Genomic DNA, 62,759 nt, shown 5'->3' with positions numbered 1-62,759 from the left:
TCAAGCACTTATTAAACAATTTTGAGGATACAAATGTCAAGGAATTCCTGGCAGCATGTCCCAGGCAGGAAACAAGTTGATGGTATTGAGAACAGGTGTAAAAATATATTCTCATTGTGAAAAACGAGGTTCACTTGGTAAAATTTAAAAGTTTAAAAAAAAAAAAATAGACAATCAGGAGACAATAAGAACAAAAGTATTTTTCTTACAGGCGCCTGGGTACCTTGACATGGAGTTCATCATGTGGTACGCAGCTTAACAAAAGACTCATCCCTTAAAAACACTAGTGTGCTGAATATTCATACATCACATACATGATTCAAACAGTCCTTTCAAATTTTATGTGTTTCTGTTTATTTTCAACTCCCCCCCTTCTCCCTTCCATCTATAAATCTGGCCTTCTCATGGCTCCATACAGTCGCAGGGCCTTGATAACAGATGCCATATATCTTTTCTCAGAGCTTCCTTTAGAGTCGTTGCTGCCATCCCTTATCCAGCTAGGATAGTGTGAAAAAAAATTCCATGGTTATTGTCTCCATTTCTCGAGCTAATTACAAAGGCATCTTTACATAACATAGTTTCTATTTTACTATTATGCTGTAATCTAAAAACTACATTTACCGTATTACTGAAAGAAACTATATGAATACAGCATAACTTCCCAACATAACATAACACATGGGATATTCATTTTAATATCTGCTAAAAGCCAATCATATAATATGCATTTGTAATATCATTCTTCACAGGTTTCAAGGGAATCCACTTTGTATGTGGGGTAAGCCCTCATGCTCATGAAGTACTAGAGAGATTATATGAAATTATTTTTGGTTATGGTTTTCAGAAGGTAGATTATCTGGTGATTTTGTGTACCTAAGTGACACTTTTTCGAAAGTGCTGATATCTATGAGGGTCAAAATTGCCTTGGATAAATATGAAATTGCCTTTCTTCTGATTTGGTTTAGGCTTGGTAGGTTGCATTTGCAGGCTGTTCTTGTGATTAACCCATTATAATACCAAAGGAAGTTCTAGCCAAGGTGAGATTTGTAAAATGTGAAGTGAAAACAGCATGGTCAGAGTTGTGAGCAGCCACACCATCAGAGGTGATTTTAGAAGTCCCAAAAGACTGTTGTGGCACACACCTTGCAGACTTTGAAGGCAGAAAAGCAAGTCCTAGGTCTCATTTCAGAAAGTTAAATTTGGTTCCTGCCAAGCTGACTTATGATAAACTGGAGCAGAGCTTTGAAAGTAGCTCAGTACCTTGTACACTCTATGGCAAACAGCCACAAAAGTCCTTGCTGTTGCAGGAAGCAAATCTCCCACTGCTTTTGCAGAACAATGGGCAGGCATAACAAAAATGTTTAGCAGCTGGAGTGGCCTGCTAGGTTGTAGGATAGGTGGAGTTTGAAAAAGGGTCCCCTTGCCAAGATTCAAGAGCAATTCCCTTAATTCTGATGGTCTTTAGTTGGAAATACTGATTTTACCCCCTGTACTATTAATTGCAGGTGTTTCTGGAAAGACTGCAAAAGAAAATGATGGGAGAAATAAACTGGGTTTGGGGGAGGTCTGAATTCTGCCTTCACAAGTTTTCCCAGGAAGATCTGTCCCAGGGGCTCAATTATCTGTGCGCTTTACTGTTCTGTCAGTTTCTGTGACTCCCTTTGCTCTGGTTTTGCACAGTTGTTCAGAGAGAAAGAAAACATCAGCTCCACACTAATCACACTTCCTCTGACACCAGCAATTCAAATTTTTCCAACATCCCTTTGAAATCTTATCAGGTCAGGCCTGAATGAAATAAAATTAATTGAATTCTTTTGGTATAGCTTTCACTTTAACTATGTCAGTGTTAAGATTCAAAGGACACACTTTTTATTTCAGGGGCCATTTACACTTCTTTGGCAAAGAAACTGCAGTGATAAAAATGTATCTTCCATCACATAATATAAGTGTGAGCAGGAATCAGCCACACAGAATCTTCATGAACTAATAAAATAAAATTTCACACATAACAAAACTGTTTCTGAACATAATACTAAGGTATTTTTATATTTATATAACTAGCATTGCATAGTCTCTGAAAATTTCCACAATATCATACACTATACTACAGAAGAGATCAACTTAAAAACAACTCTGTTATTTTCTTCCAAAATGTCCCAGTATTGTGTCAGTTAAGTTGCCTTCCATTTTTTCTCAACAATTTGCTTATTAGCTTTCCAAATCCATTTTTTTTCAATTTAAGTTAAATGATTAGTTAAAAGGTGAAAGGAATATTTTAGATCTAAGTGAAAAGACCAATTAGAATATTTGTCCCTTATTAAATATATATTTATTCAGCAAAAGAATTTAAACAGAGGAACAGCTTCAGTGAGACCTAAATTCTTAAATTATGTTTAAAGCTAAATGGACTTATGGGGGTTTTTGTAGAACAGGTCTGAACACAAGTACATTTCAAAGCACTTTCATGAATCGTCTTAAATATGTGCCTAAATTCTATTTACTTCACTGAGACTCAAACATGTTGCTTTCTTTGTACACTAAAGCACCTTATCAGAATTCTTCCTGGAAGGTTGTCACCACTAAAGAAGGTATCAAGAACTGCCATGATGAACATCCTGTGTAATGACAGATTTATATGGAATTTGGCTTTGAGCATGGCCATCATCCAGTCCAGCAATAGTTGTCTTCCAGGGACAAAAGGAAATTCCCTCCTAAACATACTTCCCATTTGGTAGATCTGAGAAAGAAATTCTTTTTATTTAAAAGCTTATTTATTTCTTAACAGAGATGGATAGATTCATACTGATGTCAGTCATTTCTGGTTTAATAACATAAGCCTACTGAACTGTCAGGAGTCAAATACTCCCCCATTTTTATATCCAGGGGTACCCACATGGGAGTGCTAGTAACCTCTGGGTATTTCTCTCAACAGAATAGAACTGTCTGACCAATATAATATTGGAAAGATCAGTCTCCAAGATTTGCATAGTTCTTGTCTCCTTGAAACACTGCAGTCTAAAGTGTTACAAACACGTGCTTGTATGTATGTGTGTATGTGTATGTATCAGGTGTGCACAAGAGAGATGTGTTTGTTTACAATACACAGACTTTCTGGTTCCATTTTTGTGCCACAGAAGTATTTCTAAGCATCTTGGATCGATATAGTAGACCTCAAGAAGGATTCAATAGTTCAAGTTTTGTTCAAATGCTCCTTACAGGAAACCTGAATTGAAATATGGCTTTAAAAATGTTCTTAATTCTAGTCTCTTCTAAGGTCTTTTCTCAAGATTCTGATGGTACATATGAGTATCTACCAAAAACTAGTACGATAAAATGGTTTACTGAGCTTCCAAATGTACCAGTCAAAATTGGAAAATGAACAAAATAGCACCTTAGTCTAATGTAATTGCTCCCTATAAATATTAAGAGGGCAAAATCTGATTTAGTGGCAAGTGGTTTGAAGGGACTTTTATGGCTTGATATGCCGAACCCCAGGAGCTGAGGAGGTTAGAATAATAACTAATAATACCTGGTACTACTGGGAGTAGTAGTATGTGTATAAGCTGTGTACTTCTCCAGCCTGTAGTTGGGATCAAACTGTACAGCACAGAGAAATTTCTGAGCACCTGCTAGTTAGAGAGGTGGAATCCTTAACTCAGAACTCTTAACTAACTCTATTCTGCCAGTTCCAGAGGCAAAGCCTTTAGAATTCTCCACTCATATTCCATCAGCCACATCAGAAAAGCTTGTACTGTAGTAGTATTAATCTTTGTAAATGTGTTCATATGTTTCAAAGCATCTCTGTTCACCTGAAAATTCCCCTGGCAACTATAAAGCAAGCATGTGATGGGCATTTCCATAGCACGTCACACCCACATTGCATCCTTGAATAGGGATCAGAGCTTTAAGCTAGTGTGCTTCCATTTCATACAGTCTGACTGGAATTCCATTTCTAAGCAAACATTCCAAAGCATATTTTCTTACAGTTCTGTTAAAACATTTCAAATTTAAATGACAACAAAAAGAAAACATTTATTGCTGTAATACATAATAACAAGTGGATATTATTAAGTACTTTAAAAACCCTAAGAACTAAAATAGTTTGATGATTACAGAGATGTTAGTATGTGATTATACAGTGCTTTAATCTATATTCATTTTATACACAAAATAAAGTTCATGAACCAGTAAGCAGCAACTCTGCTATTCATGTGTATTAGCTACGATTAGCAGCCTGATCCAGAAAATGCTGAGCACCCTCATACTTTGACCAGTCAGTGTGAGAAGATGGTCAGCAGCCTTCTAGGATGGGGCCCAAATGATGCACTGGAAGGAGTATGTGATGGCAGTGACAATATTTTAATGGACATTTTCTTATGGAATCTCTAAGAAAATACATTTGCATAGTCATTGATAAGCACCAGCTCACAACACTGCATGTGGCTGCATCACTTGCACATTACATTTCTTGACAAACTGCGTATACAATACATCTAGAATTCTCAGTATAGAGAGAACTGCAGCACTTACAAATTACCACAGGGAAAATACAGTTTATAGTAGCATTTCCAACAGTGACGTTGCAATATTACTTTAGTGACTATGTTCCTTATGCAAAAGAAAAATAAAGTGACATACTTCCTGAAATTTTAATACTAGCTTTCAGGTGTTAACAATCTAAAGTGCTTTCATGTTTCATATAGTTTTAAAAATTTTCAATTTATATTAAAAAAATCCAAATATTTATAAATTTATTCTATACATTTGTGAACGTATGATTTAGTCTATTCCTGTTTCTTCACTGAAAAAAATTGGCATTGCCATCTCCCAAATCTCTCTTTGGAAAACAAGTCTGTGAGCTTGTTCTTTGAATATAAGCATCCAGAAAATAGCAAATTCCAGGGATATCACTCGGAAAATTTGGTGGAAGCTCCTCTCTTGATCGTGGTGTGAACACAAAACCTGGGTATTCCTTTAACAATCTAGAACAAAAATGAATCATCTTGATTAAAAATAAATCAGTCACTAATAAGTGTAGATATTCAATAATTCTTCATGTATGGCAGGGAGAATACGATTTAATTTTTATAGTTATCTACTGGAAATATAAAAAATAATGTTTACTTGGTAACCTTGATAATCTATTAACTTGTGCAACAGTGCAAATAACAGTATTGCCTCTTTTTTTTCTTGTCAATGTTTTGCATGTAGGTGATATATTTGTTGTAAATATTTTCAAAAATTATTTAGTGCTGAAAGCTAGCTCACATCCACACATCAAATGCACCATAATTAGTGTTTCACAGAATGGAATTCTGTGAACCTTATTAAACTATTCAGACCCTCTTATCAATTCTAATATTTGCTTTTTCACAGACTGAAACAGACTGCTAATCTGTAGGGATAAATGTTGATAACTCGTACCAAAGCTTTCAAACAATTACTGCAATATACAGGAGTTGTGCAAGGTGCCATAATGTTATCAATGTGTCTTTAGAATTGGTGAATGAATCAAAATTTAAAAAACACCAAACAAAAAGGAGGTTAAGACTTCACTCAGAAAAAAAAGAAACTCCACAACCACAACAGTTTACCCATTAATCAAATTTCCTGTTTTTTAGGGGTATGATTCAAAATGATTTTCCACATGAGTGGAATGGAAAAACAATCACTGTTGGCCAGCACTGCTTATGTTGACATATAAGCACTGGTGATGCTAATGCTCTCTCTGTGTTTTCAGAGTGCATAATCAAAAGGGTTACTTTCTCTGTGCTCTACTACCTGTGGTACTTTTTCTAAATCACCTATCCAAGATCATCTAAAGCTTGGCACCGTCTATGTCACAGAACACATGCTGCAGGGGATGTCAGGAAGGATCCTGTGCCAAATTCTCCGTCTGATGTTGGATGCAAAACCTTGCCACAAGGCATTATCAGATATGTGGCAGTGGGTACAAGCTGAGTAGGAACAGGAACATCAGACTGCAGTCCAGGCTACAGTGAGGGTAGCAGAGGTTAAATCATATACATTACATATATACATTATGTGTAATATGTATATATTACAGATAATGTAAATATATGTACATTACATATATACATTATATACATTATATACATTATTTTAAATCTTAAAAGGTTAAAAAAAATTATAATTTTGCTTATTTTATCCAGCCAAAAAAACCAACAGGAAGACAACACACTACTATAGTGACTACTGCAGATGGACATTTTACTGCACTGTACCTGTAAGTTGTTGGGCTGACATTTATTTTTCTAGGTATACTGCAAGACTCAAACTTATTGGCAAGGGTTACATTATTTCCAAAAAGGCAATAACGAGGCATTTTAACCCCAACAACTCCAGCAAAGACGGATCCGGAATGAAGGCCAATACGTATCTTTAAACAAAAGAAGGAAAACAGCAATATGAGGTAAAAAAGAATTGGTAAAGTCAATTTTATAAATTATTCTTAATTAAAAAAAAAGGAAAGAAAGAATGAGTTGCTAAAGTAAACAGGGTTTGCGATCTCCTAAAAATATCTGTACTCTGGTCATTACTGCGTATGGAGAAGGAACTAGCTGAAGTTTATCTTGCACTGCATTTTTAGTCAGTAATCCTACTATATCAAAATATGACTGTGAACTGCTGTGAACTGAGGTCATACTCAGATTTTCGACTCTTATTTAGCTGATGCTGCTTTCTATGGTTCTTTTTGGTGGGTTGTTTTGGGTTTTTTTTTTGCTGTGTTCTTTCTCTCTTTCTCTCATGTACATTCAACATGTGTAGAGGAGTTTTCTTCAGAATGGCATTCTGACTAAATATGACATGATGTCAGAAAGCTTGTATGTCTGCTCTGCCTACTACTCTTTGCATATCAAGAGAGTATCATACCATTATGAAGAAGTTGCAGTTTATAACTTTGAGTGTAAAAGCAGAAAAACCTGCAACAAAACCAAAATCCACCCACATAGTAAAGGTGGTTGAAATATGTGCATTGAAGTATAAGTCTGATTCAAAGTATGACATTTGCAGTCACACCTTTTTTTTCTTGGCAATTGTTATGTAAAATGACAGTAGATTGTGTGACGAATTTATTGCTTTGCACAATAGCCAATGTTTTCAGGAAGCATTTACTTAAAATAGATTCATGCTTTTATTACAAATAGATAGTTTCCTTCTAAGAAGCCTCTGTTACGTACTTACACAATACAACTTTTTTCTCCTTATTTTAAAATAAATTTTAAAATAAATTTTAAAATTTAGTAGTAGCATTTGCATGTAAATTATAAACTTGTTATAATATTGCCAGGATGTTTCCAGATTTTTTAAGTGTAACTTAATTTGATACTGCAAAATACAAAAAGAACAACATTTATTTATAATACAATACAATGCTGTTCTCTGTGATAAATGTGGAGCATATAATCCTTTTAATAACCATTTTCTTTGTCTTGGAATACAAATATTCCTTAATCCAAAATTTAAAAAAAAAGGCATTAAGCTTTCTGGAGGAACAAATGAACAGATAAATGTTAAAAATTAGCAAATGAAAGACATAATGAACTGAGACATCTCTATTAAAAATACCAGGATGCCATTCCAGGCCATTTGAACTACATGGAAGGTCCACATAATTTTTCATGCACACAGGCCTTTCTTTTTGTTTCTCAGTAAGAGATAATCCTATATGAAAATTTCAGTACGCTCGTAAGTTCTCACTGAAAGGAAGCCATAAATATAATTACCACTGAATTTAACAGTTGCTTTGGCAGCATTAACACCATTATCTTATGGTGGTTCAGTATCTGACTGCAAAACAAGAACAGCAATAGAATCCTTTAAAGATGTGTGGATTACTACAATCAGAATGTCTTTGGGCATTCATATTCATAGCTTCTGCATCAAAATACTTAGAAGTCTAATTTGGAAAAAGGATTAGTCATTTCCTTAGAAAAGAGAATATTCCATGCCACTGACAGTTTTATTGCTACTGAGACAAGAACTGCAGTGTGTCAGATTGCACCTGTTGACTTCACTGCATTTGTCTTTAGGTTGAATTTCAGATCTCTATTTCACCTTTACCGCTCCACAAAACTCTCATCCATAGATCTAAAAAGATCAGCTTTTCCAGACACAGTCACTTGATTCCCCAAATTCTCTAAGTTAATGCAATGATGTGAAATTTCCTTGAGACAAAATCCCAGAAAGCAACTAAACAAAAATACAATAAAATATATGACCTTGATAGGCTCTCCATGGGGAGACACCACCTCGTCTGACAGTTCCATCATCTTCAGGGCCATCAGCGCTATTTGAACAGCATGTGTTTCACTTTCTTTGTGTAAGCCTCCAGCAACACAGTAGGCATCTCCAATAGTCTCAACCTAAAACGGGCATATTTGTTCCTTACTCTTAGACTGATAAATATAAAAGAACAGCCTAACTTCAGTAAGAATTGTAGCTACATACAATTCTTGACCAAGTCTTAGTTTTGCTGCAAAATTATTTAAGTACTGGACAAATCCTGCAGTATCATGCAAAAGGAAAAACTGCACAACTTTTATTTATTGCTGGGCATAATTATAAAATACTTTTCCATTTTCATTTACTGTCAGGCATCCCCAGCTACATTAAACACCTATTTACTCCAGAGTCACAGCACTGTCATTGAAACTAATTTTTTTAATTAACTCAAGTTTTGATGGGTTTCTTTCTGGCTGAATGAACAACTGTTTATGCTGACTTGTTTGTTTGTTTTGTGATTTGTCTTTCATTTGAAAAAAGTTTATGGCAAAATAATTTTTGGACCTCTATTATCTTCTGTCTCACTTAGTCTTAATTTCCTTTCCTGCCCCAGAATCCCACAGAAAAGCAATGAATTGTGTACCTTGTAGACATCTAGCTCTCCACATTGGTAATCAAATCGAGTATAAAGCTCATTAAGCATAGTGATAACCTGCATAGGTGAGCATTGGGAACAGATGGCAGTGAATCCAACAATGTCAGAAAAAAGCATTGTGACATTATTAAATTTCTTGGCTTGTACAACTTGTCCTTGCCACAGCTGCTGAGCAACCTCTCCAGGAAAAATTGAAAACAGAAGATCTACAGTCTTCTTCTTCTCTTCTTCAAGTGCTTGATGGGCCTGCTCAAGGGTTGCTTTTAGCTTTCCTAACCTCTTCTTCAGTCCATTCTGGGCTCTGGCCTGCTCTCCTATCAGAACAACATCTCTTAAAGCATTGTGAATAGGAATATCGGAGAGGTACAATCCACGTCCTGTAAAATCTTCTAGTCTGTCCACACAGGGAGATCCCAAGAACAGAATGGCACTGGATTCAAAATTATAGATCATTTGACCTTTAAGATCCATAACCTGGAACAGTTAAAAAACAAGAATTCATGCAAAACTTGCATGGCAACGGTCTAGAAGCAAGACGTTTTAGAGAAAATACATTTTGCTAAGATGTAAGAAAATCAAGACTGGACCATAATTCTTACATTTTCATTTAGTTGCTTAGCAAAAACATGGGATGCTGAATCACAGAGCCATCAAGTTCATTTTTATTCAGTCCTCTGGTACAAGAGTGTCGCCCTGGTTTTGAAGACTTTTCTAAGCCTTCTGTATTGTTCTTCATATGAGAGTCAGAAATTTTACTTTATCACACTTTGTACTATAAACAATGACCATGTTTTGCTCTTTCATTGTTTACATATTTTTAGGTAGGAGGAGAAAATTGATTGACAGTTGGCTTGGCCAATGTGGTTTGAGAGGTGGAATTCCACCCTCCAATCCACGGCCACCATAGGAAATGTATAAAATTGAGTTTTGTAAATAAACTTGTCCCTTTTTTCCTGCTTTGCTCACCAGCATGTCCTCGTGCAGTTCTTTGCGTGTCATCTGTGACACAAGAGGACCCCAACTTCAGGATGAACTCCTGATTATGTCTGAGTATCAGTTTATCTTAGGGAGAAAAGAAAACCAAAAAGAATTTTGTGCATTTTCAGCAATTGATAAAATGTGTTCCTACAGTGGCCTCTGAATTTCTACTAATAACTAGTTCATGCACCACTTTCTCCATAAGATAAAGTGAGAAAATATGCTTCAGTTTTATCATAGGATGTTCACTACTCACTTCAATTTAAAATTAAAGGCAGAAATGGTAGGAATATCCAATTTTAATAGTCTAAAAAATATTTTGTGTGAAGTGTTTTTATGTCCCTTCTGTAGTCAGTTGTGTAATGTGAAAGGTGCTGCAGAGCTTAGCTTAACACAGCTTTGAAAGACCACTTTTTCAATAAAATCTGTTCCTTACTAATAGACATTTGCATATGCAAGTACATGAAAAATCAAAGTCGAATCTACTACCCCTTGCAATCATTCTAGTGCAGAAATGGATCTGAGATGAAGTAGCTACAGCTTTTAATAGCAACCACATTAGTAACTGGGTAAACCTTTTCACCGTTCTTCATTTAACTTTTCAGAGTGTTGAGTCTGAACTGCTAATTCATCCTGGAATGCCTCAGGTGCATATAAGCTGGAAGTCAGCTGGGACCAGGAACGAATAAGAACAGTAATTGAATACTCATTGTTTTTTACTGTCCCAGGTCATTTGTCACAGATCCAGCTTCAGCAAAGATAGTTGTAATCCCATCAGCTGAAACTAAGTGGAACCTTTGGTGATTGCATCTGATGAAAATATCAGAGTATCAAAGATACCAAAACACCAAAGGCTGAATGAATACAGAAAACATCTATTTATTTTCCCCAAACCTAGAGCTGTTCCCAAATGACTCAGGGGCACTTTTCCTGCCACTGTCTTTATGCTGAAGATGCCATTATTCTGAGCAGCATAGCATATCACTGGCTTTATCTCAGTATTTCAAATTATTAAAATAAAATCAAATTTGAAGTCATATTTTACTTGTGTAAAAGTCCTAAAGCAGAGTTTTGACGGAACATTGGCTTCAGAATCTGAATTACATTTGACTACCCTAATTAAATCACTATTATACAGTTGTATCAGATGTTCAGATGTAGAAAATTCAAAATGCACCATGTTTTGTGGCTATTTTAGCTCCATCTGAAGAAAACAAATTCCTTGTAGAAGTAATGGTGATAAAAAGTCTCTTACCATGGACAGTTTCATATCAGTATTATCCCATCTTCTAACTCGTACAGTAAACTGCATATTTAGCATTGTCATTATTCCACTAAAAGTGCAGCTTACTTTGGGGGTGAGAATTTCGAAATACTGTTCAAAATTTGGCTTAGCTTGAAATTCTCTCCTGGTCAAAAGTCTTCTTATCCCATTTCCAATTTGAAGAACTGACATATCCTTGTCAAACATAAAATGAAATGGGAAAGTCTTACAGAACACAGAGGCAGGAATCACAAGTGAAGACTGTGGTTTACATGGAGATAAGGAAGGTTTTGTACTTTTGACTTGTATAGAATACAGCAAATAAGGCTGATTAGCAAACTCAGTGCAGTCATTATGGAAACAAGGAGGCATGAGCATCACTTCCACCTCAGTTTCATACAAAATATGAGCTGCTGCTTTAATGATACCAGGTAGAATAAGACTTGTGATTTTCTTAGGAAAGAAATAATAAACATTTAAGAAGTCCTGATCTTTCTCCAGGCATAATATGGAGGCATCTTCAAGTCTGTCCTTTTTTCCTGCTTCTTGGCTGTGGCCACTCTGCTTCAGCAGAGTAGTGAAACTATTCAAGAAGTCCTTAAGGGTACCTCCAATAACCCCTAATATGTGTTCATCCTCTTCATAGCATATTTTGAATAGCTCTTCACCAAGAGATTCCCGTAGAGACTCCACAGGAACACCTGCACAGAATCACATTTTAGTCAGAACTGCACTCATCATCCTGAATCACAGGCTAACCTCCACATTTTTATCAACCTAGGCCAAAGCACACTATTAATTTCCTTCCCTGATGCAGCATTGACACCTGAGGGCACTCTCATTTAGGAGTCCTGGAAACAAGGCCTGGAAATGGGGGGACAATTGGTTGTAGTTTAGAAAGATCCAAGATCCACGTAGTATGGATGCAAGTTTTGGCAAAAGATTTAACTCAACTCCCTTAGATTGATATAAAGGAGTAAAATAAGAAGTTAAAAACTAACATAAGAATAAAATAGGATCTGCAGATATAAGTACTATGCATAATCCACTACATTCAACGATCCTGGGAATTTTCTGGAGCACTGAGGCAAATTGGCACTGTATGGCTCACATCTTTGCTAGTAAATTTGTTTTACTTGGATGGCTGCATGCAAACTGACTGTTGGCAATGTTCCATTTCCCCAACTGTTACTGGGAATCCTTTGAAAAAGTATTGTCTCTCACAGACCAACTGTGTGCCTGGACCAGTTTAACAGTTTAAGTGTACAGACGACCATATTTCAGTTCCAGGAAATGTTAATTTACTGTTACAAATGTAGCGAGAGTAACATATTACAAATTATAGAGTTCTCTTCTGACACACAACAGTCTTCAGAATATGAAGTAACATATTAGTAACAAGACTAATTTATATAAAATATATTTATAGAATACTCTATTTATTTATATATATATATATAATTAAACAAGCTTACATTACCTGCTGCATTAGCATGATCACTGATTATTTTTTCAAAATCTTCTCTATCACCAGTTTTTCTGCAAAGATCATAAAAATATAAATAAACCCGCTAAATTATCAAGATAAACGTGGTAAAAATAGTAAGTACAGAAGTTATCGACCTTGTCTTTAACATGTATCAACCCAGTTCTGCTAATCAAATAGGAAGTTTTTAATTAATTCAGAAGAGGGTCTGGTAGGATCTTAGATTATTCTGTCCATTTCTGGTAAACTGAAGTTTTGGTGGTCTGAGCTCCAATTATGGATTTCAGGCAAATGCTATTGCCTGTCATTGTAACAGTCCTGGTTTTTTGTTTGGCTTGTGGGTTTTTTTTGTTTGTTTGTTTTTCTTGAAGCCAAAACTATATTTCCTAACATATTGTATAATATAATTGGAATTTATATTCAAGCATTTTTTGGAATTACACTGCATTTAATTCAAAAGAAGTGAGAACGTATTTCTGCTTTGAAAGGAAACACAAATAACAACTATTAACAAAATACTTGCTCAAAATTTCAAAATTACTTGAATAATTAATTAATTTCAAAATTACTTGCTCATTGGTAGTAATGCAGATATTTGACACAAAACTGCAGCCCTCTGAGTTCTCTGAGGACAATAAATATCAAACTGAATGTTTGATTCAAAGTTATGAGAATGACATATAGCTTAGATTAACCTCCCTATAAGCAATAAACTCCTGATACATGCCTTCCGAATTTCTTCACTTGGCATATCATAGGTATATTTATATGCAAAAGCAATACAGACATTTAGATTTGATTTACATTTGAATTATTGCCTCCTTCAGAATATCACAGTAATTTTTTCTTTTCAACTAATACTCCAGGGAAGCAACACATAATTAAAGAATGGGAAAACATTCATAGCAATAAGCCAGTCAGCAATTGCAAAGCACATCTGACCCGCTATCTTTGGTTCAGTCAATGTATGTAAAGTGCTTTAAAAATATCAAGTATAATTTAAAAGATACACTGCAATTATCTATTCTTATCATGGTGATCAACAGTGCAGTTTCCAACCTGATTATTTTTCTTCACTTCAGAAAGCAGATTTCAACTGATGGGCTTGTATTTTCAGATGCATTCAATAAATTGAATACTCAGTGTATCATGAGATGTTAAGAAATTCTTACTCTCTACAAGGCTCAAATGATTAATACTGGATTAGTACTAAGAAGTGCTGAAAATTGAGCTGAGTTCCTCAGAAACAGAAACCAGAAGCCAAGTGAGCTCAGGAAAACATCCAGCTCAGTATCTGTAGTGTATGAGTGTTCACTGTATCAGAAAAAAAATCTTTTATATAATACTAATTGTATTTAAAACTCTTTCCCTGGGATCTTAGAAACACTGGGCTAGATCTATATACAACCATATCTATTGTTCCATCTATGCCAAGCAGTCTCTGAGCTCCTCTGAAGTCCTTGCTTGTTTCCCTGTATAATTTGCCCATTAAGTCAACTTTGTGAGTAATGCAAATAACTGTGAATATTTTAAAATAAATTAAATCATTACTAGCTAACATTACATGAAAGGTTACACACCAATTTGACAAGATAATTGAATATAAATTCCAGAAGTCTTGACTCCCAGTCACCACCCTATTCCTGTCTGAAAAAATTTTTGCAGTGAAGTTAGTTACAAACCCATTACACTTACATACCTGGTTTCTTTTACTCTGTGTTTTGCAAGTGTTCTCTGCAGTGCAAGGTTTAGCCTTTCAAACTGGGGAAAAAATAAGTGTCACATGTATCTATGTCATTGCTGAAAATTTAATCATGAGATAACATTCTATACACAGAATTACTTTGCCATCCTTGGGATAACTTTTTTTCAAGACAGTATTGTTGTTAGAAACAGCATGTCATTTCTGTTGTTATGGGGCTTTCTTTATGTTCATCTCTTCAGCTCCAGTACCACTGTAATTAAGCCCCACAGTTCATGTGCATCAGGGGTTGTGTATTTTAAATACAGTGATGTTCTTTACCTCTGAGTTTTCAGATGGCAATAAAGACTGCTGCTAAGAAATAACTAACACAGCTTTCTATTATTACAAATCCCACCCTCAAGAAAACCCAAGAAAACCACAAAGTACCATGAATACAAAATTATTTTAAAGAAAAAGAATAATTTTCGCTGTGTATGCCATGACCCCGAAACATCATCCAGCTGAAAATCTAGTCACTGTAGACAGCCTTTATAAAAGGATTCCCTAATAAAAGACACTTTCGAGCATAATGAATATTTGCCTTAAAATACTTCAATCCCACAATTCCATATCCCTTTTGCAGTTCCTAATTGGAACAGATGGAACATTTTCCAAATATGCTTATTTCAAATTGTTAGGGCCAGTAAAGCTGTCATGTGTATGTAGTCTCTGATATTCAAACCCCAAATTCCCCACACAGACAGGGTCATAGAATGTAGTAGTGCATTTTTACACCCAAACAGGTGTTTCTATATAAGGGAAAGAGTTTCAGCTTACCTTGAAAGATATAAGGAAGTTAAACTAGAATTTTCTATAGCCTTCTCATAGTAATTGGCTCAGTGCCAGCACAGAGGCACTGATTGGGCTTTGGAAGTGTACCTCAAAGCCTGTTGCCAATCTCATTGGGCAAGGTGCCAAATAGCCCACCTAGGTCATTCAGTATTTAAGAAAGAGCACAAAAGAACTTAGAAGCTTTTTTGGAATGCCTTAGCCAGAGTGTCTTCTACACTGTTTGCCTTGTATTTCTTTGTTTTATAATGTTTATTATTTTTGTTGTTATTAAAACCTTTTATTTTACAAAGCATGTCCAGAGAAGCCGTCTCGCTATTTATTAAGCCATTTCTCTGCAAGGCTGGACCCTTGGAAGTATTGGGACTTTCCAATAATGGAATAGTACTACACTGTCATGACAGAATTCAGCTGTGAGGCTTCCTGTGGCCTGGCTTTTCTTTGGTTCTCATTCCCTGAAGTAACTAGCAGCTTTTACTGCATCTTTTACTTTTTGTATTTCCAGGAGGAAAGTTTGCACAAAGAAAATATCATGTGAAAGAAAAGCAATATATTCTGGAAATATTTTCCAAGGAAAAATCTAAAGTGAATTACATGTGTATATACATATCTATGTATATACCATATACCATGTATATGAACACAACATAAATTACATCTGTGTAGAAACTCATACAGTAAGTGGAATGACATCCAGTCCATTACTTGTAAACAGGCAATGGTCTCCATATTTCTGTAAAGCAAGAAGCAAATTAAACAAAAACATGCAATACATTATATCTCAAATTTAATCAAAAAGTTGTCTGGATGCACTTTGTCCTGGACTTCCATGCATAGCTTGCTGTTTCCATCAGAAGTTCACAAATCAATAGGGGTCATGATGCATCCCCATTTTGGAGCTTCCAGTTGGAAGGAAGATGATGTTACTCAACAACATTTAAGTAAGGTAAATTATCTAAGCAATGAAAAATATGTTTCTAAACAAGCAAAGCCCTTTTATGGAAAAAATAGGATTGGGAAGATGCTTAGGGCTTGACCCCAAATGAGCATGAGAACAGACTTGGACAAAGTTCTAATGAATATGACTTGAATGATTGTAAATAGTAACAATGATAACCTGGAATTTCAGTGGTTCCTAGGGTACATGGTCATAATATCTTCACTTAGGCAAGCTTTGTCCCAGCTGATGAACTAGCCTATCATAATTATGTAATAGGCGACTGCATACATTTATACCACTCTTTAAAGAGAAAAAAACCCCAGTTATTAAAAATCCCACCAACAACTATATACTAGAAAAGCAATACAGCAATCATGACACCCTAGAAAGGGTGCTTTGCAAGTTAATTTTTGGGTTACAAGTATTTTCCTTTATAAATTTAGATATCAGTTTAAAGGGTTGCATTCCATCTGTATAAATGCAGCAGAGGTAAAAAGGAATTTTTCAAAACTTAATTATCTAGAGGGTTAGTGAATGGGTAATAGATGAAGAGCTGCATAACCAGATCTGCAAATAGACTTACCAAAACTCCAGCACTTTAAGTAAGGTACACTGAATGTCCAAGTAATGGAACTGTAATTAAATGAGTGTACAGAATTGCCCATTTGCTATTTGTAGTCCAAATATGTCAGTCAGTTCCTTCGAACTTCCCACTGAATTTGAGACAAGGCCAAAAGTTGGAGGCTATGGAGCTATAATTTTCATGTTCTTTTTACAGAGATAAACCATGGTATTCATCTCCACTCAAGCAAGCCCGCACTGGGCCTGTTTTCAGTTAAGTTGAGCAGAGACATAAGAATATCTTTGTGGTAAACATGAACAGTAATGGTTTTAAAAATAGTATGACAGGAGGTTAGTATCACAGCAGATGGAAACATCTATTTTAATTCTTTTATGATAATGACTAATGCACTTAGCAGTTTGGATTCAGTTAGGTGAACTGATGAGATGACCACATAATTTACATAATTAGGTAACAAGGCAGAATTTCTATTACTATATCTCTATGTAAAAAATTGTACAAAAAACAGATGGATTTAAAAAGAACAATTAAAAAGATCAGTGGGAGGTTGCAAATACAAGGCAAAAATAAGGGAAATAGAGTGGACAGAATGGTGTGTACAACACAGAGTGTGGCAAAATTATATCCAGAAGGAATGAAAGTGGATTTAAACTATGGAGAACTACATAAGAATACAAACTTTTAAGACAAAGCAACTTTCTAAAGGCATAAATCTAAAGGCAGGCATAGAATGCTTCTTTAACATTTACAGTTGAATGCTATTAGTTTTTTATTATTATTTAGTATCTATTTACCTCAGGAAAGATTAGTTTGCAGATGCTTTCAGTTAGTGTGTGAAGGTACACTCTACTTCTGCTTGTTTTCCTTTGTGGAAGGTCTCCTTGACCATCTTTTTCATGGACTTCTTTGCAGATGGGCAAAGCTGCTCTAGAGCTGTTTTCTGTGCAGTCCTTGTCATGTTCCTCAGTAATGTGACTTTGAGTCAGTAAGGAGAAAGGACATTCTCCTGTGATCTTCAAGTCTTTCAGTTTTGTACAGAACATACTGTACGAAGTCTCTCTTGAGATTAGAAGTACTTAGCTCTGCATTTAATAGTTCTCTTCTGTTTACTAACAAGAGCCGAAGATGCCAGAATAATAAGTCAATAAGGCAACCACTGTGGAAGGTTCTTGGTAGCTATAAATCACCACAGGAAAAAAATGTGTGCCCCTACAAAACAACAAAGGAAAAAAGAATCACAAAAATTTATTTTTTTCTTTTAAATTCCCATGATGTGCTGGTTTTATCTTAAGTACATTAAAACAATGGCTTTTGAGGACTTAGGAAAGCACTTACTCTTGTCCCATTTTAAGCATGTAATGACTACTGACTGCAGTGCTTCAGGTAACTCAAGTTGCATACATGGTTAAGTTTTGCATGAGTTGGGACTCAAGTGATTAAGGCAGCGGACTTGTCTTACCCAACACCTATTTGGTCACATTGATGGATGAGGTTTCTGAAAGAGTGGAATTCCAATGAGGAAACCTTTCTGATTCTTTATAAGTAGGTATTAAAAACTATCTCATATGTCACAATGAAACAGATTAGTTATGAATACTTAAATCTAAATTTACTTGATGTCTTGGGTTGAAAAATGTAACCAAAATGTGTATTCTATTTTCATCTGTTGAAACGGGTTGGGAGATATTGTTCTTTATCTCCTGGAGCTCTAGGGGGGGAAGAGGGCAGATGCCTTCTGTTAATGGGACAACTGATAACACCAGATAAGGCAATGCCTTCTTATCTCTTCCTCCACCCATCCTCCTCCGAGGGACTGTAAGAGTCGGTCCGAAATTCCCTCATTTCTGCCTCACGACTCAGAGGCTGAGACCCCCCTGGACCCTGGGCCACAGCACAGGAGAGATCCAAGCTTCTCCCTGCAGCTGCACCCACTGGACCAAGGCGCCCTCCTCAGGGACCCGTGCAGGAACAATGGACACTGTCACGGTTTCCTGGCCGTGTTTGCAGAGGCCGTGTTTGCTTTGACTGACTGTGCTGTACCTGCTGCAGAGCCCAGACCTGCTTGCCCCAAACCTGCCTGATCTGAATGGTTGCACCTGATTCCCAGAGCAACGGGGCTCCTCACAATGACTCTTGGGTGCTCCCCCCACGCTGGCCAGGTGCCCCCCACTTCTGCCTGCATTGTGCATTGGCCGGGTGCCCCCTGCTTCTGCAATGACTATAAAAGCTTCCCCCTGCGACTCACACTTTGAGGCCTCCCCTTCGGACGACGGCTCCATTGTCCTACGTGCCACGGAGACTGCGAAGGTGGTCTGTTGGCATCGGTGTCACGAGGACCCCCGTCTGTCAGTTGGTAGCTATACCCTTTCTTTACCCCCCTTTCTCTCCCTCTCTCTCTCCCTCTCTTCTTTCCCCTTCTTTTCTATCGCATAACTGTGTGTATCAATAAAGATACAATTGATTTCACTTGAATTATCACTGCCTCTTTTTGCACTCTGAAATCAAAACGAACCATCACGACCATCCTTTGGCTCGTGACATTAAATTGGCGTCACCGTGACAGGGTCCTGATTGACAGAGGGGTTGCAGGTTGTCTATAGTCTGTACTAGGAAGAGGAAGATTTGCCTCAGCCGCACCTAGCCCGTCACTTCGGTGAACGAAGCTAGAAAGCAAGGGGGGCTTTTCTGATTCTTCGCACACTGTAGACACCTAGGTGAAAGCATCCCTATACTCTATTGAGGTGTATCTGTCTTCAGGATTTCACAAAAGATCTCCTAGTGCAAAAAGAGAAACTGTTTTTTGTGTGTGAACTGTCTTGTTGAGAGAAGGGACACCTTGACGTAACTAAACAGTGCCTCAGCAGACAGATTTTGTCCCTTCACCCACCCCAGGGAAAGAGGGGAGACGCAGCGTAGCTGTGTGTGTGTACAACCAAGCATTACCTCCCTGTAGTGGTTTTCTGATCCCCTTTACAAAATGACTAATGATTTTATACATAAAACTGAATTTTATGCTCTACTAGCTAAACACAATGCCAGACCCTCTCCAGAGGTGGAATTTTGGGCTAATAATAACTGGTCTAATTTGGAAAGTGTGGTTGATAAAGTATGTTCTTTACAACATGAAACAAAATTTAAACTGGGCAAAAATAAAACCATACTGTGCTCAGTTCTGGGAGCCTGCCTTACCGCAGCTGTAGAAACTCGCTTTAAGCGAAGAAGTGAAGAAAATGCAGTAATAGACTCCCTTCAAAATTTAGTTGAAATTTTGCAAAATGAAAATCATTTGCTGCGAGATGAAAATAATTTGCTACGGACTGCCTTGGGAGATGAATATTCTAAAAATTTAGAGAATGCTGACTTCCCAAAAAAGGCAGAAGAAAAAGAAACTCCTCACATTTATCAGATTTACCCCCAGAAAGAATTAGTGTTAGTAAAAAATTGTGAGGAACACTGCTGCCCTAACACAACACCTCTAGTTAAAACAGAATGCAACTATATTGATGAAAATTCAGACCTACACATAATCACTAAAGAAATCCCGGACACCACCACTGAATTATCTAAGTTAAAAGGAGAGTACTCGCATTTCCCTCATGAATCAGAGACAGAATATGTTTCCCGAATATCTCTCGGTGGTGGAGATCAAATTAAGTTGACAGAACAAGAAGCTAGTGGGTACTGGGGACGTGGAGTTTTCTTAACAATAAGAGACAAACATAACTCGTGGTCCCTGATTCAATGCTCAGCTCACTGGGCAGAGGGGTATAACCCCTTGGAAAAGGGAAACCATTTAACTTTAATTGGTACTCCCGAACAGCCCATGGAAAACATTCACAAAGCTGCCTGCCTGCAAATGATACATGATGACTCTCCAATGCAATTGCCTGTAAAGCCTGAAATTATGATTCCTTTAATTCAAAAGCCTTTGGAATTACTTAAACCTATAGCAATTGTTTTAAGTTCTGTAGAAAAGCTAGACAGATCCCTCGGAAACCCAAGTGAACCAACCGGATCTACAGATCGTGGTTTCAGTCCTTATCCTACCCCCTCCCAGCCCCCAGCCCCTCAATCTAATTCACCTGCTGGTGATCGTAATGTCTATGTATTAAGTGAAATTGCAGTAGAAGTGACCAACTATGTTAAAACTCCTAGTAGTGAAAAACCAGAGAAAAGTAAACAAATCACTAGCCGCCAACACTTGTTGCTATTAGATATTAAAAAAGGGGTCCCCAAACAAAACCCAAATTTGCCAGGGCAACCCCTCCCTAAAAAGTCACAGCAAATTACACACCTTTCTTCTGAGAATCTGGGCAGTGAGCCCAGAAACAGTCTAACAATCCAACCCCCCCCACCCTCCCCCTCTCAGCACCCAGGCAACGAGCCAAAGCAAAGCCTTCCTTCTCAAGGGAACCGACATTCACCCACCCGTGCCCACCCTGCTTTGGCCCAAGAGTTAGAAAAAATACCCATAGCTGACAATGTAGCTGTTTACCAATGCATCGATGATATTTTTGTGGGTAGGGATGAAATAGAAGTGGAAGATCCTCAACAGAAAATAATCTCCAACTTTGAAAGCTTTGATCTACAAATTTCCCCTGAAAGTAAAATTTCTGGGAATTTGATGGAAAAGAAGCATGACATGCATGTGATAACCTCCTTCAATCAAATTAAAATGCCAGAATCTACGAAGGAACTGCAACAAGTTTCAGAATTACTAGTGCTTTGCAGAAAACACATCCCTGATTTTTCTATAATTGCCAGAACCCTTTACAGCCTGCTGAGAAAAGGAAAAATTTGGGAATGGGGTGATTCTCATCATGAGGCTTTAAAATTGTTAATTTTTGAGGCAACCGCCCACCAAACACTTGGTCCTACTTATCCTACAGATCCTTTCCACATGGAATGGTGTTTTGCTTTTTCAGGATTGTCAGTACAACAACCTGTTGTCCTGAGAGGCCCTTCTCCATATGCAACCCCCCCACCTGACGGGGTGGCCGAAGGAGCCTCATTTGGAGCTGTAAAAAATCTGACAATGAACTTGGATGGTAACCCAGACAAACCTGCCTCAGTCACTGGAACAGCCCCTCCCTTTTGCCCCAAGCAGTCTCACTTTTCTGCAGAAATTGTCCCAGATTGGGCAAAACGTGAAAAGATCAAATGGGCTTCTCATACCTGTTATGGATGGGAGGCTAACAAATGTTCCAAAATCACTGCTTTTTGCCTGGCAGTTCCAAGCATAAACACACCCTGGATAATTCCTTCATACTAACTTTTCTGCCTTTGAAGGCAGATTCTGTTGTGTTTACTTTTCACAGGAGAACTCCGATGGACATAAAGACCACATAAAACCATGATAAAACTGGTGATATTTTAAACATTATTTCTGTTATAGGAACAAAATTAAGAATTTTAAACAGTATTGATTTAGAAATATTCGTTAATAAATTGGTTGTTACAATTAAGAATTTGACAACACCTTTTACAGTCGTCCTTATTGGCTTTGGGAACGACTCAGTGGCTATTATCAAACATATTATCAAACTGAGAACTGGTAAATGTGAATGATTATAAATTGATAATTGATCGCAAAACAATCTTTTAGCTCTTAGCTGCCTCCAGTCTCAGTAGTGGATGCAGTTAGTGGCTGCCTCAATTATAAAAGATGGCAGCTTTTTCTACTGAAATTTGGAAAGTAATTTGGAACAATGCCAATGATTTCAAAAGAGATTTTCAATTCTAGTTGAACTTAGTGAATTTTATTTATGACTCTTTTATAAACACAGCCACAGCTTTTGTATTGACCATATGTAATGCTTTGATACATTTGATATTCCCTATTATTGTGTTAAGATTAAAACATGATGGAGCTATTCTCTATCTTTTCCAGTATAGGGAGTGGGCCCGTCAAGTCGATAAAAAATGGCAAACTGTTAACTTAGAATCCTGCATAGTCCGAGAACAACAAGGCTTTATTTGTGAAAGTAATAAAATTACATTTGTTTAGACATAGAACAAAATATTTGTCATTTTAAAGTTTATCCTAACGAGACTCCTGAAACAGTGCTTTTATATGTAGGCAATGGATGTGTATGCTTTAGGACTGCTTGTGATGTTGTAACTGTAGAAAATGTTATACTAGAAACCAAAAATCATTCGAACTTTTGTGCTTGTAACTTTACTAAAATTACAGCTTTTGATTTTTCTTTTTCAGCTCCAGTTACTTCTTACCAGCTTTTACAATCTAATTACACACTAATCCACAAGCTACGGCCTACTCTGATTGGGATGAACCTCACTTTGGTAAAGTAATTGTTGCTCCATCAGGATCTAAGTGAAATTTTAGATAAAACCAAGACCTTGATAACAAATTATGTCATCCCATCGTTGTCTTTTAACTTTATTTTGATTGGCTTTTGTTTTGCAGCAATCTCATTCTTTACTTAGAAACAATAGATATACTTAGAGATGTTGACACAAGACAAACTTTACAAGTAGGCCATAGCCGCGGACTGTGAAATGGATTTTGCCTAAGTAATACATATATTTTAAGAAAATTATGTATTTTGATTTTTGTGATTTGTGTTAATCATTTTTAAATTTGTTCATGCTACTTGAAAATTGTTTTACAATAATTTTTTGCCTTGATTGAAAATTGTTTTAACTAATATTTTACTTAATATTGTTAAGATTTTGTCTTGATTATTTGATTTTATGAATCATTTATCATCATGATTTGTTTAAGAGTTTTATTAATCAACAACAATTATTTGTTTTGAAATTTTAATGTCATTGGATTTGTTTTGTCATAATAATTTGTTTTGAGATATTAACAATCAATATTAATCATTATGATATCTCTTGTTTTTCCTTCTCCCTTCTCTATTTCTTTTCCCCCTCTCTTTTTCTCTGGACTCTATTTTCCTGGGTATACTACTGACACTGACAATGAGTCCTGAAGACTTCAGAACAACGCAACGAACTCGACTGATGGAGCTCTCCTGCCGACCAGTCGTGAGTCACAGGGTGGTGTAAGAGTCGGTCCGAAAATCCCTAATTTCTGCCTCACGACTGTCTGAGGCTGAGACCCCCCCTGGACCCTGGGCCACAGCACAGGAGAGATCCAAGCTTCTCCCTGCAGCTGCACCCACTGGACCAAGGCGCCCTCCTCAGGGACCCGTGCAGGAACAATGGACACTGTCACGGTTTCCTGGCCGTGTTTGCAGAGGCCGTGTTTGCTTTGACTGACTGTGCTGTACCTGCTGCAGAGCCCAGACCTGCTTGCCCCAAACCTGCCTGATCTGAATGGTTGCACCTGATTCCCAGAGCAACGGGGCTCCTCACAATGACTCTTGGGTGCTCCCCCCACGCTGGCCAGGTGCCCCCCACTTCTGCCTGCATTGTGCATTGGCCGGGTGCCCCCTGCTTCTGCAATGACTATAAAAGCTTCCCCCTGCGACTCACACTTTGAGGCCTCCCCTTCGGACGACGGCTCCATTGTCCTACGTGCCACGGAGACTGCGAAGGTGGTCTGTTGGCATCGGTGTCACGAGGACCCCCGTCTGTCAGTTGGTAGCTATACCCTTTCTTTACCCCCCTTTCTCTCCCTCTCTCTCTCCCTCTCTTCTTTCCCCTTCTTTTCTATCGCATAACTGTGTGTATCAATAAAGATACAATTGATTTCACTTGAATTAAGTTATCACTGCCTCTTTTTGCACTCTGAAATCAAAACGAACCACCACGACCATCCTTTGGCTCGTGACAGGGACATCACCTGTGAATGGGCTATTTAAGGCCTCTCACATGACTGATAACATTACTTCATTCCATTGTGAGATGCTCCACCCAGTGGGGAGGAGCCAACCATTCCCTACCCAGATAAAATGGGGACACAGGAACCTCAGATCACTCCTCTTTTCCATGGGCTTCTCAGAGGAAGACTGGACTCATCTCACTGCCACTACAGGATCATCTCTACTCCAACAGAACCACATCTGTCACTCCAGGAGGACTTATTTGGACTGCTTCCAACATCGTGGTTGACAGGGTGTCAGGTCATATTCCTGACTCTGTCAGGGTTCTCTAGGACTTTTTGTTTGTTTGCTTGCTTGTATTTTTTTTGTATTATTGCATTTGCATTTTTATTTTTCCTAGTAAAGAACTGTTACTCCTCTTCCCATATTTTTGCCTGAAAGCTCCTAATTGCAAAATTGTAATAATTTGGAGGGAGGGGGTTTTACATTCTCCACTCTAAGGGAGACTCCAGTTTTCCCTGACAGATACCTGTCTTTCCAAACCCAGACACTTGATGTCCAAGATATCCTTTATGTACTAGAAACATATGACTTAAGTTAGTGTGTGTATGTCGTGGTTGGGGGGGGAGGTGAATTTTTCCAGGGGGATGTGGGCAGTCCAATCAGTGATCAGCTTTTCTGCTGGCACCTGGGTTGGTCACTCAGAGGTTTGGACACGCCTCTGAGGACACAAAGAGTTAAAAGCAGGAGTCTGGGGGGCTCGGCCTCTTTTCAGATCCCGGTTTCAGCAGAGAGACGTGTGAGGCTTCTTTCCCCACCCAGCCACGAGGCTGGGTGGGGGAGGGGAAACACGTGGTCAGCTCAGGTAAGCCGGAGCCCCCGGGGGGGGGAGAAGAGAAGGGACAGGACTGGAACTGAGCTGCCCCGTCCAGGATGGAGGGGTGGAAAACTGTGGAAGTGCCTGCTGTGTGTGCTCACCCCCTCCTCCCCCCCAAACTCCGGGAGAAGTTGCCCAGCCACGTGGAGGTTTGCGGAGCCTGGGAGTGCCTCAGCCTGCACCCTGCCGAGAAGAAACTGTTAACCCTTGCTTGGCAGAAAGAAACTTTTCTTAGACATTGATTCTCATGACTGGTGGTTTTCGGAGAGAGGGAAGCGGCCTGGGACCGAGATGATAAAGCATGATTGGAAGGAATTCGATGGAAGAATGAGAGGAGTAGCCTTCTGAGCTGGAATTCTCTTGCATAATGTCAGCCATGGACTGAACTTGAGTCTCTTTTGAACATAAACTGCATTTTTGGGTGGATACAGCTGCCCTTGCTTTTGCTACAGTGACTGGCACTTGAAGTGAGTAGCGAGCAAAGAAGAGAGGGGGAGGGTGAGGTGGCACCCTCTGCCCTCAGGGCAGACCTGCTCCTGGAACCCTGGCCCCTGGGTAAAAAGGGGAGAGCTCGGCATGCAAGTATCCTTAAAAGAGCCCTGTATGCAGTTTTCAGCCTGTGGACAGCGGTGAGAGCGCTGGACATAGGAAAAAGAGAGTGTCACCTTAGCAGACTTCTCCGGGCGGTGCTATAGGTGACATAGAAACACATAAGGGGTGGACCCCTGTTTTCTGAAGAACAGTTTGTGGTGCGAGAGAGACTCCTCTCTCCCTTGCTGAATTGAAGATTAGTTTGTTTTTGAGTGGTGGTTGTTTGATTTAAAACCCAAAGGTTGGTCTGTGAAAAGTGATAGGTGGGGAGGTAGAAACTGGGAGAAGAAATGTTCTAAGAAGTTTTTATTTCTGTCTCTGTGTGTGTTTAAGAGTATCTTTGTCCCTGTTCTTATGTAATGAATAAAGTTTTGGTGGCGTTTTTTTTTTGTTTTCAAGATTTAAGCCTGCTCTGCTCTGTTCCTGATCACATCCCACAGGAGTTGTTAGAGAAAAAACATATATTCATGGGTGCACTAACATCTGGCCAGTGCTAACCCATGACAGTGTACTTCTTAAACAGTAAACCATCCAAGACCAAAGGTTAGAGTTTCTTGTAAAAACAACTGACTGGTGACAACTCACATCTTGGGAATTTGACCACACAACTGCAGTTGCTTGGAAACACTAAGGGAATTTTATGCTTTTCAAGATGGTATTTTGCAAACAACACATTAAAAAAAAGGCTGCATTTCTAATTTTAATAATGCTTCCATTTGTTACAGGGCCAAAGCCCAGCTACAACCTAATCTGACTACTGTTGTAAAACACAAACATGTTTTTACAAATACATCAGCAACAAAAGGAGGGCTAAGGAGAATCTCCATCCTTTACTGGATGCAGGAGGAAACATAGTGGCAAAGGACAAGGAAAAGGCTGAGGTACTTGATGCGTTCTTTGCCTCAGTCTTTAATAGCGAGAACACTTGCCCTCAGGATACCAAGACCCTGTGCTGGAAGACAGAGAGCAGAATGATGCTCCTATAAACCAGGAGAAAATGATCAGTGACTAGCTACACAACTTAAGATACACAAGTCCATGGGGACAGATGGGATCAACCCAAGGGTCTAAAGGGAAATGGCAGAAGAGCTCACCAAATCATTTTCCATTATTTACTAGCAGTCTTGGATAACTGGGGAGGTTGACAGGAGGTTAGTTAAGATAACATGCATCCACAAGAAGTCAGAGGGAGGATACGACCTGACAACCTCACTTCATTCAGGCTCACTCAGCCAGGGAAGGTCGTGGAAGATCATCTTGAGTGCCATCACACAACACATGCAGGACAACCAGGGGATCAGGCGCAGCCAGCATGGGTTTAGGAAAGGCAGGTCCTGCCTGACAAGTCTGCTTCCTTCTGTGACAAGGTGACCTGCTTAGTGGATGAAGGAAAAGGATAAAGTCTACCCAGACTCAAATAAAGCCTTTGACACCATTTCCCACAACATTCTGGAGAAACTGGCTGCTCATGACTTTCACAAGCATACCCTTTGCCAAGCAAAGAACTGGCTGGATGACTAAGCTGGATGACTATGAGAGGGTTGGTGAATGGAGTTACATCCAGTTGGCAGCCAATCACTAGTGGGGTTCTCCAGGGCTCAGTACTGGGGCCAGACCTGTTTAATATCTTTATCAATGACCTGGACAAGGGGACTGAGTGCACACTCAGTTTACAGGCTGCACAAAGCTGGGTGGGAATGTTGATCTGCTGCAGAGGGATCTGGACAGGATGGATCTATGCACTGAGGCCAATCATATGAGGTTCAACATGACCAAGTGATTGTTCCTGCCCTTGAGTCACAACAGCCCCATGCAGCTGGTACAGGCTGAGGGAGAGTGACTGGAAAATTGCTTGGCAGAAAAGGACCAGATGCTGGGGGTGCTGGTCAACAGCAGCTGAACATGGGCCAGTGTGTGCCCAGGTGGTCAAGAAGACCAATGGCATCCTGGCCTGTATCAGCAATAGTGTGACCAACAGGATCAGGGCAGTGATTGTCCCTCTGGTACTCAGTACTGGTGAGCTCACACCTTGAAACCTGCCTCCAATTCTGGGCCCCTCACTAAAAGAAGGACATTGAGGTATTGGAGCATGTCCAGAGAAGGACAACAGAGCTGGTGAAAGGTCTGGGGTACAAGTTTTATGAGGAGCGGCTGGGGAAGCTGGGTGAGTTTATCCTGAAGAAAAGGAGGCTCAGCAAAGACCTTACTGCTTCTAAAAGGAAGCCGTAGCAAGGAGAGGGTTGATCTCTCAGGTAACAAGTGTCAAAATGAGAAGAACCAGCCTCCAGTTTTAACAAGGGAGGTTTAGACTGGATATTAAGAAACATTTCTTCAAGGAAAGGGTGCTCAAAAATTGGAACAGGCTGCCCAGGGAAGCAGTAGAATCACCATCCTTGGAGGTATTTAAAAGACGTGTAGATGTGGCACTTAGGGACACAGTTTAATGAAGATGATTTATTCCAGTTAGACAGTCTGAAAAAGGCTCTTTCATTTTCTATTGACTGTATTTCATTGAATCAGATCCTCTTATCCTCATATAATACTCTTTGAAAATAATCCTCGAGAGCTTTTGGTGACTCTGGAAGCAGCTAAGAATTACATTTTTCTCTCTGGAGATACAACTACTACTTCTCTCAAAGGCACTAGGGCTTTAATAAGCCTGTGCATTACACCATTTGTTTCTGCCCCTGAGACACCCTAAGGGCGTTTGGGGTCACACTGCAACTGTATCAGGGTTAAAAATAACCAGTTCCCTGATACAGGTTATCAGCTTCTGCCTTTGAAACAGCTGGAATGAATGGTACAGCAGAGGAGTGCTGCACAAATGGCATGGATAAAAGGAGAAATAGGCAGGAGCTACTTTGGACGTAGTGCTGAAAAAATATTTGGCAGAAAAGGCCCTTTTAAAGTATGCTGAATAATGATGGTGTCAGGCTAGGTTCTAGGGGACATCTATTAAATTTAATGTCTTATTTTAAGAATCAATAAACACAGTGCTAAGAACAAGAGGCTGAAGAATGTTTACATAACATTTTATATTTCTGATTTCAGTTTTTGCAAGGAAACTCATTTGTTTCTGCTGCATGGACATCAGCAATGCTTCATTTTTTATTGCTGAATAACACTGGGTAGCAAATAAGGCAGTGAAAAATTTAAAGCAAGAACCATACTCCAAATACATAAATATAAATAATACTTCATACTGTAAGCATTTTTTTACATATATATGTCTAGATATTTTTATTCAGAAGCCATTCCATACCCATTATTACTATATTAAGAAAGAAAAGCAGAAAACAACCATATTTTCTGTAGTTGGACTGATCTGTGTACTGAAGTAAACATACATATAGACATGCACCATTGTCAAAGCTAAAAAAAGTTATGGCTCTGATGGATCTTACATATATACTCACATGTTTTGCTGAATTCGGGCTTTAAAATTCAAGATAAATTTTGAATTTATAAAATAACTACTAAAACTTATTAAGTCAAGTATATCAGCACATTGAAAGGAAAAAAACCCTCTGAAATATAGTTTGGTGAAAAAATATAGAATTAAACATTTAAAACATCTCCAAGGGAATGCAACATTACAATTATATATGCTGGTATTTAAACAGTCTTTTAAAAAGTTTCTCAGTAAGAAATGTAAGAATGAATTAATGTCTAAATTAGATAACAAATATTTACTGCATTTGCACTAACCTAAGAACAAAGAAAGTGACCTTCAGCAACTACCAATGGTTTTCATGGGTTTTCCGTTTCTTTGGTTTTGTTTGGGGGTTTTTTTTCTGCTGATGAAATTATTTCTCTGTTTTTAGAAAACAATAATCTGGAATTATTTGGGGTTCACTTACGTGCTAGAATATTGTATCTTAATTAAATACATTTATTGTGATAGGAAAAATATCCAGGCAGGCAGCATCAGTTCTGTATTGTTTTACACCTGAAAAGTCTTTAGAATCTGCCAAGTGGAAGAAGAGGTCCCAGAAGATGGTCATGGGAGAAGACTTTTTCAGGGGCATAATGGGTGCTGATGTGAAGATCCCCAAGTTGACAAAGGTTCTGGACAAAGGTTCTGGACATGCAGCAACTGTGTCTGCAGCTTCTTTTTGTGATGCCATCCTTTGTGCTGCAGGACACCTACACTCAGCCTCTTTCTGCCCTGGTAGGGACTGGAATCTTTGCTCTTGATCTCAACATGACCCTGGGCTCCTGCCAGTTGCTATTTATGAACACATTATCATTGATTTACAAGAATGTGGATGTCCATGATGTTTCTAGTAATAATACTGTTGTACAAAACCAGTATCAGATCTTTTAAGTCCCAATAATGAAGACACAATAAAGAAATTTTTATCAAGAACCATTTTCTAAGCATCCTGAAGTTCTTGTTTTCCCAGAAACAAACTATATGGTTCTTTGATAACAGAGATCTCAGTTCAAAACCATTATCAATTTAATAGGTAAAACAATTTTCAAGCAGTGGTCAGTTCAAAACTCTCCCTGACCTCTGCAATTGTTGTAGTTTAGATTTAGAGAGGGTCCCCGGAGAGGGTTCCCTGGGAGCTTCCTGGGCTCTAGGTTCGTTGGTATTTGCATGCAGGCAGGCAAGGAGACTTTAGACGGCTGGTGAGGTGCTGATGAGATGAGGATTTATTTGGAGTTCGACCCCAGGAAGGCAGCATGATCACTGAGGGAGAGGGGGAAGGAGGGGGAGAGGGAAGGGGAGAGGTACAGAGCCTCTGGAGGCCTGCAGGGCAAAGAGGGCGAGCCCTCTCCTTTTGCACTCTTAACAGAGAGATTTAAAGTGGGCGCGGACAGATCTAGAGGCTAATGGGGTTAGACAATACTGCAGGGGAGGTTACAGACTTGGGATAAATCATACAGTTTCTAGGGGTGAGCTAGAGTATACCATTTCAATAAAATGCAATTCCACATGCAATGACAAAACCCCCTAAATCACATCTTTAAATAAATAAAGTGGAAAATCTAATTCCATGACACTTCAGAGGATTCAAATACTGAAAAACCTCTATGCATACACTAGGTCTTCTTTTATTAAAACATCAAGTTTGCATCTGGTATCCTAAGTGCATCTTCTACTTAAGTAATGTTCAGAAAAAAAGTCTATTGTATTGCATGAAAATCTGTCTCACTCATATGGTAATTAGACAGTGGTGTTAAAGGTCTAAGAGGAGAAAGATAATGAATCCCCAGCGTAGAGATTACAGAAGGAATTTCAGCAGTATAATAGACCTTAAAAAGGTATCACAAAGATGATACCACACATCACAGGTTAAGTCAAACATCTGCAGATGTGTTTCAGGAATGAGGAGCACCAGCCCTCTCACTATTCACCATGTCTTTAGACATTTTCTGACCATAACAAAAAAAAAAAAAAAAAAAAAAAAAAAAGAAACATAAAAAAAGTTTCTGGTTTTGATTCCTCTCCAAACATGGTTTGAGAGAGCTCATCCCAGGGGAGCAGCAGTGTCTAATAGTGTCTAATGTGAATTCTCCATCTCTGCTATATTAATTGATGTCATAGTTACCTTGGGAAACAAATTGAAAATTAAAACTAAATAATCCGGTGTGAGATCAAACTACAAGCAACCATTTAGTGTCTGACTGAGTACAACATGGCACTGTGCCACTCAGAAAAATGAAGACAACTTTATGTACTATAGTCATAGCTGCAGAATAACTTAACAGTGCTCAAAATGCTCTGTACAAACATTTCATTCTAAGATTACATCTATACTTGTCTCACAGTCAAAATGCGTTCCTGTATGTTTATTTTTACTATCTGCTTCTGAATATTTCCTTTCTTACAACATTTCTTGACATTGTCATGCAATGCAGATCAATGAATCAATCATACAGTAAAACCCCCAATATTAACACAGACATTTATAAGAATTAAACAATACCACTTGTCAACAGTAGCTAAAAGGTAGTTTATAATCCCAGTTTATGGACATGGAACAAAAATTAAAAGCAACATTAAATACTTTTCTCTTACAACAAGCAGAGTCCTTCGCTCAGAGTAAGACAGAATATAGTATGATGGTATGTAATTTTTTTTATTTTAAGTCATACATATCACTTTGTTAGTTGAACTGTTGCATGTTGAGCAATGATTTTTTTTTTAAATAGTTTGTTTTGCAGCAGTCAAAAGATATCACTGACTGCATCTAACTTTCTCTAGTACAAGAGTGATTGCAGCACTTGCAGGTGTGGAAGCCTTTGCCTCCACAGAAGCAGCTGTTAACTTCTGCATTTATGTAAGAAAGGGGTTTGCTATTCCCACTCAGCTCTAATCTCTATGCAGTTCAGAAATCATTGCCTTTTGCCCCTTACCAATCAGTGCCTCTGAAGAGAGCAAGGCAGGAACTGTTCTTTTTATGCAGGGGCAAAATACAACCAGCTTCTAGTGAGACAGGTTAGGACCCAGCACCCTCCCTATCAGTAGCAGCTCATTCCTGTTTCAGCTGCTGTGCCTATCAGCTAACAAACATAGGTAAAATAACTAAATCTTATAATTTTGTCTTAGTAATATGAAGTACAATATATGCATCTTTTTTTCTACTTCAAGTGCTGTGGGTAGCAACAAAATCAAAGCCCTGGTGATTGGTCCATTTCCAAGGATCTTAAGCAGGTTTCTAAAATAGTAAGAGAAAACATCTCAAGTCCACATCAATATATAAGCTCATATTTTAAGAAGTCCAAGCAAGTATTTATTAGTCTTATTAAATCCTGTACAAATAAGTTAACCTTTCATTGTTTGCTTCATTGTTAGTTTAAACATGTCCTGGGTATATACACCTTCAAAGCATTAATTTGTTTACATATTGCAAAGCCAAGGAGTTGAGGTCTAGAAACCCCTTAATATACATAACAATTCAATCCTAAATCATTACCACCTTGTGTAGACACGGGCTTTACCTAATTTACAAAGTCGTACTTTTCTTTCCTGAAAGATTCTGGGCTTTTTCACAGTACATATTTCTGCTATATGAGCAAAGGCAATAACTGATGAAAAGGTTGTTATACTCTCTACAGATTAGGATAAGACATGATATGTGACAGTGGACTTGATAATAATTTACTGGTGCCCAAGAAATTGCTAGAATCAGCAATCTCAAATTCCAAAAGGAATATGCTTTGCCAGGCATTAACTTTTCTGCTTGTTCACCCAAAATTTCCACCCTCCTTTCTTTAAAGTCAATCCTGGTTCTGATCTGTCTTTCTGATCTAAGAGCAGTCTTTTACCATTTTTTTCTCCAAAGCACTAGAATTGCCATTGTGTGCTGTGCAAGCCCAGTGTTCTCACCCTCTGTTTAGGGCTATTTCTAATACAAATAGAATCAAAATTATTCTGTAAGTCACAGCATACTTTTGATAATAAGGAAATACCACAGCAAACAACAGAACTTACTGAATTAATGTAATTACAGTGATTACCAAATGAAGTAAAAGATAGTAAAGTAGCTGTAATAATATAAATAACACCAATCACTCATTGTTTTAACAGTCCAAACATTTTAGTAAATCCAAATTCAAAATTGTAACTCATCCCAGTGACTGTCCTATATGACTATATGACTGCTTAGGGCAATCTAAAATCCAGCCCTTGCTTACAAGAAATCTTTCTCCCCACATAATGTGGAATTTCCTTACTTTATACCTTTTTTTTTTGTCTGTATAAATTGTTTTAAGAAGCAGCGAAACACAATTGTTTCCTCTGTGCTCCAAGTTGAATAGATTGTGATTTGCAACATTAGACAGCTACCAAGCCAGGAGATGAAGAAAATAATTACCTTTGTGTTCTGAGAAAAAACCAAATTATCTACTTTTCTATCATGTCATCCGTCTTGAAAAATAGTTTCACAGAATACATGTCAACTTCAGAACTACTAATATGTCTTATTTTAAGGTCATAAGACACACTTCTGCTGCTTTAAAATATTAGCATTTGTGTAATAACACCGACCACTGTATCTTAATATTGAAACTAATGTTCTTGAAGACAGGGCAAATCCTTCATTTTAAAGAATCACTGATTTTTTTTATACTGGTTTTGCGAGTGACTCATTTCCCTGTAATGCTTTCAAGCAAGTCCCTGGATCTAAATACACCCCTGGGAGAAGCCCAGACTTGTGAAATACAAAGTTGTGTTTCGTGTCAGGGAAATAAAAAGAATCTGTGTAATTAATTGTAGAACATGGCCATGAGACAGTTATAAAGATGAGTTCTAATAAACAACTGAGGAAAGCATGGAAGAAGGTTTTTGAACAAACTTTGCTTGCAATTACCTATTATAAATCCCAAGCAATTCTGTAATAAGTGTCTTTGAATTATAACTTTAGAAGCTTGTTTTGTATTAAAGAATTTTAAACTGTAGTTTAAAAAAAGCTTTCTCACAGACTGGTAAAAAAAACTGTCCTGGATACGGAAGAATAGACTTCAGCTCGCTGATTTATGGTTCCTGAAAAAGGAAAACTGAACATCACTATCAAAGACTGATAGACCTGGAAAATAGAAGCTGGACCCCACATCTGGAAGCTGGACCCCACCACCTGGAATACATATCCTGGATGTACATCCTGGAATATTGAAATTTAAAATAGACCACAATAGGTATTGAATAATGATGCTAAAAATTGGGAATAGAATCTGCTGAGAAAAGCTTATGAATATGTATGAATTTAGTCAATAAAATACCAGCAAGTCCAGCAATCGGTGTGCAGTCGGAAGGGAAAATCCTTCCACTGTACCCAGCTCACTGTCTTTGCTCACACTTTACCATGCTAATTAATTAATTATTAAATTGAATTGCTGCTTGATATATTGGCCGTGTCAAGCGTCTCATTTCTAACAGACTCCAGACGCAAAAGTTATATTGCAGTCACATCTCTGGTTTCAATTAAGAGCGCAGGGGGAACCTTAATTATTACATCCTTGTTTTGGCATGTAGCTAAAGGTAGGACCGATTCCCAAATGCTGCTGATAAAATACGTATTGGCCATTTTTAAGTATCACATTAAGTACTTTTGTAGGGTAAATATTTTCCTATTCTAGGACCAAATAACAGGGAGGCATGCTGAGAAGACAGCGTGGGGAAAATATTCTCTTCCTGTGAGTCAAAACCTCTGTGAAAACACTCCCTAGCAAGACCAGGAGGCAGGCTCGAAGCACATGATCCTCTGCTCCCTCTGTCATATGCTCAGGATGAAATGGCAGCCCTCGATTGCGGCACATCCGCATGCCCTCACCCCGGCCCACAGCATGGCTGGACCCCCAGATGAGCATCTCCCGATGGAGACACCCCCAAGAGCCACGGCTCCTTACACTGCAGGAGCGCTGGAGCTGCGCTGCTCATGGCCATTTTTACTGAGGCAGAGATAAAGACACCTCAACAAAAACTAGAAAGCTCCTGTACATAACCATGACACATTATTCAAGTTTTGGGCTTGTGTTTTGTTTTTTTGAGAAATCCTGATACTGAACTGACATAACTGATGAGACCTTGAGTGATCGGGGTGCCCAGATGAGGAAGCATTTGAAGGAGAGGAGCTGCTGCACTGAGGGCAAGCAATCCAAAGCATCTGGAAATTATTCTTTACACTTTAAAGGAAGATATTTTTAAATACAGCATAATCTGCATTTGCAGTCCCTGGAAGTACAATACTTTCATAAAACTTGAAAGAGAAAAGCTAAGAAAAATAAATGTATGTCTTCTTTTCAAGAATTAAAACTCACCCTGAGGACATGCAGTAGTCGTGACAGTCAGCAGGAGTTAAATGTAAAAATCAAAGTGTTGCCTATAGCCAATGGAACTTAACTAGAATCCACAAAAGAAGCACTGACAGTCTAGAACATGAAGTCATTGTTAATTGTTGTGATTACTGATTCCTTCCACCTACTTACAGCTCAATCTCTCAAATTCATCAATGCATAGCAGTTCACTCATTTAACTTGACCTTTAAATGTCTGCAAAATATGATTTTCATTTATTTCATAGGTCAAAAATGCTTTTAAGGAGCAAATAAACTAAAAAATAATAGTAATTATTTTGTGATAAAAGTGAAATCTAGTAACCTTTTATCCCATACCATTAGTGAAACCTTTAGCTAGTATTCAAGACTTAGCCAGCATTGCTGCATCTCTTTTTTAATAAATGAAACAACAAACTGTTTAACAACTACAAATTTCTAAAGCATGAAGTAACTTCTCGTTTGAGCACCATGGTTTGAATTAACTGTGAAGCATCTTTCAGAGAGGATAAAAAATTTCCCCTAGTTCTTGAAAGATACTTATCTGGCTGAGATTTGTACCTGCACCTATTCTTGCTGAAGTTGATGCAACTGTTTACACAACTGACACACAGGTTTGCATAAATATTATTTTCCCAAATATACTGGAGCATGGTAGAGCAATATAAAACATTGATTGTAGTGTCTAATGACAGTGCACATAGTTAAATATTCCCTTTGTGCTCACAGCTTTAAATTATAATGAATAGCAAGTTTTATAAATAAAAGTACTAAAAGTATTGTAAATAGAAGTACTAAAAGGTTCCATGAACTCCACAGATCTTAGAGAAGTGTCTGAAAACTAGATCTGTAGAAAGAGAAGTGTTTCATTAGCAGATTTCAGTTGCAGAGTTTTCTGACTGGGTATTTGCCACCTGTCACTTCTGTTTACAATGTCTACAAAATCATTTTCATGCTGAAAATCACTGACAACTACCTTTCATATTTATTCATAGCTAAGGACTCATGTCAACGCCTGTTGAAGTCAATAGTAGGCTTCTGGATATAGCAGGAATAGGATTGAACTTAAAAGGTCTGTCACTGCTGTCACTGAAATAATGATTTGCATGTTTTCTTATTTTTGAACCAAAATATGACCTTGGCTTTCTAATGCTGGGTTTTTGCAGCTAAGTGTGCAGATGCAATAATCACAGAACTGAGGTCATTTGAGATTACAGAAAGGTTAAAAACTATGCGTGGGAAGGTAATAACAGGAACTTCTAATTAGAAAAAATGGTTTGTCCTGCAGCACTGAGGTCATGTCCTTGTACTTTTTCTGAAAAAACATATTAATTGAAGATGTGAAATCAACCCAAATAGATGGCTGAATGGGTGTTTTCATAGTCATCATACAGATACTGATTCTGATTTAGGTAGGTCCCTGGAAAAAAAAGCAACTCTGAAGAAGCAGAGAAATCAGCGACTTTCCCAATTGTTCTCTTCCATGGTATTTGCAGAGCAGGACAAGGAGGCACCTTCCTTTTTGATTAAATGCCTACAGATGGTTTCTGCTACAAAACATGTTTAAAAATAATTGGAATTGCTGATTTAGCTCACATGCACTGTAAATTAGCACCTTCCTTTTTTATTTTGCTGATTGGCCTGTCGTTTTGCACACAATGGTACAGGCACATATAGTTATTCATAGCCCACCTCCTTCAAAATCTACTCTTCTAAAAAAGATTTGACTACAAAAAAGCAGTGCATCTTACTTTTGAAAAGATTATCAGCACATCCACAGAGACTGAATGCTCTAGAAAAACATTACAATACCACTTTGAATATCTTGTTTAGGTGCTTTCTAAGACTCATGCAAAATACAGCAGATATGCATTTGAAGCACAGAAAGCTAAATAAATATGTGAATTTATATTGTCTTTAAAAGCACAGGCTTCTTTTTTCACTAAAATGATGAACTAAGTAAAGATGGGAGCTTTTGTGAAATATTGAGCTTGCACATGTAGTATTAAGAGAAATTAATCTTGTTAATCACAACAAGTAAGCATTTCATGGCTAACATTAGCCTGTTGTTAGTGTATACCACGTGTTTAACAAAACTAAAGATTAAATAAATCCAGAAGCACATTTTGGCTTCCTGTTGAATGTTCAATCTGTGATGCTTGTTATTGTCTCCAGTGCAATTGCTGAAGTTATGACGTCTACTGATCTTTCAAATCTTTCCGTTCCATTTATTCAACTCCTCTTTTAAGCATGTGAAAGAAATCAAATTGCACAGAGTGTTTTTCAGATTACTTTTGCACAGGAAAAGTCAGCACATGTAAATGAGACCAGCAGGGAGAAGGAATGCAAAATTAACTCAGAGCTAACTGCCATGTTCACCACGCATTTTGAAGTAATTTCCCCTTGGCCCTGGCAGCAGTTTGAGGTAAAGAGTGATGGGAAAATGTGGCCCTGTGGAAAAGTAAGCTGAAAATATTTATGGGAGATTCAGCTTTGACATATCTAAATCATAGCAGGCTATTGAGATGTAGAAACATGAGCTCCTTTATAAAGAAACTTCTCAAGTAATTAAAATGTAGCTTCTTGTTTTAATGATAGACACAGTGAAAATCAGAGAATCACTGAAGTATTGATCATGACGCCAAGGAAAATAAATGATTTATAATGCTACATTTCCAAACCCTCACTAGTGATAACCAATAAAAAAAAGATACTTCCTTACAGCTAAAACATATCAAATAGTAGAAGCCTTGGTCAGTGCCGCTCCTCCAGTTAGAACAGATACATTTAGAAAGATTTAGCATGTTTCAAGTTATGCATTATACAGATTCAAGTACATTAGTTGTTGAATTGCATCCTCTTGTAACAATATCAAAGCTGAATATTCAAATAGAACAAAAATAATACCATCCAGCTTTCTGAAACTCTGTTTCAGTTTTAGGTATTTTTGTGCCCAAGTGCTCGTTACAGACTGGCACTGAAATAGACACTTAGCTTGCAATGCTTGCAAATACCACTGAAATTCACCAATTTCTGTGGCAGGTGTTTCAGACAAACAGAGATTAAATAGATTAAGAGATACTGAAGAATGGAAATCCGGAAAAGGTTAACAAAGAACAGTGCAGAAAATTTGATCAGATGTATCAATCTCCAGCCTCTAATTTGAGGTACAAATTCAGGGTTAAATTATTGAGGCAAATTAAATGTATTTTAACTGTAATTCTTCTGCTGCTTTTTTGTGACTTTTTGTGCAAGGTTCTCGGGTCTTTCTCTCATGGGGTAAACACAGATATTGTGCATTGCATGAACCATAGGGCAATCTTCCTGGAGTTATTCTAGGAAGGGTACCAAGAATCACCCATATTTCTTCACTTCACAACCTGTATAACTGCACTGGCTGCAATGATGTTAACATCACAGTATTCTTACTGATTTCTGAAAGATCAGAGCTTGTCTCCATTTCTCAGACTGCAGTTTTTCTATTTTTTCTAATTTATTTTGCAGTATGTACTGTTCTTTAATATGTGAAAGATAAAACAGGGAGATATAGACAGAATAAAGAATGAAGGAGGAACGAACAGAAGAAAACCTATAGAAGAACATGAGGATAAAAAATCCATAAGAAATAAGGAAAACACGGGCAATAGAGCAAAACTATTTGTAATGGAATGGACAGTTCTCTTAGTGATTAAGTTCTTTCTCTCTACTACATATCCACTGGAGTTTGGTAGGTTCTTATGCAAATAATTTTTCTGTAATCTGTCAGTATAGCCTATAGAACATGTTGACACGCTAATTTCATGGAGCTTTCCAGCAGTATTTTAGATTTTAGGATAAATTTTTTGTTTGTTGTTTCTGTGTTTCAACCAAATCTCCAAGTTATATATTACTCTCTGTTGCACAATTAGGGAAGGATATGTGTTTATTACCTTGATTTGACCATCAAGATTCAGTTTCTAGTTTCACTGGTTTGCCGCACTAGCATCTATCAGGGGGCTGGGAATGACATACCTTGTTTTGCAGCATGTTTAATGAGGTTGCCCTATGTTAATAAAGAAGTAAAAACTTCCTATGTTATTTTCTAGTATTTTGTTTTAAATAGCATTGATTTGTAACATAAAGGCTAGATGTCCATTGTTACCAATTTAAGGTTTCATTTCATAATTTTACATTTTCTTTTTTTTTAAGATATTTAACTTGTGTTTTATAGTATGTCTATAAGGAACTTCTTTTCTCTCTCCATCAGGCCTTCTGAAATACCAGTTAGGGCTGGACATGTATCTGAGATCCCAGGATGGAAGCATTACTTACCTAGCTTCCTTCAAGGCCCTGACCTGCATTCCAGTGAGGCAGCATGGAAGTGCACTGGTGTCAGCAAAAACCACAAGCAGACCTTCCTCCCACTACCACCAAGAAGGTAAGGAACTGTATGGGCATCCAGTTCTTAGTTCAAGGTGTGGCAATTTATGATTCGGTGTTGGGTGGCTTTGGGCTTCAGTCCTCAGGCAAAATGAGCACAGAACACAGCTGAGCATCTTGGTCTGGAAGAGCTCCCAAACAGGAGCAACAGCCAAAGAAAAGTAGCAACAGAGACATCTCAGATTTACTTTGCTGAGAATCCAAACTAAAATCAAATGCTATTGATAAACATCTTTGTCTCAATACTTCAGCCACCCAGAGATCTAAGGCTCACTTTAAGTGTAGGGGATGTACCACACCAAAGGTCCTTCAAGTACAATTTCCCACCAAAATGTTAACGAATAACCATTCTGTATGTGCTGTTTTTTAAATGTGTAAAATGGAAATCCACCACTGAACACCTGTTTTCTTTCATTATATTAGGAAACTACGTTCATTTCAAAAATGGAGCCATATAACAAGATGTCTCCAACTTGCTGTGTTGCATACTAGTGCTATGAATAATAGCTCCAAGCAGCAAAGAACACAGTTCAGCTGTTTGAGAGGTGAAAGAACAAAGCAACTGGCCAGTGAACTGTGGCAGAAAACCTAAAAATGAACCAAAATCATATTCTGGCCATAGCGAGTGCATATGTACTCAGAGGAGTATTTAAAATAGGTTTTGAATGTCATTTGAATATTATCTTGAAGAGATATGCTCCTTTGACTTGACAGTTAAAATTATTGTTCACTGGACCCTTGAAAAAAATCATGTAACAAATAATAGCTTCCACGTCTGTACTCGTCTATGTGCACAGGAAAAGGATGCTACAGAGCAAGTCCCCCCTTTTCCAAGGGAGTAAAGGCTGAGAAGCCATGAGAATAGCTGGGGCAGAGGGAGGGAATGAGATGCACGAGTTCCTGGAGGATGCAAAGCAGAGACCTACATTTAAGGATAAAGAAAGGTAGTATCCCCTTTACAAGGAATTTCCTGCCAAGATGAAGACAACATTTTTTAAGCATTTTGGCTGGCATTCTAGAGCATTTTGAAGTACCACTAATATTGCAGAGTGCACTCTCAACAGGTAAAAATAACTCAGGGAGGAAAGAAAGTCTGCTGCACTGTGTATAGTCTTCCTTTATATGGGGTCAGAGATATTTGACATTTCTGCTTACACTTTTGTGATGTGGAAAATACAAAACATTTATTTTAAATACTCTTACCTGACAAGCTTTAACGAGACACAAACACTAACTTTACAAGTATCTTGTGACAATGGAGAAATTAAGTTCTCACAGCATCACAAGTATCTTTGCAGCAGATTCATGTTGTAAACCTTTGCTCCAGGTTTTCAACTCTGTTCATAACAGGCGTCTAAATCCCACAATGCCCATACTATGTTGAACTGACATCAGGATTGCATTCCTAACCAAAACAGCTTGATTGCTAAAAGACAGAGTGCCAAACCTAAGTTTAAAGAATGGAATGCATTTATTAATATTTTACTAAAGATTATGAGTGTTTTCCATTACTGTAGTGTAACAGTTGGGAAAGAAAACACTGAGTATTTGTTATATAAACTCATATAACTGCCTTTTTTGGCATATTTATTCCAGCATTAAATAGATCAGCCATTTACAATATAGTAACTTACAACAATGGCAATAAAATCTAACTTTTTTTTTTTAAACACATTAACCCTATTAGATGTTTTTCTGCTACTACCACTCTCTTATTTCAGTTTATCATCTTATATTTCCAAATACCAATTTACTGCTAACAAAATTCTGCCCACAACACAGGCAGGGATAGATGTTCTATTTTAGTTTTTGCTATGGGTAAATCATAACTCTGTATCCTATCAGTAGTCCTTGCTCTTCACTGCTTCAAAGCCTATTTGAAAAGATACTTTTTCCTTTTACTTCCCCTCTATAATTTGAACCCATTTTTGCTTAGAACTTATTACTACTTAGAACTGTAAATAATTTTCAAAGAGCAGCTCAAAGGAAGATACCATGAAACCACATTTCATATATTAAGCAACCATTAAAGCCAGTTTTTACTAGCATTTCTGAGTGCCAGTCTCTAATCTGCTATAAGAATAGTCAGTGACATGATGCCCACCTCTATCTCATGCATGGTATACCTGCACACTACAAAATGTGACTAGTCATGCCTCTGTTGGTTCTAAAATTTACTATTGTTATGGTCAATGACTTTTTCCACATATAGTTAACAATCATGATGCCTCTCCCACAGATCTGGAGCATGTAACATACAGGGTAAAGTGTGAACCTGATTGAAGCTGATACTAATTTTCAGTGCAGGTGTTATGAACAAATTTCCTGGTCGGGAGGGGCTGGGCTATCTCTGTCCTAGCTCCATAGTGAGACAGTCCCCCCATCCCCCCCAGAGGAAAGCACAGAGCACCCATTAGCATATTAAAAGAGCTCTGAGCTCAGAATGCAACCCCACCCTCCTCCCAATTTGTGCCGTCTCCCTGCCTTTGAGAAAAATGGGGGGTTTTCCATCTTGCAGAGAACCCCCATAACTGGGGGAGGCTGCTGTTTTTCAAAAGCAACTGACCTCTTCCTGGCTAGAGGTAACCCCCCACACCCCAGCCAGTTTGAGTAGGGAGGGAATCTGCCCTGAAGAAAAGTTGCCTGGCAACTTTTTCCTACCTAATTAAAATGTGAAAAGAAGCTGCCTATGCCTAGATAGCCCTATCATTGTTCTTTGTAACTACCTCATTCAGCAGGAATACCTCTGCTGCGACCAGGACAAATGCATATGCATTTGTATATGCAGATAAAACCGCCCTGGTGGATCCTGGGAGGGTTTTTTTAGGGAAACTGCACCCCAAGACAAGAAGCTAGATGCATCAGAGGAGAATTAGTGTCCTGGGCGAGCACGAAGTGGATGCACTCGCTGACCTGGTTTGAAGATTCACCATGACCTATGAGGAGCCAGAATGGAATGGGAACTGCCCAGCTGAACTGACTGAGACAGACAATGGGAAACTCTCGAAGTTTTTCCCTGAGGGTAAAGAGCTGACTGCCACTGCTCTGCCTTCTGATGGTTGACCAGAGAGAACTCCCAGCTGTTCCTATGGGAACAAGGACTCGGCATCTACTGTTTCCAGCAAAATGATGAACTGGGACAGCACCTGCTCCTTCGGATGGCTGCAGCAGCGTGGAAAACTCTGATCGGACTCTGCAATCCTGCTGATGACTTTAATAATGAGCTGATCACTTTAATAAAGAGCTGAATATTAATAAAGGCATATGCCCTGTTCCTTTCACAGGGGCATATTTTCAGTGTCACACTACAAATGTGGTCTCTGCCTCGTGAGCACATCAAAAGGTTTTGCAAACTGTGCCTAACTTGAGATGAAGACTGGTCTCCTGTTATTTCATTGCCACCACACAACCAAATGTTTTTGTCTGCAAAGGGAAATATTTTATTACCTTCTAACATTCATGAAGGTCTCAGTATTTAGTCAGCAAGATCACAACATGCGAAAATTCTTACAAAACTTTTGTTTACACTTAAATACTGGTATTTAACCTATGAGTTCATCCTTGGGCAGGTTGCTTATCAGTGCCACTGATACCCTGCATTCTGCTCCCTCTCTCTCTATTGCTGTTGGTAGGCCTATTACTTGATCATTTTAACCCAGAAGACCAGGGCCATACTGAAATATAGAGCAAAAGATGATGTCTGACCTGAAGGGTTTGCCCTCTGAACGGCTGTTGGGGGTTAGATTTGCTTCTTTTTCACTTACAGAATATTTTCCCATAAGTTGCTAGAAAACTTAACGACTGAGTGCTTAACCAAAACAAAGAAAGTGGCTGAAGGAGATGGCAGCACAAGGCTACACCTATTGCTTTGGGGTCTCCGGGAGTTTCCCTCAGAGAGGGGAGATAACACAAGTTTTGGGGGAAGTAAAAGAGGGGTTGGGGGCAGCTTCGCTCTCTCTTGCTCTCAGCATCAGAAAGGATGGTCAGGCTGCCGCTCGCTGCAGGAAGAGTTTACGGTCATCACTCCATCTCATCCTGGGAAATCTACCATCATTTGCTCGTGTACCCAGGAATCCTGAGCTCGCCTTCTCCGGCCCTGCCCCCACCGCTGCTGCTTCCTCGGCGCTTTGAGGCTTTCCTGCTACTCTGTAGCCCTGCACTGCCCTGCCCTGCTGGGATATCCCTGCCGTTCCAGCAACCAGAGCAAAGCATCTGATCTCATCCACCAGCCCAGGACTTTCCACCGTTCCAACTTGGTCTCTTAGAGTCCCGCAGGGGCACCGAGATCAAACTGCCTCTGGGCTTTTGTGAAAGAAAGCCCTCGAGGTTCCTGGTTCTGTTTATTATTAATGCTGTAGTGGTTGTTTGTTTGTTTTGTCATATATACTGGTAAAGAACTGTTATTCCTATCCCCATACCTCTGCCTGAAAGCCCCTTTAATTTTCTAAATTAGAATAATTTGGAGTGAGGGGATTTGAATTCTCCATCTCTAGGGAGGTCCTGCTCCCTTCCTAGCAGATACCTGTCTTTCAAACCAAGACAACGGCTAAGACAGAAAAATGGGACATGAAAGGAGCATAACAATGCCTCTTTTATAAGTGGGGAAATAAGGTATGCTGGAGGTCACAAAAGAAAGACTGCAGCCGAGTCAAGAAGTGAATCTAGATGTCTTAGCACAAGTTAAGAGATTGCACAAGTTTGTTGGGCAGTTTAGTAGATCTGAGTGATTTAGAAAAGTCATGTTTGACCTTATAAAATTAGCAGACAGATTTTAAAAGCAACAATGGGATGAAAACACTTTACACAGTAAAATTCTAATAGGTTTTGCAGATAGGATTCATAAAAGGGTGCAGGTGCTAGATGTACAAGCAGAACAAGGAAGGTATGCTCACACTAAATCTTCATGGCTAACACACAGCAGGTATTATGTCATTCTGTTATTTCTGAAGGCTTCATAATTCCTTAAAGGAAATGCATTTCCCTTTGGCTGGTTTTTAACATCATGCAACTTGTTTGGGAAATTTTAACTGTATCAAAACAAGCATTTAATTCAATCTGTAATTAATTGTAATTATTTCTGTCATGATTTCCTGAAGTTTTTGAGAAAAAAAAAAACAGTTCCCCATTGACCAAAAGCCTTGCTAAGTTACTTAACCTACAGGACTCTCTCCCTTCATACCATTCTTTCCACGGGGAAATTCTAAAATCCTACCTCTAAATATGCCTTGTGAGTTTTCTGGACTAAAGGCTCTATTTTCACTAAAATTTCAAAAATTTATCAGTCCGACAAAGATTTTTCTCATCACAAAGGCAAATGGTTTTGCACTTTCAGCTTGCCAGTGCAAAGAGACAAGAGACAACTATGAATACAATTTTGGCAAAAACAAGTAAAAGAAAAGAAATTTAAAGTTAGATTGATACATGCTTTCTCCAAAGACATGGAAATTTTGCCATTTTTAGCAGTTCTATTTAAAACAGGAACTGCAATGAGTATTTTAGGCTCCTTGATGTCTGCAGCCAGGGCTAAGGAGAAACATAGCTATTCGTGTAGGCAGATGCCACTCCCCATTAACCAGAAGGCAGCACCTGAGTATATTGTCTTGTGTTTTCAAATCACAGAAATCATTAGGACAAACATAAAATCCCAATTTTTCCCAATAACAAACTAGTGTCTTTGGTTGAGAAATGTACCAAAAAATGTGTATTCTATTTTCATCTGTTGAAGCCGGTTGGGAGATATTGTTCCTTATCTCTTGTAACTCTAGGGGTGGAAAGAAGGCAGATGCCTTCTGTTAATGGGACACCTGATAACACCAGATAAGGCAGTGCCTTATTATCTCTTCCTCCACCCATTCTCCTCTGAGGGATATCACCTGTGAATGGGCCATTTAAGGCCTCCCACATGACTGATAACATTACTTCATTCCATTGTGATATGCTCCACCCAGTGGGAGGAGCAAAAGCCTTTCCACCGGGATAAAACCAGCCATCCCAAACACCAAGGGAGCCTGTTTCCACTGGATTCCCAGAGAAAGACCAGGCCCTTTCTTGAGGATTCTCTCTACTTCAATGGAGCCACATCTGTCACTCTGGGAGGACTTACTTGAGGCTGCTTCCAACACCCTGACCAACAGGGTATCAGGTTTGCATTCTGACTCTGTCAGTGGTCCTTTGTACTATTGCATTTATCTTATTTTATTTTTACCCTTTTTTGTTGTTTGTTTCTTCTCTCTCTATTAAATTGTATTTCTGACTTGGAGTCTCACTAGTTTTCCTTTCAAACCAGTACAACTAGAAATATTGCTGTGGTGTTCCTCTTTTGTATTCAGGCTTTAACTAATGCTCTTTTGTGTGTGAAGAGTTTCTGTATTTGCTGAGGAGGGTAATCAGCTTTCCCTGAACAATTTTTGTCAGTCTGCATCTTTATCAAGTGCCAAGTGAAATGCAAGGTTAAAGTGAAATCAACACACATTTACTTTGGTCAGCATTAGAATGGCAGTCATCGCTGTACGACACATTTCTGTCGAATATACTATCGAGAAAGTTGTTTCTGTGTTGTTATTCATTAAAAGTGGTGAGTTTAGCAGCAACTACTGTATGTGGCATTGCAGAAACCATAAGTTTTACTGCGCTCTCTGGAATTAGTGACATTCTAGAATTACACCAGGAGGATTCCCACAAAACACATTTTCCACAAAAGCATGATATATTTTTGTTCTGAATAACTCAGAACTGGGCTGAGGAACAGATTCCCTTCATAAATGTATGTGTCTTTCAATTTTCATTTGTAGAGGAGAAAATAATCAAAGAATTTTAGCATGCTGCCTTCTGACAAGAAATTTTAACTTTATTCACAGGAAGGCAATTGGATGACTTGCATGGGATATTCCCTGCAGGTCTCTAATACAAATAGCTGTCTAAGGGCTAGATTCCACAATGCTTGATAATATCTTTGGAAGTGATTCCAGTGGTTCCAAGATGATATGCATGTCCTGTTTCTAGATTACAACCACACAATTGAAGCTCTCTTCCAGAGCCACTGCATGGCTGACCTATTTTCTATATGGGCTTAGCTGAAACAATCAATGAGCATAGCCATGCGTGAAGTGCAAGGCATAGCCAAACCATCCCAAGGGAGAATTTCAGACAGCTCTGTGCCCCTCACAGGAGTGCAAGTCTCCAGGCATTTTTCCCCTTGCCTTAGGGCAGAGAAAAAGTGGCCTTGTCACTCAAGCAGGGACAGCACAGCATTCTGTTCATAGGCAGATACTTATGCATAGGAAGTACAGACGGGCTCTCATGAAAGAAATACCCTCTCAGAAATGACATGTAAGGGCAGAGCTTGGTTATCATCTGGGCTTAGTGTGCTCCCTGTAAGGAATAACCCTCCTGAGGCTGACTTGCATGAGGGAGGCTCGTTTGAATGCTTCTGCTAGCAGGGCACCATTCTCTTGGAACAGCTACTTCAAGTGTGAATAGTGAATATGCAAGATGAAAATCAATTCACAAACTGACTTTAAGTAATACAAAGGAACTAATTTAAAGAGGCAGAGCAGTAAAATCAAGAATAATGTGTACCACAATACTGTCAAGTTCAAGTAGCTGGGAGAGTGCTTAAAAGTAGCAGTGAAGGTCTGAACCATGGAAGGGGGCATTTGAATCAAATGAGAATGTCAGTTAAAATACAATTAAAATCTCAGTTAAATCTGAAAGCAGTAATATTCTTACCAAGGGCATCTATTTCACTTAACAAAACTATCATATAATAGGAAACATGAATGAAAAACAAGTGGAAGTGAATATCACAAAATAATATGCTCTGATAGGGTAGGATTCTCCTGAAAAGTGAAGGCCTGTGGAGGCCCTGAAGCTCATAGAGGTGCTTGGAGTCTGAATCAATGACCAGGATCTGGTGAGGCCTCTCAGTGGTGAAGTAAAATTTTGTATTTGGTCTGGCTTAGGTCATGAAGCAGCAGAATAACTGGGAGCAGTGAAATGTGAACTACAAAAAGGGAGTAGATGTCAGCTAGCTCTTGACACCACATCTACAAAAATAAATATCCTGTGTAGTGAGCCACTTCCTAGCACTGACCTACAACTGCCATCCCCCGAGTAGGACAATCAAAAAAATGGAAGAACAGTGTGTTACCAAATGAACTGCAGTCAGTACTTATGGTACAAGTAAAAGGCTTAATTATAGATATTAACATGGCTTTTTCAATTGTCCCAAAGCATGTGAATCTATAAAGAAAAACCTTATAAAAACCTGCTGTTTCTAGCAAATTTTGCTGTCTTTATTAGAAAAAAATAATTTGTTGTTCACATCATAGTTAGAAGCCCTAGCACATGCTTAAATCCTATTGCAATTTTAAAATTAAACAGATACTAACATTCTGCCCTGAACAGTGTTGCTTTGTTGAACAAAAACCAGTGCCTTGAAATGACTTAAAAATATATGTTTAATGATAAACTTGAATCTCTACTTGTCATACAACTATTCATGCAAGGCACGCTGAATATACATCACACATACAGACATACAATATACAAACATCATACAGCCATATGTCAAATGGTGAAGACATGCTAGAAAGAATGTTCAAAGTAATGTCAAATATGAGATTTGGCCCTAATTTAATTTCAAATGCTAAAAATCTTAATTGCAATGGCAAACATCTATATAAATGCAGTAAATTTTAAAAGACACGTAGACAATAAAGGTGTTTAAAAAGTAAATAGTACAAAATGTGCAAGGAATCCCAGCAAAGAAACTCTAATGGCAGCTCTCCAATGGCCCAAATTTCATTTGTTAATAAAATGTGCAATCTGAAATGTAATGATTTCTAAGTAACATTGAAACAAAATACTTTAAATCATGTCCTGTAGTTTCCAGTAATTTTTTAAAATAAGAATTCTTTTTACCTATACAGAACTTTTCTTAAATGATTATGCTTTTATAAAGAAAAATTAAAACCTGTTGCTAGTCTACAAAGTAGGTACAAAATACAGCCAGTACTTCCTTACACATATTTCCTCGTTGATAATTTAGAACGTAGCATATGCTTGCTTAGATTACTGAGGTGCTTGATTTTTAGTTTTTGAGGTTTTTTTAAAGTATGATACAGGTTACAGTATTTTTTGTTAACAACTCTTTCCATTTAAAAGGAAAATAGCTGTGTTTGCTACAAACTCTATCTTGGCTTCTTGGATTACTTATTTTGATTTTTTTTTTTTTTTTAGAATTTTAAACAGATGGCATTCACACTCATAACAGCACTGATATTTATGGCATGAAATAACCAGGTTTTGACTACTACTGATATTTGGTATATTAGATTTTATTATCAACTCTTACTTATGTTTTGATTTCACTATGGGATTTGTTTTGAAACAGACTGTCATAGTAGGCTAAGGACAGATTTTTTTAAAGAAAGCATTAATCCAAATAAGACAAATATACTCAACTTGAGTACTTGCTTTTATGGACCCTGACTTCTCATTTTTAGTGTTTCATCAAAAATTTGATTCATTTATGTGAGTACTCAGCAAGTGAACCAGTGGAAGAGAGGATGGCGAGACCTCAGTGAGACATTTTATTGATGTCAAAAAGGGTAAAAATATCACTGTAGAACTAAATTCCTTACCTTCTCCTACAATGTTTGCCTGATGATCTTGCATTATCATGACTCATAATAGCTGCAAGCTACATATTTCCACAGAAAAAGGAAGTACAACCAGGAAATCTCAATATGTGCTTTCCTTCTCTCTCCTTCCATACTTTTCCTGCCTGCTTTGGATGAGCACGATTTCAGCAAATGCTTTCTTTTTCTTTTTGACAACGAGAGCACAAAGTTTTTATACCACTGCTACAATACTCCTCATGCTTCTTTATGATCACCTGGTTCATTTAAGGTCCTTGCTACTGGTAAAGAACAGTCATCAGAATGTATGGCCATATGTACCACCCCAGAGCAACACAATCCAAGCAAGAAACTTCTCTACAATTCTCTTCCCTACAAAAAGAACGTGTAATACTGTAGCAAGAGCAAGATGACTTATAGAATAAAGGTTGAGCTATCCCAAACTGGGCCTCAGATTTGGGCCTGCTAGGCCTCAGCTTTTGGCCTCTGTAGAAGTAGATAAGCTTGTGGCGCAGCTAGAAATTAGGTTAAGGTATGGGTATCAATAGAATAGGGCAATTACTGTAAAGACACGGTAGCTGCCTTAAACTGTGATTGTGTACATATTTGTCTACGCTCACTGCCAGTAGAAATGCACCTGTTATTGTAAACTGTTCTTACTGTATATAACCGGCCATTTCATGAATAAAGGGGAGAACGTATGTTATAACCATATTGGTTGGACCTGCGTTGCTCCGTCTCCAAACTCCATTATCAGAGTCTCTAATTCTTCAACTGGTGCCCGAACAGGGACCTGTTTTTCTTTTTTATTTTTTGCTTCGATGCAGATACTTGGATGTTTTAATATGGATTTTATTTCATTTTATTACACTTAAATGTGGAGCTTAAATGCTGATTTTATTTTGATTTTTAAACTTTTCGTCTGAACACGGATTTCGCCTAAACGCGGAGCAAGTCCCTGGTGCTTGGACATTTCCTGAGCTCACAGGGCTGGAGTTGGAGAACGCTTGTCACCTGATTTCACCCGGAGGGGAACAGCGACACGCGGTGGAAGAAAGAGGTAAGCAACTGACGCGAAGGAGACGAAGGATTTTAAATGCATGGAGAAGGTTTTTTGCGCAGCAGTGTTACTTTTAGCAACTATTGCCTCAAAAAGGGGCAAAAAGATCAAAGAAACTAATATGGGACAGTTAACCCTATGGGTTCAAAAGAAAGGAAAGCTGAACCAACCATCGCTTCTCTTTAGTGAAGCAGAATGGAAAGAGATAGGTGAATTATTATGGGACTCTGTTGTTTAGCAAGGGAAAGAAGCAAAGATTTGCTCAGAATTAGGCATGATTTGGAAAAAGGTGATAATTACCTTGCAAACATTCGCTGCAAAATGCAAAGCTGCAATTTTAGCCTTGGAAGAAACGACTCCTGGTCCCTCTGACTCTAGAGTTTTCCTCCCCGAGATAAAAGAACAAAAGAAGTCATCTAAGGTACCCAGGTTCTTCGATATAAATTCCATGCATTCCGTAAGTGAGAATGCAGCTCCGCTTTGCCCCTCTCTGCGTGGAATGGTAGATGCAGCGTACCGCATGGTCCGAGCGCAGAAAATGCCTTCTCCAGCTCCCGGAGAAAATGAAGGCAACCAGGAAATGGCTCAGCCACCGGACTCAGGGAGCGTGGTGAAAGATGAGGAGGCAGGCGGGGCTGAAGGCGGAGTGGGGAGGGCACAAGTGACGCAGCAAAGAGGCGGACCTCAGGGCGGTGCTGAGAGCGGGGCGGTGTTAGATTTCTCCTCATCAGAAAAAGAGCTGACATCATCGGCACATGTGACCAAAACAAACATGGCTCTGCCCATGTCAGCCTTTGTGAATTCAGACCCGGCTCAATCTAAAGCCCCTGCACCCCCGCAGTCTGCATTAACGCCATCTGTCACCCTATCACTACTTTTCGACACGGGCGTGAACACTTCTACCATAAATCAACTACATTGGCCAACTAATTGGCCTCTACAGTCTCCCTACACCCACATGGTGGGGGTAGGCAGCATGAGTGTGCCCTCAATAAGCGCAGAACCTGTCAGTATCATCTTTAAAGACAATCATGTCACTGTGACTCGACCCTATGTTATGCCAATGCCTGAGGAACTTCCAGGATTATTAAGCAGAAATGGTGAAAACATACAGCAAAGCACACGTATTTCAGCTTGATAAGATCCTCCAAGTCCAAAGCAAAGGAATTCTCACAGCACTTCAACAAGTGTTTCAACAGAACAGCAAGTGGACATTGTAAGAAAAGACCAGAAGAAGAAAATACAATCATTCGTCCCTCTGTTGTGGAGCAATCAATCATGGTGTGAGAAACACAGTGTGAGAAAAGAACATTTTATCAGAAAGAAGATAAAATAGAAAATGAAATTAAAATAAGCTTTTAGCCAGAGTTATTCATTGTGTGTAAGTTTGAGTTATGTTTTTATATTTTGATGTTGTTAAGATTCATTTTTGTGTGGTTTAGTTTGAGTTTGAGTTACATATTGCTAAATATATAATTTTAAAGTTTATTGTTAAGATTTGGGCCCTGATGAGTTTAAGTTTATATTTAAGTTCAAGAAGTTTAATTAGTAATGAATTTATATTTTATTGATTTGCTGCATATAGATTTAATAAGATTATTGTAAGTTGTAAATTTTTCCTAAGATTTGTTTATGTTGAATTTAAATGTTAGTTGATTTAAAAGGTGATTTACAATTTATAAAAAGTATGTTTAGTTAATTTGCCAAGTTTAGTTATTTTTCTTCAAAAATGAAACAGTTTCATTTGAAATGATGATGACAGAACATTGATAAATAAGATTTAAAGAGAAGATGCAATTTGTTAGATCTTTGATTTTATTGTTAGTTGTGAATTGTTTTAGTCTTGTTTTTCATTTTGAATTCATAAGTGTATGAGGGTCTTGAAATACAATTTGTTAACATGTTAAGTATTGATATATTGATTATATAGTATGAAAATATATAAAAATTGATAGTACTTCTAAGTTGATATTACAGTTAAGTCTTTATGCTTTGTCATTTGTTTATATGGTTTTTCAAAAGGCATTTGTCATTTTGAATTTTTCTATTTGTTTTTTTTTTTAGCCATTTAAGCATTTCGTAAATGCTGTTGTTAAAAAATGTAGTTGTATTGTTAAGTGCAAGTCAGAATTTTTTCTTAAGTTTCATTTTAAGTACTTTTTTTTGTGTAAAGATATTATAACAGTTTGCTGTATTTTAAGCATTTTATGTTTATTGTTATTAGAAGTTATATTTAAAAGATATCCTAGAGAGCATCACTCCAACTTAGAGTCCTGGCCAGACTCTGATTTTAACTTGGACGGATGTTGTTTGCCAACAAGGCCCAGAAGTTTCTGCTCCAAAAAATAATATGCAAGTTATCTTAACTTAGCAATTTGATCCTATTAACATAACAGCTGAATCAACTTTGAAGTGAAACCTGGTATCCTTGCCCGGGAAAAGGTATCAGGATCTTCACTAGAAGAAAGTGTTTCAGCAGTTTGCAGTCTCTGAGGTAATGGCAAAAATGATTTGATAATTACATTTTACTTTCATTGGTATGCAAGAACGTCTATTTTGTTCCCTTGCCTTTGAGAATACCAACTCACATACCAGGACTCTTTTAACTTCCCTTCTTCAAAGCTGTGGAGTCAATGAGATGTCAGTAAAAGCTGCCAGAGATGAACAAGACAACAAGACAGCAGCATTCACAGCAGCCATGCAAGATGCCATAGAGCAGCACGGACACATCATTGCAGCTGCGTTGACAGAAAGCAACATCGACTATCCTAGTAACAACAGAGGAGCCTGCAGTCGTGATACATCACCAGGCAGTGAAGAAGAAGAAGAGACCGCAGACGATTTTGAGACTTTAAATTTAGAACCTGTGTGTAGATAAATGGCAAGGACTGAAATACTGTCCTTTTATCTTATGCTTTTAATAGCTGGGATCTTAGAGTTTTTCTGAGTGAATCAAGTAGTGCTTGCTTGTAACAGTGTATGCAAAAGTAGCCAGCTGTGCCACAGTCCCAGTTTGGATAGCTCAAAAGAAAAAACGGGCAATTTGTAGCAAGAGCAGGATGACTTATAGAATAAAGGTTGAGCTATCCCAAACTGGGCCTCAGATTTGGGCCTGCTAGGCCTCAGCTTTTGGCCTCTGTAGAAGTAGATAAGCTTGTGGCGCAGCTAGAAATTAGGTTAAGGTATGGGTATCAATAGAATAGGGCAATTACTGTAAAGACACGGTAGCTGCCTTAAACTGTGATTGTGTACATATTTGTCTACGCTCACTGCCAGTAGAAATGCACCTGTTATTGTAAACTGTTCTTACTGTATATAACCGGCCATTTCATGAATAAAGGGGAGAACGTATGTTATAACCATATTGGTTGGACCTGCGTTGCTCCGTCTCCAAACTCCATTATCAGAGTCCCTAATTCTTCATAATACATTTGCACACATTCTCTGGATTCCCGAATTGCTTATCTTCTCTGATTAATTATGTAAAATAGTCTGTTACAGGAATCTTTTCCCAGTACAGGCTGTCACCACCTTTTGTTCCTGACCCTAGAAAAGTAGTAGATCCATTTATATGATTTAAAGTGTATGTTTAATTATTACTACTTTTTGTTGTTTGGAAACAAATCATTTTAATTTTAACTACAAGAAAAGGGAGTGGCTCCATTGAGACTTTCCTTTTAGGAAAAATTCTAAGATTAGACCACTTCCAAATAAGTAAAACACTTTGTTCTATTCATACAAGTATAATTAAACTCTTACACTTATTATGAAAAATTCCTCTGTTACATTTTTCTGTAGCTCTGTATTCTTAGACTTAATAATGGAAAATCTGAGTGAATAAAAATTTTGGTTTTCCTACTAGTATTCCAAATAGCAAATGTTTGACCATCTCTCTTTAGACCAACCTACATGCAGCACAGTGTAACCTGTAGTCCAGTGGAAGTAAAAAGCCCAAATACAGCATTGCAGACACACTGCATCCTTGCTGATGACTTTTTCCCTGTTAAATCACCCTTCGAACTTAAAAAGCCATCTTACTACATCCACAGAATAAGCGATCAGCTCTGGAAAATGGAGCCATTTTAGAAGTAGCGCTAGATCAAGCTTGAGACAGGACATAAAATGCATAAAAGATGTATAAAAGACGTACAAAAGCACTCCTTTATATATGAGAAAAACTTTTCAAGGGTCTTATGATTATAGATAGCAATGATTTTATAAAGGGAATTATAAACGTAGGCTAGTAATGGTCACTGAGCTTTAGCCACAGAAACAAACCTGTTCACTCAGAAAAGGGATTACAAGCCTAAAGTCTTGAAAAAATGGAAAGAAGAGGGAGAAAATTGACTGAAAAACTGCTAATCATCATGAATGCAACACAGTTTGGGGGTTCATTTATTCTTCCTAGGAAAAAGAAATTATTGGAATAGTAGATACAGAGATGAAGTTATTGTTAGAGCATCAAATATGTGATGAAATATAAGGTTTGTGTGTAAGTCATGAGGTGGAATGATATAAATTGCTCTGAAAACCGGATAAGAAACCTTACCTAAGCATAACGCAGTAACAGCAGCCTGAATGGGTTTAATTAGCTTGACGAGCACCAGCAGTTCGCGAATTCTTAGAAAGCCTCACAATGCACAAAGGCCGCCGGAGGTACCCCTCGTGGCTGGAGCCCTCAACGGGCTCCCAGAGCGCTTCCAGCCCCGAATCGATGCCTGTTCCGCTCACGCCCGTATCTGGCTCGGGGCACGGCGCACACGGGGCTCGCGGCGCTGAGGGGAGATGGCTTCCCGATCCCGGGGCTCGGCACCGATCAACGCCCGGCCGGAGAGAGCCCCGGCCCCGGCCGCGCCCCGAGCGCCCCGCAGTCCCGGCCGGGCGCCCCGTCCCAGCGCTGTCCAGGGTCCCCGCCGCCCCTCTCCGCGCCCGAGGCACCGTTCGCTTGCTCCCTCCCTGCCTGCCTGCTTGCCTCCGTCACTCACCATGGCGCGGGGTGCCCACGGCCGCAGCCCTACCAAGGAGCTCTGGGCAAGCGCCACTCCCGCTCCCCGGCGCTGCCAAAGTGTATTTTGGGAGCGGGCGCGGTGCGCCGGCGGCGGGGCCCGGCGGGAGGGGCCTCCCCGCGGGCCCAATCAGGGCGGCGGCGGGGCGGGGGCGGTGGACCCGCCGGGCCGGGCAGGGCAGAGCCGTGCTCGTCCCGCCGAGCGGCGCGGAGCGGAGCGGCCCCTGCGCGGAGATCGCCGGAGGCGCGGGGCGCCGCGGGCTGCGAGCGGGGCACGGGCTCCCCGCTACCCCCGCCCTGCCAGTGCCCCCTCGCCTTGCGGCCCCCACGAGTTCGGGTTTCGAGAAATGTCAGTCTGCGCAGTCGGGAGCTTCTGTCTGCGGCTTCCGCGCGAATAGGAACCTGTGTCATGGGGAGTAAGGCGATGTGGTTACTGACGTCTTTTCCACACCAGTATCCTTCCACATATCCTTCTGTTTGAAAACGTGTGCTGCCATATTTGTTTTATTCGCATTTTCTCTACTACGGCTTATTTTTACTTGTTGCTAGTGATATTCCGTGCAATATGTGATATACACCTTTTTTTACTGTAGCCTTGGAGTGCTACTATTTAAGCTCATACCTAAGCAATGAAAGAAGGGAAACACCTTTCCAGATAAGCACAGAAAAAAAGAATCGTTTCCACAACATCAGGGTATCAGATGGCCAACTTCAATTTAGAACACAAATTCATAAAACACTCCTTTTAGAGTTGCCCAAGTCTAAAATCATGCTCTTAGTTCTTGCATGGCACCAGAATGATAAGTCAACAAATTTTAAATCATTACTAAAGCATTTTCATGGTATTTTCTCTGGATGGAACCAATGGATAGTTTTTAGAAGCCCAGGATGATGTCCAAGCCCAGGCTTGGACAATTAACAGTGACTGAGTTCACAGTAGGAACAGTTGCCTTATCAAGTCACATGGAAATAAATACAAAATTTCACCAGGAAAAACAGCTGTTGTAAGCTGAAGGATGTGTGGAGGAGCACCATACCTACACAGGAAGAGAAGAGGGATATTATTTCTTGTGACTCACTGATTGTTGGACCTTAATAAGCTTGTGTGGAAGCAAGTGTCAAAATCAACCAAAACAAAAGTAGCACGTCTCCAAGTGGTTTTGAACAGACCAACTTTATGCAAGAAAGGGTATCAAACTTAAGGTGGGAATGTTTTGTTGCTTCCCTGTCAGAACTGAAAGATGGTTTAATAAATATATCTGCTTCACACCATGCTTCCCTGCCTGCCATGTTAAGAGAAATCTGTTAGCTAAAGAAGTGATTAATTCCTTGAGCCACCAGTTAGTCAACTGAAAATAATCTGCCAAAGCCCAATTTGTTGCCATTTCTGAAGTTATTGATAAGCAATATGAAACTTGAGTGATAAATAGCATAGGACATTGTGTACCTCATAAAATTATTAACAGATAATGCATTGATGCAGTATCTTGCCTTCAAAAACAAAAATTAGTCTCAAGGCAAGGTGTGGCCCCGCTAATGTTTGCCCTCATTTGCAAACTACGCTAACTTTCACTTTTCAGCCTCACTTTTCTTGCCTCAGGGAACCAGACATTTCTGGAAAAAAAGAAAAAAAAAAGTAGAAACAGCTTCTGAGCAACTGATATAAATGAATTCCATTATCAGGTTTCTGTACCAAAAGGAGCAAGAGCTTCTGTTGCACAGAGAATTCCTATTCCAGGATGTGCAGTGCAGATTTGGATATGATGATCTCTGCAGTGTAAACCTGCTGTGACCAGGGTGACAAATGAATGCTGGACAAGAAGAGCAAATTTGGACATTTGGTGAGGAAGTGAATCATCAACACACAAAGGTCTCTCATAGTTCTTGGAAAGCCACTGTTCATCTATGGTGGTGGGTTTTTGTTAAGCTGTTTTGAGTTCTGTATCTCAATGGTTCTTCCCTGTTTCCCCCTGCTTGATGGGTCAGGTGCTGTCCAAACATGTCTCCTCCTTTGTCTCTTTGTCTACCTCTCCTACCCCTGGCCTGTCCCTAGAAGCTTCGGTCAGCTGTCCATCTTTCCCCTGACCCTGCCCTATGTTATGGAAAAACCCCTGTCCATCTGTCCTGGGACCAATCACCTGCTTGTTTCACACGCACACACACACACACACACACACACACACACCCCTTGGTTTTAAAAGCGGGCACGGGCTTTGTCTCCTGCTCTTTTTCGTCCCCCCTCGTCTTGGGGAATAAATGTCTCTGAGATCCATATGGAAAAAAGTCTTCTCTAGTCCTTGCTCTGAAGTCTAGACACAGCAACATCTGTTTGCCGTAGAAGAACAGCCTTGATCTGCACCATTACCTGAATCTGCTGGCAGATTTGGGAACGGCCCTTGGCACAGCCGGGAATCAGAGCTAGCTGGCGTTCTACCAGTCATGTCATTCATCCCTGTCACAACGATTGTTATGTGTGTACTAGTAATGACTTGCAATCTTGCACCAAATTAAAAGAACATGCTTATGAATAGGATCTTTGCAGTGAGTAATTGAAAGAAGAGAATAGTATTTCATGTTATATTAATTGAAGTATTAACACAAGGCAGTATTCATTTTACTTCAGTCATTGAAGAGTTAATTCTCCAAACCAAATTACATTAGATAAATTCCTTCCATAAGATCCATAAGATCCTATAAATACCAAAAAAGATATCACATTTTATTTAAGGAACGCTTATGTCACACTTAAAAATGGCAATTTGTCCTATGAAATAAAGTTCATTTTTTGATCAGTAAGATGAAAATATATATATGTATATATGTAATATGTATACATATGTATATATGTAATGGTGCTAAGATATATGTATAATCAAATATAAGGGCATCATAATTCAGAGCATAATTAACACTCCTAATCTACCATTTACTGACATCTGCTGTATTTAATTCAAGTTCTCAAATCATATGTCTTCAAAGAAGCACCTCTCAAATTGTTGGTGGAGGGTTAAAAAATATAATTTCTGGATTGAGTAATGTGTAGGGGGAGGAAAGTAGAGAACGTACAACTGGAACTTGACGCAGCTAGCTTGGAACAAGCGTCAGCTTCTGTAAACAGCTCCATGCTATTGTTTTAACCAAATCAAGTGTGGATCAGGGTAGAAGCGAAGGTATGATTTAAGATAGTAACTAAGGAATAGGATAATCAGTATCTAGGGGCGGGGGTTAGTTAACATGTGTATAATTTAAACTATAAAAATCACGAATCAACTCTGTATCCTTTGGACATCAGATTTGGGTGTATTATCACCCCTGTGTCCCGCGCGCTGGAATAAAGAACCGCATATGATCGCCTTTGTGTGGTTATATGTTTTCCTACGCTAACATTTTTGGCGACCCAGGACGGGACCTTGTGGGCGCAGCCAGGACCCCGCGACCCGATCACGCTCCAGCCGGCACCGGGTGATTTCTCGGGGAGCCCATCGGAGCTGCGACCCTCGCCGCTCACAACGACCCCTGGTGAGAGGTAAGGTTCTTTATTCTCTGATCTGGGGGCCTGCCATTAAGACGCAGCGAAAGCTACGCTTGGTTGGGCAAAAGGAATTCCTGGTGGTATTGCCTAGGCAGCCGTCCATCAGACATCGCGAAAGCGTTGCAGGTTCGGCATCTGTGGTTTTTATGTATCTGTAATATGGAGAAACTAAAAGGGTTAAAAGAGGTTTTGGGCAGCAATAATGCCTCTATACCAAGTTCTTCTCCGTTGGGTTGTTTGTTGGCACATTGGAAAGAGGGGAACTTCGGTCAGGAATTACGGAAAGATAAGTTGATTGAATATTGTAATGTTCACTGGCCAAAATACGCTTTGCCTGAAAATCAGAGGTGGCCGAAAAACGGGTCTTTTGATGTGAAGGTTATTATGCAACTTAGATCGCTTTGTACACAAGATGGAAGGGTAGAACAATTACCATATATTGACTTATTTCTGTGCTTGCTTGAGAAACCGGTTTTGTGGCTTGACAAAATGAAAGCAATGAAGCTTGAGAATAATAAGTGTCTGGCTTGCGTCCAAAATAAGCATTGTATGGAACATGCAGTTTTAAGTGAAATTTTAGGGGAAAAAAGAGATGAACTGGAATCGGAATTATTGGTATCTCCCATGGCTCCCGGAACCACCACGGCCCCCTCAACACCAAGTTCTACCCCACTCACCCTGACCCCACCTGATTCTCTTACACCCCCCTCGCTCGCGCCAGCACAATATGTTTCACCCCCACCTTTGTCTGCTGAAGGTAATTATCCTCCTCTGCCTGTGCCAGCCGCTCCTCCGCTTGCCCCTCCTCCGCCTGCCCAGGTGCCTGTCCCTCCTCCGCCTGCTCAGAGAACCCCCCCTTCTCCACATACACCTGCCCAAAGCTATCCTGCTCCCCCGCCCACACCCGCTGAAAGATTTATCCCCCCTCTAACACCAGCTCAAGGGTACCCTCCGCTCCCACCTACACCTCCTTCACCAGCTTCTGTCCCGTCTGCCCCCCTGTATCCCCGCCTCCCAGATTCACCTGTCCAGGATGTGATTGTGAGGCGGAAGCAAAGGGGGAATGTGAAGAAGACAGATAGAATGGAAAGTAGTGACAGTGAAGCAAATGAACTAGACGCCCCAGTAGCTCACCGAACACGAGGAAAACTGGCCCTGGAGTGGCCTCAGGCAGGAAAGGGTATATTAAAATCAGGCAAACAAAAGAGAACGATTATTGCACCACTAAGGCAAGGGGTGGGAACTAATGGACCCGTCTTTGTAAAGGTACCCTTTTCACCTGCTGATTTAGTTATATGGAAACAATCAGCCGGAACGTATAGAGAAAACCCAGATAAGGTAGCTCGTGTGGTTAAAATGATAATGAAAACTCGGAACCCTGATTGGGAAGATATTCATGTCATATTAGACACTCTGATGGATGAGACAGAGAGAGATATGGTTCTTCGAGCAGCAAGAGAAAGAGCTAGAGAAGACATACGAAATGGTTTGGTGACAGGGACACTGGATTATAATTTTCCCACTGCAGACCCAGAGTGGGATGCTAATGACCCCTCTGGAGTGGATATGTTAAGGCTAAAGAGATATCAGGAGTGGATTTCAGTTGGTGTTCAACAGGCAATACCTAAGAGTATGAACTGGTCTAAGTTGTATGAAATTCGACAGGAAAAGAAAGAATCTCCCACTGCCTTTCTAGAAAGACTTAAGGAAGCAGCTAGAAGATATACTGATCTTCAAGTAGACAGTGAGCATGGAAGAACTCAGCTTGCCTTTATTTTTCTGGGTCAGGCACAGGAAGATATTAGGAAAAAGCTACAGAAACTGGAAGGTGAAGAGTTAAGAAACTTGGATAAACTCCTAGAGGTTGCCTGGAAAGTTTATAATAACAGGGACAGAGAAATTGTCAAGAAACAGGGGCAAAGCCTTTTGGCAGTCTTACAGAGACAGGGGCGGGGACGTGGTAGAGGTGGTCGTGGCGTTAATAGAGGTGGCTTTGGCAGAGGTTCTGGTCATGGTAGATTAGGTCTGAATCAGTGTGCATATTGTCGGATGGAGGGACACTGGAAAAGGGAGTGTCCAAACCGGTTTAGCCAGAATGGTCAGCCTCAGTTAGACAGTATGTTTAATCAAAGTGGTGAGCATCAGCTGGATGGTGTAGCCAGGGTCATGGTTTTACATGAGAGAGAGCCAGGATCAAGGGAGCCCATGGTGACTTTGCATTTAGAAGGAAAAGACGTAGATTTTCTCATTGACACGGGGGCCACACATTCTGTACTAAATTATCTTGAGGGGCAAATCGGGAACAAGTCAGCAGCAGTCATTGGAGCCACAGAGAAGGAGGAGGTACGGCCATTTTTGCAACCCCTAGAATTGAGCTTTGAAGATAAGATCTTGACCCATGAATTCTTATACATGCCAGACTGCCCAACTCCGCTCTTAGGGCGCGATCTACTGGCAGCACTGGAGGCAGTAATTACTTTTGAGAATGGTGAACTCGTAATGAAAATTCCGGAGTCTAAGACAGGAAAGATTTTGATGATAAAAGAAAAACCGATTTCTAATATTCCTAAAGAAGTAGAAGATGCAGTAATTCCCTCTGTCTGGGAAACAGATGTACCTGGAAAATCTAAATTGGCACAACCGGTACATGTAGAGTTAAAAGAAGGAGCAAAGGCTGTACAAATCAAACAATACCCTATAAAACCAGAAGCACGACAGGGAATAGCAAAGACCATTGATAAATTTTTAAAACATCGAATTCTAGAGGAATGTAAATCGGAATACAACACCCCAATTTTCCCAGTGAAGAAACCCAATGGTGAGTATAGACTTGTACAGGATTTAAGAGGTATAAATGAAATAACAAAAGACATTCATCCAGTGGTTGCCAATCCCTATACATTGTTAGCATCCGTAAAAGGGATATATAAATGGTTTACTGTAATTGACTTAAAAGATGCTTTCTTCTGTATACCCCTTGACCAAGAAAGTAGGAAACTATTTGCCTTTGAGTGGGAACATCCAGAAAGTGGAAGAAAAACTCAGCTCACCTGGACTCGATTACCGATGGGGTACAAGGGGTCCCCCACTCTCTTTGGAAGTCAACTGGCAAAAGAACTGGAAATCTGGACCAGAGAAGGGCAAGTACCAAGAGACCAATATTTATTACTCCAGTATGTAGATGACATTTTGATTGCAACAGAGGAAGAAATGACCTGCATAAAGGTAACCATTGAGATCTTAAATTCATTAGGAATGGGAGGGTATAAGGTATCCAGAGAAAAAGCACAAATTGCCCAACAGACTGTGATTTACCTGGGATGTGAAATCTCACAAGGGCAGAGAAAACTGGGTACTAATCGTATTCAAGCTATCTGTGCTATTCCAGAGCCCCAGAATCTACACGAGCTGC

At 39.1% G+C, this 62,759-nt stretch overlaps 1 protein-coding gene across 3 annotated transcripts; it reads right to left on the bottom strand.

Moving 5' to 3' along the window:
* Positions 1-4,012: 4,012 nt before the first annotated feature.
* Positions 4,013-55,924, bottom strand: LOC134564993 (guanylate cyclase soluble subunit alpha-1). Of its 3 annotated transcripts, none has more exons than XM_063424342.1 (9): positions 55,796-55,924; positions 17,481-17,895; positions 14,330-14,391; positions 12,625-12,683; positions 11,136-11,845; positions 8,891-9,376; positions 8,244-8,387; positions 6,246-6,400; positions 4,013-4,982 (listed from the first exon to the last, which is right to left on the bottom strand). In XM_063424342.1, the coding sequence occupies exons 2-9, from the start codon at positions 17,727-17,729 to the stop codon at positions 4,799-4,801; spliced, it is 2,049 nt and encodes a 682-aa protein (XP_063280412.1). In that variant the 5' UTR covers positions 17,730-17,895; positions 55,796-55,924; the 3' UTR covers positions 4,013-4,798. The 3 variants fall into 3 exon arrangements, with proteins under 3 accessions (XP_063280412.1, XP_063280414.1, XP_063280415.1); XM_063424344.1 differs by lacking the exon at positions 55,796-55,924 and adding an exon at positions 55,360-55,776; XM_063424345.1 differs by lacking the exon at positions 17,481-17,895 and having other exon boundaries at positions 55,796-55,886.
* Positions 55,925-62,759: the final 6,835 nt, after the last annotated feature.

Source organism: Prinia subflava, assembly GCF_021018805.1.
Source record: "Prinia subflava isolate CZ2003 ecotype Zambia chromosome W unlocalized genomic scaffold, Cam_Psub_1.2 scaffold_31_NEW, whole genome shotgun sequence".
Classification (NCBI taxonomy): domain Eukaryota; kingdom Metazoa; phylum Chordata; class Aves; order Passeriformes; family Cisticolidae; genus Prinia; species Prinia subflava.
The sequence above is the reverse complement of the archived record's forward strand: the minus strand, read 5'-3'. Positions and strand labels throughout refer to the sequence as shown.

What these genes read in the sequence shown, in the direction of transcription:
- LOC134564993 (XM_063424342.1), bottom strand. Translation starts at nt 17,729, where the DNA reads ATGTTCTGTACAAAACTGAAAGACTTGAAGATCACAGGAGAATGTCCT. An exon ending in CTGATATGAAACTGTCCATG is followed by an intron (nt 9,377 to 11,135) that starts GTAAGAGACTTT and finishes TAACTGTTCCAG; the next exon opens with GTTATGGATCTTAAAGGTCA. An exon ending in GTCAGCCCAACAACTTACAG is followed by an intron (nt 4,983 to 6,245) that starts GTACAGTGCAGT and finishes TTTTTGTTCTAG; the next exon opens with ATTGTTAAAGGAATACCCAG.